Source organism: Drosophila yakuba, chromosome 3L (assembly GCF_016746365.2).
Source record: "Drosophila yakuba strain Tai18E2 chromosome 3L, Prin_Dyak_Tai18E2_2.1, whole genome shotgun sequence".
NCBI classification, from domain to species: domain Eukaryota; kingdom Metazoa; phylum Arthropoda; class Insecta; order Diptera; family Drosophilidae; genus Drosophila; species Drosophila yakuba.
The window spans coordinates 24,504,609-24,576,697 of NC_052529.2; the positions used below are offsets into that span (position 1 = coordinate 24,504,609).

General features: G+C 47.6%; 1 protein-coding gene and 1 long non-coding RNA gene across 7 annotated transcripts; both read right to left on the reverse strand.

The window, feature by feature from the left end:
- Positions 1 to 35,239: 35,239 nt before the first annotated feature.
- Positions 35,240 to 42,941, reverse strand: LOC120321436. 6 transcript variants are annotated; one of them, XR_006245179.1, is made up of 2 exons: positions 37,011 to 42,941; positions 35,240 to 36,929 (listed from the first exon to the last, which is right to left on the reverse strand). XR_006245179.1 is itself a non-coding variant. In XM_043207021.1 (2 exons), exons 1-2 carry the CDS (start codon positions 37,462 to 37,464, stop codon positions 36,487 to 36,489), a joined length of 897 nt encoding a protein of 298 aa, XP_043062956.1. In that variant the 3' UTR covers positions 35,240 to 36,486. The 6 variants fall into 6 exon arrangements, 3 of the variants coding, with proteins under 3 accessions (XP_043062956.1, XP_043062957.1, XP_043062955.1); XR_006245180.1 differs by having other exon boundaries at positions 35,240 to 36,940; XR_006245178.1 differs by having other exon boundaries at positions 35,240 to 36,418; positions 36,685 to 42,941.
- A 17,909-nt stretch (positions 42,942 to 60,850) lies between these two features.
- Positions 60,851 to 62,170, reverse strand: LOC26534474. The gene is made up of 4 exons (XR_005561033.1): positions 61,306 to 62,170; positions 61,208 to 61,245; positions 61,041 to 61,123; positions 60,851 to 60,972 (listed from the first exon to the last, which is right to left on the reverse strand). It is a non-coding gene; the product is annotated as an uncharacterized LOC26534474 (long non-coding RNA).
- Between the last annotated feature and the right edge of the window lie 9,919 nt (positions 62,171 to 72,089).

The following is a 72,089-nucleotide window of genomic DNA, read 5'->3' on the forward strand; positions in this document are numbered from 1 at the left end:
CTATGAACTCGGCCCAAGTCCCCCAGTGCTTGTTGTTGTCTATTTAACATTTCAGAGCCTTTCCCTGCATTAATTCTGCTACAGGAGTTCGATTCCTGGTCTGTCTGGATATGCCGCCTCCAATTCTGTCCAGACTGCTGTGAGCTGTGGGTCGTTTTCCGTCTCTGCGTAGTACTCCGCTAGGGCCTTTCGCATGTCCTTTGTCTTTCCTGGCAGCGCTATGCGCAACCTCTGTGCGACATATTCGAAGTCTTCCTTTTTAAGACGGTAGATCCAACTTCTACCCATACTGCTTAATTTGTGTCTACTGCCGGAATAATCACGTTATTTGGGCGCCAGATGTAACGAACCGATTTTGTTTGTCCGCTCGCTACGGCATACGTGCGGCTAGCTCAGTAGAGTTTGTGCGTTCGTCCCACCAAATTTATAGAATAACGTGATCACCCGGTTACCAGTAATAACACTCGCAGTTTCGTTCTGGGATCTTTATTTGTGCTTGGACTTACAAAGGAATCTGGTTCGGACTGGTGGCGCCGGTATCACGCCTGCTTGGATCGCACGGACACAGCTAGGCGATCGCCTGATTCAAGTTCGCGGTCTCCTACAGAGTTCTCCGGGTCTACACCACAATCCTTGCCGCTTATCCTGTACCCTCCCTGGTTTGACTTCGCCTGTTGGGCGCTTCTGGGCCACTCGTGCTTCGTCGTACTGGACCTCAGCTACCTGCGTCTCAATTCGGAGACCTCCTCGTTCCGAACATCTTGACGGTGCGATCTTACTCCTTGTTGACTACCACGGCTGTAGCTCCTCTGCTTACTTCGTTCTAACTCGTACACTTGTTCTCCTCGACTGTCTGTCCCGCTTCCAGCGTTCGGCCTGTCTATATAGGCCTCCTCTAACGGTTCATCCCTTTGGTCTCCAGTCTCCGGATACAAAGTCCAAGATTTTACCGTTGGCCCGGTCCAAAGTTCGATGTGTCCCGTTATTTGCCTTTGCTGACTCTCCAACTCTCTTTTCAGTAAGTCCGGAGTTCCACCCTCTCTCTCTCCACTTCCCGAGTCACCAAACTCTCTTTCTCTATAGTCTCCAAACTCTCTTCCTCCAGCCCAGAGTCTCCAAACTCTCTTTCTCCGGGCTTCGCACTGCCGTTACTACACTTTGCCTTGTTGCGTAACTGGCAACGGCAGGCCCTACTCATGCGATCACAATCCGCATTTGTGCGGAGTTCAACTCCTCACAGTGTGTCTTCAAGGTAAGAAAACGCTATATCCATATAAAGGGTGTTTGTTCAGGAGGTTTATGTGTATACCCGTTTTTCGTAGAGTAAAAAGGTATACTTGATTCGTTAAAAAGTATATACAAGTATAACTGTAAAGAATATATATTTTTGATCAGGATCAATAGCCGAGCCGATCTGGCCATGTCCATCTGTCCGTATGAACATCGAGATCTCAGGATTTATAAAAAGAATGTCACGCCCATTTAACGGCCAAAGCTGACACTTTTGAAAATTTTTAAATTATTACATTTTTTTAGTGTTGAAATTTTTCCTTCGCAGTTCCACGAGCTGATTATCGAGAATCAGATAGTCGGGAAACTCGACAATAGCGTTCTCTGTTGTCTTAAATGAATGCACTGGTTGCGGTAAAGAGCACATTGGGTGGCATGTCGATGGGAACAGGTGTAACTTCAGCGCACGGTGACAAATCGATGGGTTCTGTTTTTCTGTTACACCGGCCTCAACGGATGCAATATTTTCTTCAGTGCGCACTCTGCGAAGTTTAATCGGTGGCCGGAGGTCTAAATGAGTGAATTAGGTGCGACACTTCTCAATAGTATTGCGCACTGTCGGAATTGATTATAAGCACCATAAAACGGGCAAAGCAAACGGTGCACTTTCACAAACGACCTCTGATTTTCAAAATAAAATTCAAGGATTTGGTATCGCTGCTCAGCTGTTAACCTAATCATCATGAATTGTCAAACCAAACTGAACATAAAGCACTCAACAGATCTCATCCGTCGTCAAAGATGACCGAATTAAACGCTATGGAAAAAAAACCGGCTAAAAACACCGGATATTTCCCCAAAAGGGGGAATTGTAAATCGAACTCTTGAGCAAAGCCTGCCAGACTAACAGACGGAAAGCTATTGAAGGTCGACCAGAGGAATGCCCAATATTCCAGTGTGCGACAACGGAGACAACACCGGAGACTGTACAGCCTTAGAAAATTACCAAAGGCTAGTGAAGGCCTTAAAAGGTGTACCAGAAATAAGCAGAAGTAAATAATCTAACAAAAAAATTATTATCATCTGTAAAGACTCAGACTAGACCACTTTTCGGTATACTGGGGTTAATTGAAAACTCGTTACAACTCGGTGAGACAGAAGCTATAAGTCCCAGTTGTCCCTTTCGCACATTAGTCTTCGCCTTTGCAAAGAGTAAAGCAAACACGTGATCATTCTGATTTTTCTACTCTGAGACGAAAGACGCTCCGAAAAGAACAGACCACTGAAGGGAAGTAAAAACACGTGCGGTCTTTAAAAACAATAATGAGTTTAAGAAAGTGTATTAAACCAAACGGAAAGACATATTTTGAGTGCGGAAGTGCGTAAAGAGCACGGAAATCGCCGCTTTTGGATTCCTGAAATTTTAAAAAAGTGAATTTTGTATTTGCAAAGCCAGGTAAATAAGAACACTGAACAGCGTTATTTTGTATTTACGTTAGAGACTTGATTTTCTGTTGGCCGGCACTTTGTGCTGCCAAGGCACGCGGTGTACAAGTTAACACGAGCCAACGAGCTAGACCAGTTGGCTCAGTGCCCGAAACATAATATCATAACGTTAAAGTGCTGACCCAGCATCGGGCCGGAAACCCATGCGCAGCCGGCAAACACAGCATATTTGCGTGGCCGCTGCGAGTCTTTTGTTAGCTGTAAGATTCAGTTTTAAGTTCAGTTTATATTTGACATTAATAAAGAGCGGCTGCTCGTCAATCTTATTTCTCCGACTGAACGTCGTAAAATATATTTGTATTAATTACTCTGCCAGACCACAAGGCTGGCAGTTAAAAGAGGAAAGTTCCTCTCAACATAAAATCTGTGACTGCAGCGAGGGTTCCCCCCTGCCACCCCCAACTTTAATTACTGGCGCCCAACCAGTGGTAAAAACCACCACCCACCACCACCATCACCAACACCGCCCACACAGCTACTAAATTTGCGGCAAAGCAAAAGATAGCGGCGCGGGAAAAGTGAAGGGAATTAGTGACAAAATAACACACACACCAAAAACAAAAAATTATGTGAGTGGAAACCGATGCTAAACGCATTTTAAGTCTGTGAATTTAAAAAAAAAAATATATAATAATAAAGGAATTATTAATCCGGCAGATACGCTAAAACATGGTCTCGCATCAATGTAAATGAAAACAGAAATCATATAATTGTTTTTTATAACAGCGCATACGTTCGCTTTTCATTTATTGTTGTTGTTTTGTGTTTCCATTCGATTCAAGTGCGACATTCGACGCTGCAGCCTTTGTCTTTAGTTGTTGTTTGTTTGGCTTCGGTCAACTGCTGCCCACACGGACAGCTTTTTCATACCTAAGCGAATTGGAACGCTCATGCAGCCCGGTTTCTCACAGTATAGGAATAGTACACCGTACTCCACGGACTCAGAGTCCGATTGTGAAAATCAACCTTCCCCTCTAAGACGTACAACCGCGAATTCCCCTGCAATGGCGATAGACCCAGAACAACTCAGAGCTGTAATACAGGCAGTGGTGGCCAATACTTTGGCGGACGAGGCTGCCAAAAACGAACTCGCACAATTCAATACTCTGAATTTGGAAAAGTAGGGTTTAGTCCTAAAATCTATAATTTCTCCCAAAATCGGTAAAAGTGGTTTTTTAAACTACAATAATCTGAACAAGAATAAAATAAGCTACAATATGAGGTATATTTCATTGATGCAATCTGCTGCAATCACTTTAAATCTCTATTCAAAGTTAGGCATTATAGAAAAAAATACTTTTGTAAAGCAACTAATATTTTTACTAAATTACTGGGACAACACTATTTTTTTTTTATTGAATGTTGCAAACGCCTAATAGAAGACCCACTGATTAAAATACTTTTTACAGAATGGAAATTAACGCTTTGGTTCCAAAGATATTAGAACTTTTGTAACGACAGAAAAACTTAACTTAGCAGATTGTTGTTTTGTGTACGCGCAACAGCTGTTTTTAACAGCTGATTTCATCTATTAAAATTTCTGGTATGCAGCACTAAAGATTGGTCAATTATGAATGCGTACACTAAATATTATTTTAATATTCCGACTTTCAGAAAATGGGTTTTGGCCAGAAAAAGGGGTCAAATTTCCCATAGTGCACTTCACCAATCCTCGGCTTCCACTGCCTTCTCCGCAGGTTGTAATGCCTTGCTTGGTCTTGGAACACCCTCTCTAGGTTCCTCCGTACAATCTCGAAGACCTCTCTCATCTTTTTTAGCGTTTCCTTCTGGTGACTCTGGTTGCCTTCCTGTACCTAGCGTTTCTCTGTCATAGAGTGCGTTCGATAGCCTCGGCTCGCGGCCTTATGTCAGAAATGCCGGTGAGTAGCCTGTGGAATCTGAAATACTGGAATTCACCGCCAGCTTGATCTCGGGCCATCTTTCTTCCCAATTCCTCTGGTTCTGTCCGGCAAACTGCGCTATCATTGTCTCCGTCGGATTCTCCTGTGGGGTATACGGTGCCGTAAATTGCTGCTAAAGCAGTCGTTGAGGAACTTCTTAAAAGCCCGGCTCGTGAACTGCACGCCGTTATCCGTGATCACCACCTTTGGTACTCCAAATCGTGAGACTATGCGTTCCCTGAACGCTTTCTGCAACGTTTCCGCCGTTGCTGGCCTTGTACGTGTCCCCACCGAACGTTACCGCTGCGGACAACTGCTGCTCCTCCTCGATTAATTTTCCAGTTAGTTTGGAGAGGCGGCACCCTGCGACCCCTGCTCGCCTCTCTGCGGCTGAGATCGCTGACCATTTCCCGCTCTCTGGCAGCATTCCGTACTTCGAACTCCTATTTTTCCGCACATCCAGCATAACTGCAGCCTCTGTTGTCTGTATCCTCTTGCCCAATGGGCGTGTCCACCGCACCTGCGACAAGCTTCTTGTGGATTGGCCACATGGGTTGGGTGTTGACCCGAGTTGCCCGCAAGAGTCGTCCCAGTGTGTCTCTGGGTGGTGACTGGCGGCCTCCATAAGGTTGTGTTGTGCCGCCCAGACTGACCCGGGGTATATCGTGCCCACTGCTCCTGGGACTGCGTGCCTCGCTCTCCTGAGTCCTCACACATTTTACACGAGACTTGTGTCGCGGCAGTGGCTTTGTTGCGGCTGTACTTGTGCTCTTCCGCAAAGGCTTCCCGTTCCCTGTTCAGTTCCTCGTACTCATCTGCATGGATCATGAGGGCCTCTAGGTCGTCCACGTGGTAGGATATCAACGCTATTCGGAGGTATGGCGTGCAGTTCTCCTTGATGAGCTCCAGCGTTTCCTTCTTCCCATACCCAAGGGGTCTTATCAGGGTCTGCATCTCGACCATGTAGTCCTTGAATGCCTCCCTAAAGCATTGCTTCCTTTGCCTCACCTTGTCCGCGAGCTTCGTGAAGTATCCCCTGGGCAGGAAGTACGTCAGGAAACTGTCTATGAACTCGGCCCAAGTCCCCCAGTGCTTGTTGTTGTCTATTTAACATTTCAGAGCCTTTCCCTGCATTAATTCTGCTACAGGAGTTCGATTCCTGGTCTGTCTGGATATGCCGCCTCCAATTCTGTCCAGACTGCTGTGAGCTGTGGGTCGTTTTCCGTCTCTGCGTAGTACTCCGCTAGGGCCTTTCGAATGTCCTTTGTCTTTCCTGGCAGCGCTATGCGCAACCTCTGTGCGACATATTCGAAGTCTTCCTTTTTAAGACGGTAGATCCAACTTCTACCCATACTGCTTAATTTGTGTCTACTGCCGGAATAATCACGTTATTTGGGCGCCAGATGTAACGAACCGATTTTGTTTGTCCGCTCGCTACGGCATACGTGCGGCTAGCTCAGTAGAGTTTGTGCGTTCGTCCCACCAAATTTATAGAATAACGTGATCACCCGGTTACCAGTAATAACACTCGCAGTTTCGTTCTGGGATCTTTATTTGTGCTTGGACTTACAAAGGAATCTGGTTCGGACTGGTGGCGCCGGTATCACGCCTGCTTGGATCGCACGGACACAGCTAGGCGATCGCCTGATTCAAGTTCGCGGTCTCCTACAGAGTTCTCCGGGTCTACACCACAATCCTTGCCGCTTATCCTGTACCCTCCCTGGTTTGACTTCGCCTGTTGGGCGCTTCTGGGCCACTCGTGCTTCGTCGTACTGGACCTCAGCTACCTGCGTCTCAATTCGGAGACCTTCTCGTTCCGAACATCTTGACGGTGCGATCTTACTCCTTGTTGACTACCACGGCTGTAGCTCCTCTGCTTACTTCGTTCTAACTCGTACACTTGTTCTCCTCGACTGTCTGTCCCGCTTCCAGCGTTCGGCCTGTCTATATAGGCCTCCTCTAACGGTTCATCCCTTTGGTCTCCAGTCTCCGGATACAAAGTCCAAGATTTTACCGTTGGCCCGGTCCAAAGTTCGATGTGTCCCGTTATTTGCCTTTGCTGACTCTCCAACTCTCTTTTCAGTAAGTCCGGAGTTCCACCCTCTCTCTCTCCACTTCCCGAGTCACCAAACTCTCTTTCTCTATAGTCTCCAAACTCTCTTCCTCCAGCCCAGAGTCTCCAAACTCTCTTTCTCCGGGCTTCGCACTGCCGTTACTACACTTTGCCTTGTTGCGTAACTGGCAACGGCAGGCCCTACTCATGCGATCACAATCCGCATTTGTGCGGAGTTCAACTCCTCACAGTGTGTCTTCAAGGTAAGAAAACGCTATATCCATATAAAGGGTGTTTGTTCAGGAGGTTTATGTGTATACCCGTTTTTCGTAGAGTAAAAAGGTATACTTGATTCGTTAAAAAGTATATACAAGTATAACTGTAAAGAATATATATTTTTGATCAGGATCAATAGCCGAGCCGATCTGGCCATGTCCATCTGTCCGTATGAACATCGAGATCTCAGGATTTATAAAAAGAATGTCACGCCCATTTAACGGCCAAAGCTGACACTTTTGAAAATTTTTAAATTATTACATTTTTTTAGTGTTGAAATTTTTCCTTCGCAGTTCCACGAGCTGATTATCGAGAATCAGATAGTCGGGAAACTCGACAATAGCGTTCTCTGTTGTCTTAAATGAATGCACTGGTTGCGGTAAAGAGCACATTGGGTGGCATGTCGATGGGAACAGGTGTAACTTCAGCGCACGGTGACAAATCGATGGGTTCTGTTTTTCTGTTACACCGGCCTCAACGGATGCAATATTTTCTTCAGTGCGCACTCTGCGAAGTTTAATCGGTGGCCGGAGGTCTAAATGAGTGAATTAGGTGCGACACTTCTCAATAGTATTGCGCACTGTCGGAATTGATTATAAGCACCATAAAACGGGCAAAGCAAACGGTGCACTTTCACAAACGACCTCTGATTTTCAAAATAAAATTCAAGGATTTGGTATCGCTGCTCAGCTGTTAACCTAATCATCATGAATTGTCAAACCAAACTGAACATAAAGCACTCAACAGATCTCATCCGTCGTCAAAGATGACCGAATTAAACGCTATGGAAAAAAAACCGGCTAAAAACACCGGATATTTCCCCAAAAGGGGGAATTGTAAATCGAACTCTTGAGCAAAGCCTGCCAGACTAACAGACGGAAAGCTATTGAAGGTCGACCAGAGGAATGCCCAATATTCCAGTGTGCGACAACGGAGACAACACCGGAGACTGTACAGCCTTAGAAAATTACCAAAGGCTAGTGAAGGCCTTAAAAGGTGTACCAGAAATAAGCAGAAGTAAATAATCTAACAAAAAAATTATTATCATCTGTAAAGACTCAGACTAGACCACTTTTCGGTATACTGGGGTTAATTGAAAACTCGTTACAACTCGGTGAGACAGAAGCGATAAGTCCCAGTTGTCCCTTTCGCACATTAGTCTTCGCCTTTGCAAAGAGTAAAGCAAACACGTGATCATTCTGATTTTTCTACTCTGAGACGAAAGACGCTCCGAAAAGAACAGACCACTGAAGGGAAGTAAAAACACGTGCGGTCTTTAAAAACAATAATGAGTTTAAGAAAGTGTATTAAACCAAACGGAAAGACATATTTTGAGTGCGGAAGTGCGTAAAGAGCACGGAAATCGCCGCTTTTGGATTCCTGAAATTTTAAAAAAGTGAATTTTGTATTTGCAAAGGCAGGTAAATAAGAACACTGAACAGCGTTATTTTGTATTTACGTTAGAGACTTGATTTTCTGTTGGCCGGCACTTTGTGCTGCCAAGGCACGCGGTGTACAAGTTAGCACGAGCCAACGAGCTAGACCAGTTGGCTCAGTGCACGAAACATAATATCATAACGTTAAAGTGCTGACCCAGCATCGGGCCGGAAACCCATGCGCAGCCGGCAAACACAGCATATTTGCGTGGCCGCTGCGAGTCTTTTGTTAGCTGTAAGATTCAGTTTTAAGTTCAGTTTATATTTGACATTAATAAAGAGCGGCTGCTCGTCAATCTTATTTCTCCGACTGAACGTCGTAAAATATATTTGTATTAATTACTCTGCCAGACCACAAGGCTGGCAGTTAAAAGAGGAAAGTTCCTCTCAACATAAAATCTGTGACTGCAGCGAGGGTTCCCCCCTGCCACCCCCAACTTTAATTACTGGCGCCCAACCAGTGGTAAAAACCACCACCCACCACCACCATCACCAACACCGCCCACACAGCTACTAAATTTGCGGCAAAGCAAAAGACAGCGGCGCGGGAAAAGTGAAGGGAATTAGTGACAAAATAACACACACACCAAAAACAAAAAATTATGTGAGTGGAAACCGATGCTAAACGCATTTTAAGTCTGTGAATTTAAAAAAAAAAAAATATATAATAATAAAGGAATTATTAATCCGGCAGATACGCTAAAACATGGTCTCGCATCAATGTAAATGAAAACAGAAATCATATAATTGTTTTTTATAACAGCGCATACGTTCGCTTTTCATTTATTGTTGTTGTTTTGTGTTTCCATTCGATTCAAGTGCGACATTCGACGCTGCAGCCTTTGTCTTTAGTTGTTGTTTGTTTGGCTTCGGTCAACTGCTGCCCACACGGACAGCTTTTTCATACCTAAGCGAATTGGAACGCTCATGCAGCCCAGTTTCTCACAGTATAGGAATAGTACACCGTACTCCACGGACTCAGAGTCCGATTGTGAAAATCAACCTTCCCCTCTAAGACGTACAACCGCGAATTCCCCTGCAATGGCGATAGACCCAGAACAACTCAGAGCTGTAATACAGGCAGTGGTGGCCAATACTTTGGCGGACGAGGCTGCCAAAAACGAACTCGCACAAAATGAAATGCGTCAGAAAATTCAGGAGCTGGCCAGCCAGTTGGCAGCAACACAGGTCGCGCCCACCTCAGCAGTGGCCCCCGCAATTAGGGCTTACGAACCCATAGACATAACTAGTGGTGTACCATGTAACATGACTTTAGACGCCGTTAAATATTTGCCTGAATTCTCGAGGTCACAGGAATCATATGTTTCGTGGCGACAAGCGGCGGTTGCTGCGTATCGCATATTTAAAGATTACAACGGCACCTCTCGCCATTACGAGGGGGTTACAATTATTAGGAACAAAATTAGGGGCGCGGCCAATAACGTCTTATCCTCGTTTGGCACTGTACTGATTTTCGATGCCATTATAAATCGGCTCTATTTCACTTACAGCGACAAACGCCCAATGCATGTCATTGAGCAGGACATAAGCACTTTAAGACAGGAAAGCAACATGACCCTGTTGGAGTATTATGATGAGATCGAGAAAAACTCACCTTACTCACAAATAAAGCCCATATGTCTCACGAGCCATCGGCGGCAAATATATTGTGCGAAAAATTCCGAGAGGACGCCTTGCGTATTTTCATCTCGGGACTTAAACGCAACCTCACTGACGTGCTTTTCGCGGCGAAGCCGAAAGACATGCCGTCAGCCTTGGCCTTAGCGCAAGAAGTGGAATCTAACCACGAGAGGTACGTTTTTGCAGCTAGTTTTGCAAGAAGTCAAGAAGACAAAGATCGCAAACCTACTGCAAAAGCGCAGGGTCGTCAACTTGACATCAGGTACGACCGCCATGACCCACAGCCTAGTAATACCAAAAACCCGTACTTTAATAGGCAGCATAAGGCACAGGCTCACGCCGACCCGCAAGGTACCAAAAATTACAAAGACGACGGCCCACCAGAGCCTATGGAGGTCGATCCCTCAGTTTCTAAATTGATGCAGCCGACCCAGGCAAATGCCTACCGGAACAGAAGACCAGCCACCTCCGAGCGCACAGGCGCCGTGAGGAAACAACAAAAAGTTAACTTCATTACGCAGAATGCGGAAGAAAAGTCAGGAGCGTATGCCGCCGCCGCTTTCAAAGCGGAATCGAAAATAGACGACGAATCCATTACCGGGTATGATTCTGACTACCTAAATTTTTTAGGGGAAAATCCCTGTTACCCGTCATCAGACGGAGAGTAGCAGGGGTACCAATGAAATTCCTTTTAGACACCGGCGCGTCAAAAAATTTCATCCGGCCTCGCAAAGAGCTAAAGGGTGTCCGACCGGTGGACTCTCCTTTCGAAATTCATTCAATTCACGGCACCACCATCGTTACAAAAAAATGCTTCGTCTCGATTTTTAATTTGAAAGCGACTTTTTTCATTCTACCAGATTTTACAATATTCGACGGTATAATCGGGGCCGATCTGTTAACACAGGCCGGGGCATCACTTTGCCTCGCTTCCGCCCAACTCAAATGGAGTCATCCCATTCCATAAATGCACTGACGTCAACTTCACTAACGTGGAGTGCGCAGATGCACCACCTTTGGTGAAGAAAGCATTTCTAGGGATGATAAGGAGCCGAAAAAACGCCTTCGCAGGTCCCAACAAGGCCCTGCCATATAACACATCGGTAGTGGCCGCGATTAGGACTACTAGCGAAGAGCCCATTTACGCTAAATTATATCCATACCCCATGGGGGCAGCAGATTTCGTCAACAACGAAATCCAAGACCTGCTTAAAAATGGTATAATTCAAAAGTCGGTGTCACCTTATAACAACCCAATATGGGTGGTTGATAAAAAAGGAACCGACGATGCCGGCAATCAAAATAGACGATTAGTCATAGACTTTCGTAGGCTAAACGAAAGAACTATCCCAGACAAATACCCTATGCCAGATATCTCCATGATACTGGGAAACTTGGGCAAGGCCAAATTCTTCACGACACTGGACCTCAAGTCCGGGTATCACCAGATCATCTTAGCGGAAAATGACCGCGAAAAAACTTCCTTCTCCGTAAGCGGAGGGAAGTACGAATTCAAGAGGCTTCCCTTTGGCTTGAGAAATGCTGCCAGCATCTTCCAGAGAGCCATTGATGACATTCTCAGAGAGCAAATCGGCAAGACTTGCTATGTCTACGTCGACGATGTAATAATCTTCTCAGAAAACGAGAATGCTCATGTCAAGCACGTGGATTGGGTTTAAAAAACCATAAGCAATGCAAATATCAGAGTCTCAGTGAAAAAGTCAAGTTTTTTTAAAAAAAGCGTAAACTTTCTTGGCTTTATAGTCACCAGTGATGGCACTACCACCGACCCAGAAAAAGTCAGGGCCATAAAGGAGTTCCCTGAAACAAAAACAGTATTTGAGGTTAGATCATTTCTAGGTCTCGCGAGCTATTACAGATGCTTCATTAAGGACTTTGCAGCCATAGCAAGGCCTATTTCGGACATCTTAAAGGGCGAAAACGGAAGTGTAAGCAGACACAGATCGAGACACATCCAAGTACAATTCAATGAAGCGCAAAAAAATTCTTTCGAAAAACTGCGCAACATTTTAGCATCCGAAGATGTTATGCTCCGATACCCGGATTACAAGAAGCCATTCCATCTAACGACGGATGCTTCAGCCTACGGTATTGGAGCAGTGCTTTCACAGGAGAACCGTCCTATTACAATGATCTCGAGGACATTAAAGGACAGGGAAATGAACTACGCCACAAATGAAAGGGAATTATTAGCCATCGTTTGGGCTTTGGCCAAACTGAGACACTATTTATATGCGGTGAAAGATATAACTATAACTATAATTCGCCGTCGTACAGCATGTACCGTCAAGAACAATTGAGGACTTGAAACCGGCCTTGTTACAGGTCATGAATTTCTTTCCAAAGGCCAAAGTGATTTACTGCGATAACGAGCCATCGTTAAAATCGCACACGATCACGGCCATGCTAGACAACCATTTTGTCGTCAGCATCACGAATGCGCCGCCCCTTCACAGTGTCTCAAACGGGCAAGTGGAACGTTTTCACAGCACCCTACTAGAGCTCGCCAGGTGCCTAAAAATTGACAAGGGCATGAGCGATACCGTGGAGATAATCTTGTTAGCCACGACCAAATATAACAAAACAATCCATTCGGTCATCGATAAGAGGCCAGTCAACGCAATACAATAATGCATGGACGACACACAAAAACGGATTGCTGACAAAATTAAGAGTGCCCAAGACGCACTAAGGTCTAGAGAGAATGCTTCTCGGCTAAATAGAGTCTTCGAAGTGGGCGAAAAAGTTTTGGTCAAAACTAATAGAAGACTTGGCAATAAACTCACTCCCTTGTGTGAGGAAAAAGCCATACAAGCAGACCTGGGGACCACGGTCCTCATTGAAGGGAGGGTGGTCCACAAAGACAATTTAAAATGACTCTCTCCCTTAATTTTTAATTTTTTATTATCACTACCTATTATCAGCCGTTTGGCGAACTTCCATTTAATAGACATTAAGTATGCTGCCAAAGGCGCGATGTTTTAGTTTTAATTGGTATTAATATAGTATTAATTGGTGATGGGATAAACTTTAGCGAACAAGAAAAAGCGACTAAAAAATACATTTCCACAGGTGCAGAATTTTCATCCTCCTCTCACTGGCATTAGTGTCAGCGCACGTCACTAACTATTCGCAAACAAAGTATACCCCCATCATAGATGGAGAGATCCTGGAATGGGAAGAGCTCGCATATGTGACCCACTCGGCAAATCTCTCGGAATACATGCGCGTAATAGAAGAAACAAGCAGCATAAACGAGATGTTTCCGCAGTCTCATATGAGGAAATTGCTAGAAGTGGATACTTTGTACCTTCGAGACACGCTGGATTCGTTAAAAGTCCACCACAGAATAGCAAGGAGTTTAGATTTTCTAGGCTCAATGCTAAAGGTAGTAGCGGGGACGCCGGATGCCGGCGATCTAGAAAGAATTAGGTTCACAGAGTGGCAGTTGACACAATCAAACAATAGGCAAATCAAAAGTAATAATAGGATACAGAGTCGAATCAACCAATTAACAACAACAGTAAATCAAGTCCTGCAAACACATAAAAATACCCAAATTGACACCGGCCATTTATACGAGACACTGCTGGCTAGGAATAGAATACTAATGATGGAGTTACAGAATTTAATGTTGGCTGTAACGCTGGCAAAAAACAATATTATCAGTCCAAATATCCTAGATCATGCAGACTTAAAATCAGTTTGGCTGAAAGAACCCACCGATACCCCCATAGGGGATCTTATGTCCGCATCGTCTGTAAAAATACTGCAATTCTCTAACATGATGCACTTCATTATCAAATTTCCCAAAATAAAATTATCTTGTAAGAAGGTCACTATTTTCCCAGTCGCTTGCAAAGGAGTTATGCTGCGGATAACCGAACACATGGTAGCAAAGTGTGGTGAAGTAGTCCACACAATTAAAAATTGCATCCCAACACCGGGGGCTACCTTTTGCCAACTATCAACGGAAAGCTCATGCGCCAGGGAACTAAACGCAGGCGTCCTAGCGCATTGCGAGTCGCAACCAAGCGACCTACACCCGCGTGGATGAGGGTATCATCATCATCAATGACCGGCCAGCCAGGGTCACGGTAGACAACGAAACAGAAGTCTACCTACGCGGCACACATCTCATCACCTTCAACGATCGCGTCGTGATAAATGACACCACCTTTGTAAATCATGATAAGGCCCAAACAAGAGCTCCAGGGGTAGCGAATTCCTCATCATTGAATATCACCGCCAACAGAGATATTCTGAGCCTCCCCTACCTTCACCAGCTAAGTGAACGTAACTTGGAGTTCATCAAAGAGTTCGGGAGAGAAATTGATACTAATCATTCTCATCGCATAATATTTGTCGCAGCAGCGATTTGTTGTGCATTGGTTTGTATCGGCATCGCCTGTCTACGGTACATCGGAGCGCGGAGATCTGCAATCCAGTTAAACGGGATGATCGCCGAATTAGGACCAACCGAGGACGGCCGTAATCTTGAAGGGGGAGTAGTTAACACGAGCCAACGAGCTAGACCAGTTGGCTCAGTGCACGAAACATAATATCATAACGTTAAAGTGCTGACCCAGCATCGGGCCGGAAACCCATGCGCAGCCGGCAAACACAGCATATTTGCGTGGCCGCTGCGAGTCTTTTGTTAGCTGTAAGATTCAGTTTTAAGTTCAGTTTATATTTGACATTAATAAAGAGCGGCTGCTCGTCAATCTTATTTCTCCGACTGAACGTCGTAAAATATATTTGTATTAATTACTCTGCCAGACTACAAGGCTGGCAGTTAAAAGAGGAAAGTTCCTCTCAACATAAAATCTGTGACTGCAGCGAGGGATCCCCCCTGCCACCCCCAACTTTAATTACTTACATACATATTTTCGCGGAGTGTTGGTATAAGAGAATTCGCTACTCACATATGCATAGACATATTTATGCATGGTAGAGAGTTTTGCACTTGCTAAAATCGTGTTTTGGACATGTTACGGTGCGCCGAAAAATTCTTTATCAGGAAGTCGGCTTGGCGAGTCTGGCGGAATAACTGCCCAAAGCCACACGGTGCTCATTTGCTTTATTTCGGCGCGATTAAAAGTATAAAAAAACGAGCGCGACTTGTAAATTGGCTTATTTTTATGATTTTGGAGCTGAGAACAACAGCTGACAGCGCTGCCAACTTACGTCGCAAGTGTCGGAGCTTAGTGGCGTTGCCAGACCATCGGCTCTGCCAGGGCTGCTCGAACAGTTGAATAGTGTACCTGTACCTATATAGTAATATTCAAACAATAAATTGAATTTTTTGAAGTGGACAATTGCTAAAAATTGCGAAAAACCAACAAAATATATATTTATACCCGTTACTCGTAGAGTAAAAGGGTATACTAGATTCGTTGAAAAGTATGTAACAGGCAGAAGGAAGGGTTTCCGACCATATATATTTCTTGATCAGGACCAATAGCCGAGTCGATATGACCATGTCCGTCTGTCCGTCTGCCCGGCTGTCTGTCCGTCCGTATGAACGCTGTGATCTCAGGAACTACAAAAGCTAGAAAGTTGAGATTAAGCATACAGACTCCAGAGACATAGACGCAGCGCAAGTTTGTCGATTCATGTTGCCACGCCCACTCTAACGCCCACAAACCGCCCACACTTCTGAAAAATGTTTTGAAATTTTTTCATTTTTTTATTAGTCTTGTAAAATTCTATCGATTTGCCAAAATACTTTCTGCCACGCCCAATACAACGCCTACAAACCGCCAAAAACTGTGTTTAAGACTCTCCTTCTCCCTTCCACTAGCTGAGTAACGGGTATCAGATAGTCGGGGAACTCGACTATAGCGTTTTCTCTTGTTATATATAAATTTGCGTGGAGTTGACCAATATTTAGCAAGGGAATCGGCATAAAAGTCGCGGACAGACCAATCATCAACCTCTCACCATCTCGGTGCCCAAGTAGAGGCTCTGGTGTCCGAGAAGAGGCGGAATAACCTCCATCAGCCAACGCCTAGGAGAAATCCGTGGCCTCTACGTTCGCATAGGGTAAACTAGGGTTGACACTTGTCAATTAATAGACGGTCCAGCGGAGGGAACTGCCCCCGACGACGTGGTGGACCCATTCAAACGAAGCACCAGAATGTCCAGGAGATCACGGAGATAACGGAGCGAGCTGAAATGCCAGCGGCTGTGAGCGTAGCGCAAGCCGTCCCCCAGACGCTTACACCCAGCATCGGAAGCGCAAACCAAACCAGCAAGCACCACAGCAGCCAGCAAAATAAGCGCCCCAGCAAAGCCTCCCCAGAATAAGCTTCTGGTTAGCAAGGACGTGCTTTAGCAGACGCATAAGGGGAACGAGCCTGTTCCGCCCAGCTTTGCGTCCGTTGCCTAAGTGGGTAACAAAAATTCGGAGTGGAATAAGGGGCATCTAAGCGACCACGAAAAAAACCGAAGGCCATCATAATTAAGAAGACTGGAGAAGCCTCGTACACGGACATGCTCCGTAAACTCAAAGCAGACCCGAGCCTGTCAGAACTGGGCAGCCACGTCAAAAAAATCAGGAGGACCCAACAAGGAGAGTTGTTGCTCGAAGTGGAGGGGAAAGCTGGTGCAAGTATGCCCGAATACAGAGGAGCTATCGAAGAATCCCTTTTGGGAAAAGGCTGCGGTCCGCACGGTCGCGTGGAGAATGGCACTAACCTGCAGCGACATGGATTAGGCGTCGACTGCAGCGGAGCTTTATAGCTTTATGGCCTCTCAATTCGAAGGGATCCAGCTGAAACTAGAAGATATGCGTGGGCTGCGCAAAATGAGAGATGGGACCCAAGTGGCGACGGCTACGCTCAGCGTTAACGACGCTGGTGTCCTGAATAAGGGGTCAGTAAATGTTGGCTGGCCCGCTGTCGCATTCTCCAGGACACTCAACTGCAAGGAGCCTGATCGCTCGGACTGCTGTCTCCGGTGCGGCAAACGAGGTTACAAAGCGAAGAGCTGTGTCAACCCGCCGAATTGCCTGATCTGCAACAGCGACGTAGACAGGAATCACCCGACAGGTAGCTTTACATGCCCAACAAAAGGAGTCTTAAGCCGATGCATCCATGATTAACATACTGCAGCTTAATGTTAATCACTGCGCAGCTGCACAGAGCCTTCTGTCCCAAACAGCAGGAGTTCTTTTCGACTCTACTCGAAAGGCGGCATATGCTGCAGAAACCTCTACATAGAGGACCAGGAAAGTGTGCCAATGGGCGGCATTGAGTACGCTAAAGTGAAGGGTGTCCACCTATATAGCTGCCCCGCCTAGTGATAGTCCGGACCTTTTCGATGACTTTTTAGACAACCTAATACACCACGCAAGAGGGCGCAAGCCGGTAGTCATTGCAGGTGAATTCAACGCCTGGGCAATAGAATGGGGAAGCCGGACATCTAACCTCCGAGGAAGGGCCGTTATCGATGCCATGCACCAGCTGGATCTGGTGCTGCTGAACGATGGTGGGAAGCCGACGTTTTACAACGACAGAGGTACATCATTAATCGACGTCACCTTTGTTAACCGAAGTTTAGCCTCCACTGCTAATTGGATGGTTCAGGAGGACGTATCTCTGAGCAACCATGCCTTATCACATTCAGCGACCAGCGTGCATCACACAACGACAGGCAAGGAGTACCCTTGGGCAAGCATGGGACATCAGAAAGCTGGACAAGGACATGCTGGCCTTTAGCATCGAGCAAATGGAGCCAACAAATGGGCAGGCGGAACCCATGGTGGCGGCGCTCATGAAGATGCTGGAAGCTGCATGCGATGCAGCGATGCCGCGAAAGAGGAAAAATGGCAAACGCAAACGTCCGGCCTACTGGTGGAACGGCTCCCTCAACCAGCTACGCTCGGAATGCTTCAGGGCAGGGAGACAGGCGCAACGAGCCAGAGGACTTCCTCAGCACGCGGAACTTCACGAGGCTTATAGATCGAAAGGTGCAGACTTTAGAAACGGCATAGCTGTTGCGAAAGCAAATGCTTTTAAAGAGTTGCTGGCAAGAGTCGACGAAGACCCCTGGGGTATCGCTTACAAAATGGTTAGCAACAAACTGAAAGCCGCTGAAGGTGGTACTCCACAGGACCCAGTCCTATAACGGGATATTGTCCATTAGCAAGCCCACCGGAGTTGAGCTACTCTGCTTTGCAGACGACGTGGCAGAAGCAGCGGTTGCCAAAACAATACCGGAGTTACAGGACAGGAGCAATGCAGCGATCAGCACAACTATTAACTGGCTATAAAAGGCCGGTCTAAGCACCGCTGCGCACATGTCCGAAATGGTGTTGTTGAGCAGCAGAAAGGCCGTCGAGAGTATATGGGTCTCGGTCAAAGACACCCAAATAGAGTCAGCTGGATTCCTTAAGTACCTGGGAGTTCTTATAGACCACAGACTGTCATTCAAGGAGCTAGATACGCCAGCAGGAAGGCAGAGATGACAGCAGCAGCATTGGCAAGACTCATGCCAAATATAGGGGGACCCAGGATGCCGGCCAGAAGGCTGCTCGTGGCGGTCGCGAAATCTTCGCTTCTATACGCTGCCCCCATCTGGAGGAGTGTCACGAATAAAGTGACACTTGGACAACGCGCGTGCAGTATCACGGACCCTGGCCCTAAGACTGATCAGAGGATTCAGAACAATTTCGGAAGATGTGGCCCATGTTCTTGTGGGCATCCCCCGATCGACCTAGAGATAGAAGCCCAATACCTAAAGCGAGAAGGTATTTCCGGGGAAGAGATCACTGACTGGCTTCATGGACTAGGTGGCATTATCATCGGCATGACGAAACGTGTTCGCATTGATGAGACGGCCTACAGACCCGTTGGATAAAAAGCAACCCCGTGTGGTGGCGGGGCAAGAATACCACCTCAGCGGGCTCGGCTTGTCGTAAAAGGCGACTAATGAGTTAGCGAAGGAGCGTTTCGCAGCAACGCAACAAGAGAGGGGTTGCGATCTGGTACTATCCTGCTCACCGAAGTAATACCTTGACAGAAAGTCCCGGTGAGCGAAGCAAGGACTGGAGAGCGTTCGGAGGTTTTTATTTAGTATGTAGGCGTAACTCTACTTGGAGAGTTATGAATCGTGCATGGATGGTGGATCCATGCGGTGGATGGTGGATGGTATCGTTTGAAGATTTTATTTTCCTGCCGTATTTGTAATAAAAAAAATAAAATTATATTTATGCATAGGCGCTGTCTACAGTAACCGCAAGCTGCCAAGATTTCTTTTCTATGTGATCGAAGCTGGCGCAAGGGCCAGATCTGGGAATTAGAGACGAAAGAGACAAGGAAAAGGGATCCAGAACACGTGGAGTAAGCAGATAATGAAGACAGAGATGTAGAGAAAAATCGCCGTGAGTACGAATATGTCGCTGATATAGGGTGCCTCATGCACTCTGACCAAGGAACCAAGAGAAAGAGAGAGAAAATATTAAAACGAAACAAACCAGTGATTTTGCTGCTGCCTACGGCCGAAGCCGTAAAAGAAAATAATAAACTTTAAAGCAGTATATTTTTTGCAAAATATTTGCTTTAACTTAATTCTAGACATGCCTTGAAAGTGTAAAAGAAAATATATATACATATTAAAATTAGTTTAAGCGGAATAGAATATTTACGAATTACAAAGAAAAAGAAATTAAAGCAAAAGAATGGATGACTGAAATTGAAAGAACTAATTGAAAATGGAGATTGTAAGTAATTGAAGAAGAATAATTGAACAAGATTTGCAGAAAAATAATTGAACAAGATTATTAGAAGAATAGTTGAACAATAAAGGAAGAGAAATATTGAATCTAAAGATTAGCTTATAAATTATGATTGATTACTATTAAATATATAAATATTATTTTAACTCTACTCTAGCAAATACTACTTAGCTAATAGCTAATATCTTATAATTTTCTACTTACTTACACCTAGACACATACCCATACGCTCATATCCATTGTTCACACTATAAACTAATGCGTACACTTAATGAGTTCAATTCGGGTGTTTGAATCTAACTGACTCGCTACTGCGAGGGCATCGCCTTTTATTCATTCTTACATAGGTTCTTATCATCTAATTAACTATAATTACTACTAGTCTGCGTTTGTCAATGTAGCTGAGATTTATTTATTATTAAATCTATGTTTGAGACCTATGATCGCGCTAGTCACCTCCACTGCAATCGTACTTACCTGTAGTTGCCACTTATGCTGTCCCGTGACATGTTTATTGCAGCCCATAAATAGAACATATTTATAGTTTGTCTACTTATCATGTCTAACTACATGTTTAGACACTCTCCGGGGGGAAAATGTACGGCCAGTACTCGTCTCTCATTTATGCATTGACTCCGTTATGGATGGCGTTGCAGCTCCAGCTGGATTTGCTTCGCTAACAGCAAGTTGACAGATCTTGTTTAGCGATCTTTTTACTTTTCTATCGTTTGTTTTAACCGTGACTACCCGGACTTTATCATCTTGTCCTTTATTCGTACTAATGATTCTTCCCATTGGCCATCTTGCTCGGTGAGTGTTCTAATGTTTTATAACAACCAGCTGTCCCTCCTTCAGATTTGGCTTTACTTGGCGCCATTTGGTTCGCAGTTGCAATGACACCAGATACTCCTCTTTCCATTTCTTCCAAAAATCACTTCTGATGCGTTGAAAAAGCTTCCATCTATCCAAAGAGCTGATTGTCGTACTTTCGTCAAAATGTTCAGAAGCTCCAATTAGAGGTCTTCCCACCAGAAAATGACCCGGCGTTAATATTTCCTCACCATCGTTTTCGCTCCTTACAGTGACTAATGGGCGCGAGTTTAGCACTGCTTCGATTTGACATAGCAGCGATGCAAATTCTTCATATGTAAAGCTGTTTTCACCAATAACTCGTTTAAGGTGATGCTTCACTGATTTTACACCGGCTTCCCATAAACCTCCAAATCTGGTTTTTTGTCCCAATCAGGGGAAAAAGATCAATTCTGCTTGGCTCGTTGAATCGTTGATCTGCTAGCCTGCCCTTCCACTCTTTGTTGATATCAATATCAAACTTTTTGTTGGTAAAACCAATGCTTCCGTTGATGTTTTGAAGCTGCTTGGAATTTTTGGTTTGATCGTCAGGTGGACACTATTTTTTGATAATTGAGTAGTCTGGGAGATACCTTCGACCTCTATAGTACTCCTTACTATGGGAATTCTTAATGTTTGTTCTGCTTCCTCTGAAATCAGCGTCTTCTGGGATCCACCGTCCATAACCGCCCTCAACTCGTTGTAACCTCCAGCTTTGTATTACACTAAAATAACAGCTGTAGCCAATAGTGTGTCTTGGCCTTGCTTAAGGCTATGGCTGTTGATACTGCGTTTTGTTTCTTCATGGCTGTTGTGTCCTTTGGAGCATCGATTGCATGTAATTTCCTTTCTGCAGTCGATAGCATTATACTTTCCTAAGCATCAAAAGCACATGATATTCTTTTGAACGAATTCTTTTCTTTTTTCGATTGATTGTGCTCTGAATTTGAGACACTTTATCATATCGTGGCCATCCTTAGAACAAAAAGCACACGAACTAACTTGCACTTTTCTTGTAGCAAGCTGAGCGGTATTTTTGGTAATGGCATTTACTGAGTTGAATTGTTGCTCAATTAACTATACTACATCTTGTAAGGACAGATGCAAGGCTTCTGGCGAAAATTTCCGCAGCAGAATTTCTGCAAAAATTACGTCAGAAGAGCTTCCTATTATTTCTTTTTGCTTAGCATATTCATCATGCTCTCGGTCGCAGTATCCAAAAACTTCCCTAAATTTTTCTCATCATGGGGCAGCAAGCACTCCAGTTCCATTAATCTGTTGAAGTGTTGGGAGAATATTTTTCTGCTATTCTAATAGTTTGCAGATAAGCTCCCACGCTGCTGCATAGCTAGCCGCTGATCCCGTTATCAAATGGCTAAACACCATTTGAATTTCTCCTTTTAAGCAGGCTCTTAAATATCCCAGCTTCCTTGTGTTGCTGAGATCCTTCCTGCTGTCTATTAGCTCAGAGAACAGCTCGTAAAATGTCGGCCATTCCTTCGCATTTCCATTGAACGTTGGAAGGTCCACTTTTGGGAGTTCTGGTACGTCGTATTACCATCTCTGGTGCGGCAACTTCAGATTGCAGAATGTCTGCCTCATCTTGATCAAAGGCAGTTCTGTCGTACTTGTTTTCAAGCACTTTCAGTGGGTCCGTCACGTTGGACCAATGACTTTTTATCATTGCCAGCTGCTGGACTAGTTCAATCTCACTTGAACTATCTAGGGTTTCGTAGATTAGGCTCATCTGTTGCCTCACCCTGTCCGCTCTTCTGTTCACCAGTTGAACCAGATTATCAACTGGACTGGAGCTCTGAGTTAATGCGGTATCAGATAATATTGATCCACTTGGTATATTTATCTCTTCAAGTGTTTCTACCTTTGATTGCGACTCCTTGTAGGCCTTGACAGCATTCATAGTTTTAATAAATATTTTATCATTAAAATATTGATGATCGCCAACTCCCAATTTTATCAGCGCATTGTTGTTAGTAGTAAATCGGACTACCAATGCTTATATTGCTGGTATAGATGCCTTGTCCTTGATGGCTTGCAGTATTTTGTTCTGCAGCTCTCCTTGGTCTTGAATCAATTTCACAGATCTTCCCGAAAACATCTTGGGAAAACAATCACTGTGACTTTTTTGTGCTTTCTGCTTATATTCTTTGGCGTGATCCGTTGGAGGATTTTTTGATTGGTCGCCCACTTCGGCAATAGACCACTGCAATCGTACTTATCTGTAGTTGCCACTTATGCTGTCCCGTGACATGTTTATTGCAGCCCATAAATAGAATATATTTATAGTTTGTCTACTTATCATGTCTAAACACATGTTTAGACATCCATACTTAATTAACCCGAGCTCCTCGGCAACCAGCTAGAATATAATTTAAGCTAGAATATAAATAGTATGCTAAAAGGTAAAATTCCTAAAGTTAAAGTTGGAATTTCTTAAGAAGAATAATATGATCGAAATTTAATATCTTTCTTTTTGAACGAAATACACTTACACTAACTACTAACACAAACCAACCATGTAAATACTGAGACAAAGACAATTAACAGTCTAAATATTATACCTAGGGAACGAAATAAGATAATTATGAATATTGCTGGTTTGTGTGAGCTATATTCAAATAACAATCTGTCCTATTACATAATGCCAATGAAATATCAAGATTAATGCGATGAAATGATTTAATTTAGGGGAAATGGTTCCACACATTTCCAAAGGGCGGGAGGGTATAAAAGAACGATTGATCACTACCATGTCGATTACTTCCCAACACAACGCGTTCCCCTAATTCTCTGTTATTGTTTACACCGTTTTGGGGAATTCGCTAAATTCATATATTTTTGAGTTTTTGAGTAGAGGCTGTAACCAAAAACAAGCAACAAGCTACCTAACCCTACTACTATATACAATATACGGAAACGTTCAATTCATTATAATAATGGCGGCCACCGAGGGGCCACCGATGTTATAAAGGACGTGCGATTCGCCGTCAAGAACTTGATGTATCTAACTTTTGGCCTATATCCAGTTTTGATGATCCTGATATCATACAGCTTAAAGTCAATCAAAGATCCACGTATTATCTCCGAATAAGCCGAAATGTAATCCTTCGGAAAACCGGTCGAAGGATGTGTCGACCAGTCCACAGTAGGCACAGCCGAACACTTTTAGAAAGAAACTTTAAACGAATCAATAAACGTAAACACCTTGTTTTAACCTTTTCATGAAAGATTGTCTAATTACATGAATATTCGAAATAAGATATTTGGAAATTTAAGCACCATAATTAGGACAGTTAAACCTAGAAGATCCACTCTTCGTCTACGAATCTTCTGGAAGAAGCTTTTGATTTCTTTATTACATAGAAAGGGAGATAATCGCCTCTACACTACCTTTGACATCAACGACAAGGAGTACAACGCCTTGTTAAACTCGGGAGCCACCGCTAGTTGCGTAGGTCATGATGCAGCTCGATCGCTTTAAAGCCATCCACAGGTTTGTAAGTCTTCCGGAAAAGTTAAGACAACTAGTGGCCACCATTGTCCTGTAAAAGGCATCTTTACATGTACCTCGTCATATCGGAATATTACCGAAAACATAGACTTTTTCATTATACCCGACTTAAGTCAAGAAGTTTATCTAGGAATAGACTTCTTTAGAAAATGTAAGCTTGCGAATATATGCAGATGAAGATATGAAATTACCAAGGTTACACAACCTTTCCATTACTGAACAACGTAAGCTAATAGCCGTGATTGACATTTTTCCCTCTTATGAAAAGAAGACTTGGGGCGAACAAACCTGATTTCTCACTCGATTGACGTCGGCGAGGCTAAGGCTGTTAAGCAAAGGCACTGAACACTCACCTGCACGGGCGAAAGTTATGTTCGTCGAGATAGACAATATGTTAGCTCTTGATATAATCGAACCTTTTAGCAATCCTTGTAGCAGCAATTGCGTGATTGTGCAAAAGGCAAGCCAGGTTCGGTTATGTTTGGACTCCCGCAAAGTCAATAAACATACCAGGAAGGACGCGTACCCATTACCTTAAATTTATGGGATCCTAAGTCGCTTACCTCCTGGACTTTTTATAACCGGTCTCGACATGAAATATGCTTCTTGGCAAATAACGTTAGAAGAGAAGTCGGGCAGTATACAGCATTTACTGTTCCAAACCGCCCTCTTTACCAATACAAAGTCATGCCATTTGGTCACGCACCTCAGACATTATGCCGTCTGATGGATCATGTCATACCAGACAATCTTCGTAACCGAGTTTTTGTATATCTTGATGACTTAGACCATTCCGATGATTTTGATTCGCACTTCGTTCTTTTGCAAGAAATAGCACTCTATTTACGGAAGGACCATATAACCATTAATGTAGTGAAATCTAAGTTCTGCATGAGAAAAATAAAATATCTTTGATTTTTAATTTCTGACGGCCAGATCAAGACCGATCCATCAAAAATTCAGGCTATCAATGAGTTTCCACTCCCGACAGTAAAACAATGCGTCGGTTCTTAGGCCTATCTGGATGGTATCGTAGATTTGTAGATAGCTATGGCAGCATAAGTTATCCGCTGACAGAGATGGTGTACATACATATTAGCGCGGGGGTGCTGGTATAAGAGTATTCGCTACACACATATGCATACACATATTTGGCTCTGACGACAGAAACCGCAATCTGACAAGATTTCTTTTCTGTATGATTGTAACTGGCGCGAAGGCCTGATCTGGGAATTAGAGACGAAAGAGACAAGGAAAAGGAAGCGATAACACGTGGAGTAAGCAGATAAAGAAGACAGAGAAGTAGAGAAAAATCGCCGTGAGTACGAATATGTCGCTGATATAGGGTGCCTCATGCACTCCGACCAAGGAACCAAGAGAAAGAGAGAGAAAATATTAAAACGAAACAAACCAGTGATGTTGCTGCTGCCTACGGCCGGAGCCGTATAAGAAAATTATATACTTAAAACCAGTATATTTTTTGCAAAATATTAGCTTTAATTAATTCTATACATGCCTTGGAAATGTAAAAGAAAATATATATACTTATTAAAATTAGTTTAAGCGAAAAAGAATATTCGGAGTACGAATTGAAAAGAAACAGCAATTGAAGCAAAAGAATGGATGACGGAAATTAAAAGAACAATTTGATAATGAAGATTGAAAGTAATTGAAGAAGAATAATTTAACAAGACTTGAAGAAGAATAATTGTACATGATTTGAAGAAGAATAGTTAAACAATAATGGAAGAGAAAGATTAAAATTGAAGATTAGCTTATAAATTATGAATGATTAACATTAATATAGAAATATTATTCTAACTCCCTTTATTAATACTACTTAAATAATATCTTATAATTTTCCAAATACATACACCTAGACCCATACGCACGTATCCATACTTTATTAACCCTTGATATACAGCTATGTAGGAGTTCATTGGGCCCAACGAGCTTCTCGCGACAACAAAATATGCCAAATATGTAAAGGGCAACCTTCGGGCAAGGACAGCAAGGAGTTTAACCATATTTCTCCAACTGTGCATAAAAGTATTGAATCGGCTTTCTGTGCCTACAAGGAGAACATCGGAGTCCAAGTTGCGTCGATACAGGCGGAGGTCATCTACTCTTCCGCATTACGCATGTGTGTAGGTGAAAGGCAAGAAGCTGGACGAAGGATCATCCGTACCCACGATAGATAAGGAGCCTAGATCTGAGAGGCGAGAATCGGAAGCTGTATATGATAAGCGTACAGATCAGTGGGATCAGTGGACTACGGAACGTGAATATCATCTCGAATCCTAATCTACCGATGCAGAATCTGATGAAAAAGGGTGTACAGTAACATAACCCCGAGAATTTGGATTGGTTTCGATTGCATTGCACCAGCAGCACCATTTACTGGGTCAGAAAACTCTTTTTCTAGCAAAACAACATTGTCTTCTGGATAAGATGTTTAGCGGCTACTTTAAAATAGAAAACTTCGGAGCGAAACCGGTCGCACCTGGTGGTGATGCACGTGCCTTGGAAATTCTAAACGAGATGACTATGAAACTGTTCTGCTTTGGAAGAATGACGAGGTGAGAATGCCGGATAGCTATAACATGGCGCTCATGAGGCTCGTCAGCATTTAAGGGAAAATGAGTCGTGACGTGAGATTCGCGACGGATTACAAAGCAATTAAATATGACTAGGTCAAGAAAGAATACGAACGACGACTAGAGCAAGAAGTCACTCCAGCCAGTGACAGAGTCTGGTACCTGCCGCAGTAAAATTCTCTGCAAGCCGTGCTCATCCATTTCGGGAAAGGAGCGGTCGGTGTCTTTGCAGATATTCAAACGTGTGGTCCAGGAGGAACACTGGCCTAAGTCTTCCTCAGGTGATGACAGCATGAACGTACAATGGAGGACAAAGAGATGCCCTGCGAGCTTGCATTTGTTACAGCAACCAGTTTTATATGTCTGGAAAGCATTTTAAGCTACAAGCGTGTGGTCAGGACTGCATGGGTTCTCAGGCTTTTCCGACGGAGCCGTAGACGAATTGACGATCTGGAGAAGTCTGGTCTTTTTGGTGCTGAGTGCGCCTAAGCAGAGCGCTTATTGAAGCGGTAGGCCCAATCTGAAGCATTTGCGTAAAAGCATGCAGAGGATCATTTGCCATGTATGTAAACTCCGCGAGTTTACAGCGCGACTGACTCCACCACTAATAGGCCTCCAGAGGACCGAATTGAGGCCAACGGATGGTTATTTAAGTATACCTGCATGGACCACCTTGGACCATTGCAACTGACGATTGGACGTCGAGTGAAAGAAAGGTGGGTGTCTCGGGGACAACCGACATACACCTGAGAGGTGCGCCACGAAAAAGCAGTGGCGAATCGCACAGATATTGGGGGACCGATTTTGGAAACGGTGGGCAGTTGAATATCTACCCACGCTACTCCGCAGGGAGAAGTTATACGAGCATGTCGCGCCTATACCTCGCGGAAATCAAGTCTATATCTGTGATCCGGGCATTCCTCGTAGAGAATGGAGGAAAGGCGTCATCCAGCCGAGAGCTTCGTGGCAAGAATAGCGACCGACAAAACGAAAAAAAGAATGCGTGGGCGCAAAGTCATGCCTCTATTCCGAACCATTTACGCGTGTTCTCGGTTGCAGAAGTTGGGGACTTTAAGTTAGACTAAATGGTATGTCATCGTTTTTGACCTACTCCACTTCTCGCGTCCACTTACTCATTTTGTTGTAGTTACTATAATAGCATAATTTTATTGAGTAATAGATCGTTGGCTAGTGCCATGTAATACAAAAAAGAATTAAAAAGCTAGCATAGGGCTCTTGTTTTTACATAACAAAAACAAGGCCGCTGAAAAGTAATTTTTATTTAAGACAATATCGAACACAAAATTTTTAATTTATATTAATGAAATACCTTGCCTGGATGAGGCTGACAATAAAATATTCTTTTCTTTAAACTTGACACCCTTTGGTTACCATTGTTACAAAAATTTACTTATATTTACTAATGGGGTAAAAATAAAATGTGCACGCGAATATATGTATATATTATATATGAATATAGAGAAAACTCGGGAACAGAGTTCCGTCAAACTTACCCCACTTTAATCCGGAGCGATGAGATCTCGATGCGTTGGATCCTGGGTGTTGCTATATATATATAGTGATGGAGTTATACATACATATACCTTCGTGCATCAATTAATTGTAACCGAAAAAATACACTATGTGGAGTATGCATATATATAAATGTATGAATGAGTTGGTTTTCTTTTTTTTTGTTGCACGCTTTGGCTGCTATTCGGATCTCAGATTACTTGTAGTGAGCACTTGTTAGAAAAGTCTACGCTGTTGCTGGCTTTCGCTGATGTTCACACTAACGGCAATGCACCGGTACACTTGTTCTTTTATTTAATTGTTTTGCCGTTCGTATTTTCAATTAGGCACTTTGTGGGAAACCGGATGCAATCCTGTCCAGGGTATGGTGTTGGTCCCTCCTCCGCTGTACGGATCGCTTGTTAGCAGCTATGAATTCCAGGGTATGTTGCACTCCTTCAATTTCCTGCTTGTGGTCGACAACCCCCACGGTGTTGATCACATTTGCTGTGTTGTCGGAGGCTTTAGACTCCTTGCCGCCCATCCTAAGAGTTTTGTGGAACAATGGCCATCCTTCAAAGTGTGTTTCATGTTAGTCCTGTCATTCTAAGGTTTGATCCTGCTCCTTGACATTTTTTTCCTCGACTGGAGTTATCCTTGAGTCTTCCCGGCTATATACTGACGGAAAATTGCCCGATTTGACGTACGGATGATTATCCGGGTATTGACTACGGGTGTATTCCCGGGTACTTACTGACTTTCTCATCTGCGGGCCATGGTCTTTTTATACCGGCATAGAGCTTTCTCTGATATATTGGTCTTCTTTGCCAAGTGTTCCCACCTAGGAATCGTATTTCTCACTTTCCCCTATTTTGGGAGTCAATAGCCCTTCGGTGAAGTGTGCCCGGAACTGGTGTTGATTTCCTTTTCTTTCTGCAATCTTATTGCGGCCGCTGACCGGGTCATCGGAGACTCGTTTATTGTCGACTTTCATTTTCTTTGTCGCAATCCAACTGAGTCAACGCGGTGATAGTACCCCTTCCCCTGCTTTTAGATTCTGATTTTAAATCTTCAAAGTCTTACGATCTCACGAAAAGGGTGTACGCAACATAACTTATGAATTATGTAAGCGACAATGTAGTAAGAAAAATTTTTACTGTTTATGACCACTTACTAAGCGTTCAATTTTAACAAATACTCAATGTTAAGCGCCGCAGGTAGAAGCATATAAGAGAATTTGATTTAAGCCAGACGTTAAATGTGACTTAAAACTCGACATAATAAAGTCCATTCCCGAGTTTGAGGGGGACCAGGACGATTATGTGGCGTGGCGGCAATCAGCTGTGGCCGCCAATGAAATTTTCAGGTCATGCGATGAGAGCGAGACACTCTACCAGGCTGTCACAATCATAAGAAACAAAATCAGGGGGGTAGCGAGAGCGCTACTGGTGTCCCATAACACGGTACTACATTTTGATGCCATTATTGCTCGACTGGACTGCACATACGCTGACTGCGTGTCCTTAGGCAGGGTCTTGAAACGGTTAGGCAAGGTGTGCTTATTTTGATGCAATATTACGACGAGGTAGAAAAGCGACTAACACTGGTGATGAACAAAGTCGTTATGACACACGAACCGGATAGCGCCGCATTGGTCAATAATGAGGTTAGAAATGATGCCCTCCACGCGTTCGTTTCGGGGCTAAGGAAACCCTTGAGGGCCATAGTGCTGCCAGCTCAGCCCAAAGATTTACCCTCAGCCTTGGCTTTGGCTAGGGAATCCGAAGCAAGCATGAAGCGCACAGCCTTGGCGGCCACGAATGCAAGGGCTGTGGAAGAAAAGACATACACTTATGGGCAGCGAAAAAACCAAAACCGTTCGCACGAAGGTCAGGGAAAAAATAGTAGGACAGAGGACGGGCAAGGAACAAACCCCCATTATTATAAAAAGCAAAGTCAGTTCCCACAAAATAATGCGGCCCATAACAATAACGATGGCCCTAACCAGTCACCAGAACCCATGGAGTTAGGCTCCACTATGACACAACGCAGGGAAGCCGCCGCCTTCGGAAGCGGTCAGTCTAAGGGAGATAATATTCGTGGCCAAAAAAGACATGGATCTGCACGAGTGACGGATCAAAGACGTTAAAGAGTGCAAAATACCATGCATCACGTCGACGACGAAAGTGGCAGTGAATATGATGGAGCGGCAGCAGAGGCTGTCGCCGAAGTAGATGACGAATCCGACTGTTGTGACCAAGTAAATTTTTTAGGGAACCCTCCCCGACTATCTGATACCCGTTAATTAGCTAGTGGAAGGGAAAAGGAGAGTCTTAAACACAGTTTTTGGCGGTTTGTAGGCGTTATAGTGGGCGTGGCAGAACGTTTCTTGGCAAAGCGATAGAAATTCACAAGACCAATATAAAAATGAAAAAATATCAAAACATTTTTCAAAAGTGTAGGCGTATCAGCTTTGGGCGGTTTGAGAGCGTTAGAGTGGGCGTCGCAAAAAGTTTTTTGGTAAATCGATAGAAAATTACAAGACTAATACAACAATGAAAAAACTTCAAAACATTTTTCAAAAGTGTGGGCGTGGCAGTTTTGGGCGGTTTGTGGGCGTTAGAGTGGGCGTGGCAACATGAATCGATAAACTTGCGCTGCTTCTATGTCCCTGGAGCTTGTATGCTTAATCTCAACTTTCTAGCTTTAGTAGTTCCTGAGATCTCGACGTTCATACGGACGGACAGACGGACGGACAGACGGACGGATAGACGGACGGACAGACGGACATGGCCAGATCGACTCGGCTATTGATCCTGATCAAGAATAGATATACTTTATATGGTCGGAAACGCTTCCTTCTGCCTGCTACATACTTTTCAACGAATCTAGTATACCCTTTTACTCTACGAGTAACGGGTATAAATATTGTAATAGATGTTACCAATCGAAATGAGCAGTTGGAAATTGTCACGACAGAACACAATCGTGCACACAGGGTAGCTCAGGAGAATTCCAAGCAAATCCTCCGCGATTACTATTTCCCCAAAATGAGCAGCCTAGCAAAGGAAGTGGTTGCGAATTGCAAAATATGCACCAAAGCGAAATATGACAGGCACCCTAAGAAACAGGAGCTCGGGGAAACACCCATACCTAGCTATACCGGCGAAATATTGCACATTGATATCTTCTCAACCGATAAGAAGCAATTCTTAACGTGCGTTGACAAGTTCTCAAAGCTTGCAATAGTGCAACCAGTGCTGTCCAGAACAATAGTGGACGTCACAGGGCCCCTACTTCAACTCGTAAATTTGTTCCCCAAAATCAAGACAATATATTGCGACAACGAGGCCGCCTTCAATTCGGAAACTATTACATCGTTACTTAAGAACAGCTACCACATTGACATAGTCAACGCGGCCCCGCTGCATAGCTTGACAAACGGTCAGGTGTAACGATTCCACAGCACCTTTTCAGAAATCGCCAGGTGTCTTAAACTAGACAAGAAAATCAGCGATACGACAGAATTAATTTTGAGGGCAACGATAGAATACAATAAGACCCTACACTCGGACACTCAGGAGAAACCGGTTGATATTCTCCACTCGGGTTCCGATGATCGCTGCCTAGGCATTAAAGACAAGCTGATAAAGGCCCGGAAAAACAACATCGAAAGATGCAACCCAGCTAGGCAAAACCGTGTTTTTGAGGTAGGAGATGAGGTTTTTGTCAAAAACAATAAAAGGCTACGAAACAAGCTTACCCCGCTGTGCACAGAACAAACAGTGCAGGCAGACCTCATTAAGGGGAGGGTGGTCCATAAGGGCAACCTCAAATAAATATTCCCACTTTTATTTGCTTATATCATATTTCTAGATAGTATTCTAGATTTAAGAAAATACGCCGTGGTCTCATTCTACGTTTGGATTGCAGGTTCGCCTTCATAACGCTCATCACCCTGGCAGTGACAAATGCACGGATTACCGACTTCTCTCACGCCAAATACATTCCCGTCATAGATGGTGATGTATTGGTGTTTGAACAACGTGACTGCTTGAGGCACTCGAGCAACATATCCGAGTTTATTAGCATGGTAGATGAGACAGAGAAATTGTCCGAGTCCTTTCCACAGTCGCATATGCGCAAATTGTTAGATGTTGATATAGATCATCTCAGAAACTTGTTGTCCGTTCTAAAAATACACCACCGAATTGCGAGAAGTTTAGACTTTTTGGGTACAGCTCTAACGGTAGTCGCAGGAACCCCGGACGCCTCAGATTTCCTAAAAATCAGAATGACAGAAGCCCAGCTAGTGGACTCAAACTCCAGGCAGATTAACATAAACTCCGAAACTCAGAAGCAGATAAACAGATTGACTGACACTATTAACAAAATTATTAAAGCCCGAAATAACGATTTGGTTGGACCCGTACGAGGCACTACTAGCGAGAAATAGAATGCTGACAACAGAGATACAAAATTTAATTCTCACTGTAACATTGGCAAAGGCTAACATAACTTCATATAACCGAGGATGGTCATGATTTGAGGGGGGGAGTAGTTAACAACTGATAGAGCTACCAAATATTTATGTCAGCAGCTATATAGTTAACATTTATAAATACCCTAGCAACTAAGTAGCTTCAGATAAAAAATGCTGATGCGCCCAACTGAGTTCAGCGCTCCGCGCTAAGAACGGTCAGCAGCGGCAATCGAACACCCAGTATCCGGGGTACCGAACTGTGCGGCATAAATGCTGAGTCGGCTTGCCGACCATAAGTATATGGCGTGATGCATTGGAGCTAGGGTAAATTCATATTTTCCATTTTCTTTGTATTTAGTTCTAAGCGAGCACATTAGAAATAAAGACACAGCTACTCCGGCGACTTGCCGTAAAATACATTTTGTTTGATATAATTTATCCACGCTGAGCCCGAAGGCCAGTGTCCAGCAAAGGGGGCAAAGTCACGCCCTCCACTATAATCTACTGTGAGGAGTTAAAACTCCGCACAAATGCGAATAGTGATCGCATAAGGAGGGCCTGCCGTTGCCAGTTACGCAACAAGGCAAAGCGTAGTAACGGCAGTGCGAAGCCCGGAGAAAGAAAGTTTGGAGACTCTAGAGGAAGAGAGTTTCGAGACTCGGGAAGTGGAGAGAGAGAGGATGGAGACTCCGGACTTGCTGAAAAGAGAGTTTGGAGAGTCAGCAGGCTCAAAGGGAAATAACGGGACAAATCGGACAAATCATGGACTTTGGATCCGGAGACTGGAGTCCAAAGGGATAAACCGTTAGAAGAGGCCTATATAAACAGGTCGAGCGCTGGAAGGACGACCGACAGTCAAGGAAAGCAAGTGTACGAGTCAACAACGTTAGAACGAAATCAGCAGAGGAGCTACGACCGTGATGGTCACCAAGGAGCAAGATCGCTACGTCAAGACGTTTGGGACGAGAAGGTCTCCGAACTAAGACGCAGGTAGCTGAGGTCCAAACGACGAAGCACGAGTAGCCAGGAGGCAAACAACAGGAGAGGCCAAACCTAAGCGGGTACCCGAGAAAGCGGCAGGGATTGTGGTGTAGACCCGGTGGACTGTGTAGGAGATCGCGTGCTTGAACCAGGCGATAGCCTGGTGTGTCCGTGCAATCCAAGCAGGCGAGGTACCGGCGCCACCAGTCCGAACCAGACGTGGGGTTGACGCGTTGCCGCGCCACCCAGGACGACGAAAGCGGTAAGACAGTGGAACCAGGCCGCCGAGCAGGACATCCAGGTCCGACCGCACCGGCAGAAGAAAAAAGGTAGGGTGGAACGTTCGTCTTTCACTGGGCGTCTTGCTACACGGACTGCGGCGTATCCAAAGCAAGTAAGAGAGTGGTCTTTTCGCTTCGACGGAGAAGAAAAACCACTCGAATTCCTGGAGCAGGTGGAATGGTCAGCAAACACATACGGTTTGGACCTGAACATGATTCCCCGAGCCATGCCGGAATTAATTCGGGGAAAGGCTCTGAAGTGGTACATAGCCAACAACAAGCACTGGAGGACTTGGGCCGAGTTCATAGACAGTCACGTGCAGAAGGTGTGAGGACTCAGGAGATCCAGGTACGCATACCCGGGAACAGTGGGCGCAATATCCGGTCCAGGCCAGGCGACAAAACACGACTATGGAGGCCGCCAGTCATCACACAGAGACACACTGGAACAACGTCAGGGGGCAACCCGGGGCAGAACCCAACCCATATTGCCAATCCACAGGAAGCGTGTCGCAGGTGCGGCGGACACGACCACTGGGCAAGAGGCTGCCGAAAACAGAGGCTGCAGTTCTGCTAGATGTGCGGGAAAATAGGAGTCCGAAGCACAGAATGCTGCCAGAGGGCCGGAAATGGCCAGCGATCCCAGACGCAGAGAGACGAGCCGGGGTCGCAAGATGCCGCCTCTCCAAACTAACCGGAAAACTAATCGAGGAGGAGCAGCAGTTGTCCGCAGCGGTAACGATCGGTGGGGACACGTACAAGGCCACGATCGACACCGGGGCAACATCAAGCTTCATAAGTGAAGAGCTGGCGGACACCGGCGGGACAGCTGGTGCGAAGCAATGCACGCGAGAAGCTGTCAGTGGCAGTAGTGGAAAGGACGACCGACTTTGCGGAGGAAGATATAGACGGCTTCCTGAAGGCAGAGCTAGCAGATTTGGGAAGAGTCCAAGGGACGTCAACGGTGGCGGTGCACAGAATCACGATGAAAGACGATCAACCGGTCAAACAGCGCTACTACCCGAAGAACCCGAAGATGCAGGTGGAGATCAACGCCAAGGTCGACGAGTTGCTACAAAAGGGGTGAATCGAGCCGTCTAGGAGCCCGTACAGCTCTCCCATAGTGTAGAAATGGCTCTGCTGGGGGTTGCGGCGGTTGAGAAACCGGATCGTTTTGATTCCAATTGAAACGCAGAGGCGAGGATTTCTGGTTCTCCAAAGGGTAGTCTTTATTCACTTTGATGTATATATGTACAAATATAAAACAGGTTGCTCCAAATTTTGTGTCTTCGTGACTTGTAGAAATGAAAGTAAGTAAGTGAGTAAGCAAAAAAAGAAAGAATGTGGCCAGCGGTCCCTAATGGAAGAATACTCCCTTTTTCAAAAGAGAGTGGGTGGATTCCCTTCTCCATTTAGGGACGCGTGGAACTGGCACACGGGAGCTGGAGTAAACATCCCGCCCGCCTTGCAATGCCACAGATTGCAAAAGAATCTGTGATGCGTCAGTGGCCGTATGTTCCGGAGAGCATCCATCCTAAAACAGTGCTCTGTGCTACGATGTGCCCGTTCTGGCTGTGCATGACACCCGGTTGGATAATCGTGGGAAACACATCCGCACCTAGCACGACGGAGGTACCAGCCGGCCTGTGGAAACTGGGGTCCGACAGGATGAGGTTGGTGAACACTGTTTTGGCAGCGTCAGGCAGCTCTCGGGCAGGAGTCCGCATTCGCAGCTGCTCCTCGACGTGGAACACCACCTCAATCCGTGGCGTCTCTGTATGCATCGGTATGAGAGTGGCTCTGCACACCCTCTCATCACCGACTCCCAGGATAGGGAGGGCCATGGCCTCGGCTAGTGATCCGTCAATGCGGCTCAAAGTAGAGCACGCATCTACCATAGCCCGCACATCGAAGCGTTTGTCCCCGATGTCGAACCGCAGATTGACGGTGGGCAGGATAGCCGTTGTAGTGTGGGAGAGCACTGCCGAGAGGCGGGGTTGCTCGATGCTGGCCTTCGGCTCTGGCGTCTCGATGGGCCTGTCCGCGCTGGCAGACCGCTCTCGCTTTTCCCGCCGATGGAGATGCAGCAGGGTGTGATGAGCGTCCCCACATACTCGGCAGCGACACTCACTTCGGCACGAGTCTCCGGAATGCTGGTGCGCCAAGCAATTCGGGCAATATTTGTTGATGAGAACCGCACGGAGCCGCCGCTCGGCATCTAGCCGGAGAAACCGCGAACACGTCCGAAGCGGATGAATCCCCTGACAGACTCGGCATCGGAACGATCGAGTTCCTCGAGAACATCTGTCGATGAGCTGGCGACGTTGGTTGCGATGGGACGGCATGGCTGGCGCAAAGAGATGAGAGAGAGAGAGAAGAACGACTGGAGGATAGAACGGAAAGAAAAAAAAAAAAAAAATAATGATTAGTGGATACGCTTTACTCTCACAGTTATGGACATCGAACGCAGAGACATTGGACATGTTTGTCTACGGGAAGGAAAACTAATTTGGAAATTGGCCGTTTGAGGATACCACGGGCCGTGCGGACATCTACGACGCGAACTTTGTCATCAGAGCCAGGATAAACCCTTTGAACACGCCCTAAACGCCACCCATACGATGGAACGTGGTCTTCCTTGATAATTACCATGTCGCCTTCGGACATATTCCTGGTTGGAATTTGCCACTTGGTCCTCTTATGGAACTCTTTCAGGTATTCAGCCTTCCATCTCGATGCGAAAAGCTGGCCAAGGGCTTTGAGTCGCTGCCATCGGTTCAGGATAGAACTGGCTTCGCCGGCGGTGGGAGGTTCGGCGGGGACAAGTAGCGGTCCGCCTATCAGAAAATGTCCCGGAGTGAGAGCGAGGATATCCGACGGATCTTCTGACATCGCTGAAATTGGTCTGGAGTTGAGGCATGCCTCGATCCGACACAGTAGAGTGGATAACTCTTCAAGGGTATACTTAAAATTACCTGTCGTCTTGTAGAAGTGAGTCTTGAAGCTCTTGACTCCTGCTTCCCACAGGCCTCCCATATGGGGGGCGCCTGGAGGGTTGAAATGCCAGGATAGGCTCTGGTGACTAAATGACGAGGTAACCTTTTCCTTAACCGCAGCGATGAAATCTTCTGTGAGGGCCTTCTCCGCGCCCACAAAAGTCTTTCCGTTGTCCGAGTAAAGATGGAGAGGGCACCCTCTTCTGGCCGCGAACCTTGAGAAGGCTCCGAGGAATTTCTCCGTGGTCAAGTCCGAAGTGGCTTCCAAATGGATGGCCTTCGTACTGAAGCACACGAAGACGCAGACATAGCCCTTCGTGATTCGACAGGCCCGACCTGAATAGCTCTTGACATCAAACGGTCCCGCGAAGTCGAGTCCTGTGTGTGTAAAAGGTCGCGAATAGGTCGCTCTGGACTGAGGTAGTTTACCCATTAGCTGGGACTGCACCTTCTTCCGGTGAATAACACACCTTGCAGGTCGTGGTCACACGTTTGATCAGGTTCCGCAGCTTCGGAATCCAGTATCTCGTCCGGATGAGACGAACCATAAGCTGGTTTCCCCCGTGTATGGAGATACGGTGAGTAAATGTGACCAGAAGCTCTGCTAGTTTGGAATGGTACGCCAAAAGGATAGGATGACGTTCGTCGTAGGATAACGAGTCAGATGCAGTCAAACGACCGCATGACCTCATGATGCCGTCAGCATCCAGGAACGGATTAAGGTTGAGGATACAACTGGACGAGGGAAGCTGTCCTTTGGATTGCAGGATGTTGTATTCCTCTGGATAGTCGGCCCGTTGAGTCTGCCTAATAAGCATGAGTTGTATATGGGCGAGTTCTTTACTGCTTAAGTCTGTAGAAGAAGGCGTAGGAATGCATCTGCAGCGGTTGATGAACCGCTGCACAAAAGCCATGACTCGCAGCATGCGATTGAAGTTTGAAAAACGCTCTAGGAGATCCCATGCTGGACACGCTAAATGGCACCGGACGGATCGTCTTTCGAGTTCAGGGTCCGATACCTCTTCGTGCGACGTGGGCCAGGCGACTTGCGGCTGACTCAGCCACGACGGGCCATGCCACCAGAGGTCACTACTTGCCAGCTCTTCAGCCGTGACACCACGACTGGCTAGATCTGCTGGATTGTGCTCGGAACGCACATGTGACCATTGACTGGCATCTGTATTTAGAGCAATCTTAGTCACTCGATTCGCTACGAAGGTGGTCCATTGACATGGTGGCTTGTTCAACCATGCCAACACAATGGTGGAATCAGTCCAGAAAAACGTCTCTATTCGACCAAACGGGATGTGAGGAAGAACTGCCGCCCACAGGTCAGCAAGAAGAACTGCACCACACAATTCTAAGCGCGGGAGTGAAACGGTTTTGACAGGGGCGACTTTAGTCTTTGACGTGAGCAGACTTGATGAAATGCCTCCGTCGTATTGGATGCGAACATAAATCGCTGCCCCATAGGCCTTCTGAGATGCATCACAGAAGCCGTGGATCTGAACTTGTGCTCCCGGTCGGAATTGTACCCAACGCGGGACGCGAACCTTGTGGAGGGAACTATGGCTGCGAAGGAAATCATGCCAGCGTTGCCGTAGCTCTGCAGGGAGAAACTCGTCCCATCCAATGCCGGCTAACCATATATCCTGCATTAGGATCTTGGCCTGGACTACAAATGGGGACAACCATCCAGCGGGATCGAACAGTTTTGCGATTTGCGATAGGACGTTGCGCTTGGAATAATTCGCATTGACAACAAGCTCAGTCGGGACAAAATAGAACTCATCCGCCTTGGCGTTCCACCGTATTCCCAACGTTTTCGTGGTGCTCACCTCTTAGATGTCGAGGAAGTCACCTGAGAGCAGGTGGTCTGAAGGAAGTGCCTTTAGGAGAGTTCGCTCATTTGCTGTCCACTTGCGGAGAGGAAATCCTGCGGAGCTCAGAGCTGTCCTCAACTCTTGAATGGCTAAAGTAGCCTCGACCTTCGTGTGGGCTCCTGCAAGCACATTGTCCACATACATATAATCTGAAATTATTCGAGACGCCCGTGGATATATGGCGTGGACATCCTCGGACAGCTGCCGCAACGTTCGTAAAGCTAGAAACGGGGCACAATTAACTTCAAACGTGACAGTCTGAAGCTCATAGTCCCTGATGTCCCCACGATCATCTCGAAAGAGAATTCTCTGAAAAGCGGTGTGTGCAGGGTTTAGGGGAATCTGCCTATACATCTTGGTGATATCGGCATTAAAGACAAATTGGAATGTTCGCCACTTTAGGATCTGGAGGGTGAGATCGGACTGAAGTACTGGCCCTGGATGCAGGATGTCATTCAGGCTGTTCCCATTTGACGAGGGACTGGATGCGTTGAATACCACACGGACCTTTGTGGTAGTACTTTCGGGCTTGAAAACCGCGTGGTGGGGAAGATAAAAATTCACCGTGTCCGTATTCGGAGGCACAGGCTTCATGTGGCCAAGATCTATGTACTCTTTGATCACTGAGTCATAGGTATCTTTGAGAATAGGATCCCTTTTCAGGCGAGTCTCATTCCTTAGGAATTGTGCGAGAGCGAATGATCTGGAATGCCCCAAGTTGATGTGCTCAGCATCCTTGAAGGGTAGGGATACTACATATTTCCCGTCCCGAGACCTGATAGTCGTTCGAGCGAAGTTTTCTTCGCACAAGTTGTCCGACTCCTTTACTACTTTACATGGAAGATCCTCCACCTCCCAAAATTTTGTGAGAAGTGTCTCCATGGTAGGTTCCGATTCTATGGATATCTTTGTTGTGAAGGACGAAACCCTACTAGTGGCTGTAGAAACTGGCCCGGTTAAAATCCACCCAAAAATGGTCTCTTGCCCTAGCAGTGACCCACATTAGTTTGGCTTCAAGCCTAAGAGGAGGACAGACGGAAGAATATCCGCCCCTATTAGAAGGTCGATCTGGGAGGGCTGGAAAAAGAGTGGATCAGCCAACGGAATATTGGGAAGTCTTCCGAGAATGCTGCGATCGATCGAACTCGTCGGCAGATTCCCGGCCAGATTGGGCAACACCAACGCAGTCGTGTCTATCTTGAGCATCGGCTTCGCCGCCGTGCCCATCTGGAAGTGACACATCCTTTGTGAGACACCTGTGCTGGTTTGGTTCAGCCCCGTGATTCTAGTTCTCACGGTCTGACTAGGAAGCTTGATTCTGGTCGCAAGCTTCTCGGAGATGAAGGTGCCCTCTGAGCCTGAGTCTATCAAAGCCCGTGCGGGAAAGTTTTCACCCTGGTGACAGACTTGGACAATGGCCGTTCCTAAAAGGATGCCCTGCCGATTGGAGGCGAAATGAACAGAAGTGTTCGCAGTGGGCTGATCTGGATTATGAGCCTGCGCTGCGCTGGTGGAAGTAGCAGGACTTTCCTTATGAAGCAGCGTGTTGTGGCGGCCCTTGCACGTAAAACAATTGTGTCTACTTGTGCACTCTCGAAGATTGTGTCCTTGGGCGAAGCAATTAAGGCATAATCGCTTCTGCTTGATGTATGATACTCTTTGTGGTTGAGTCATCTGGAGGAAACGAGGACACTGCCGAACTGGATGTGACTCTCTGGAGCAGAGATCACAGGAGCGTACACGTGGGCCGACTTGCGTTTCAAAGGAGTTTACCCTTCTCGGCTGTGGGTTCCTGGGCTCCCTAGTATGTTGTGAGTTGGAAGTATGAAGTCGAACCTCTTCAATCGCTTCTAGCGTGCGATATCTATCTTCGAGAAACGAATTCATCTCGTCCCAGGTAGGAATTTCGGACTTGTTGTTCAACGACTGTTCCCATAATGAGAGAGTGACTGTTGGCAACTTGGAAGAGCAGAAGAAAATCAGAATGCAATCCCAATTTTCTGTGGAGACATTGGAGTGTTCCATGGCAATCAAACACCCTTGAATCGTGCTCTGAAGATCCTTCAAGGCCGTTCCTGATTCGGTGCTTATCTTCGGGAGATTGAACAGAACCTTCAACTGGCTATTTACTAAGAGTCGCTTGTTTTCAAAACGCTCTTGAAGTGCAGACCATGCGGATTGGAACCCAGAATTTGTAAGGGGGGACTTGCTAACAATAGCGTGAGCTTCGCCGCTGGTCTTGGCGTTTAAGTGGAATAATTTTTCCACTGGAGTCAGCCTGGAATTATCGATGTAGATCGCTGTGAATAGGTCCCGGAAGGTGGGCCACCGCAGATAATCTCCAGTGAAGATTTCCGTGTCACATGGCGGAAGCCTGCAACCCTTCGAGAACGTCTCAACGGACGGATTTGAACTCCCCTGAGAACTGGGGGCGGACAGACGGGCAATATGTTCGTTTAATTGGGAAGCACACCTCTCATAAACCAAGTAGCAATTCTCATATTTGCTCTGAAGCTGCCGAACGCTTTCGCCACCTCCTTCGTGAAGGGCTAGACGGGAGACTGCTTCGTATTCCCGCTCAACCTTGTCCCAGAGGGACTGGATTTGGTCTAGGCGGATCTTTAGTGTAAAAGAATTAGGCTCGGCAGAGGACGAGGATGCCGCACAAATCCGGCTTTCAAATTTGCTAAGTCGGTCGCTGGTGGCTATAAAATCAAGCACCGCAGCGTCTAAGGAGGTTCTAGTTTTTGATCTCAAATTCCCAGCGGGTCCAGCCGCCGCGTCCCTTGGGCTAGGATCCCGCTTCTGGCCTGCTTCAGACATCATTATAGTGGTTTGAGAATAAGCGCAAAATTATTACCAGAAAAAGGAAGCTGAAGCAAGTTTGGATATGAAAACCAAATAAATCCCAAAATTGAATTGAGAAAAAAAAAATCCAGAATGTAGAAGTACCGTCCACCAGAAACGTGGAATGTCGGAAATACGGGATGGTACTGATGTGCACTGACGGAAAACCGAAACAATACGGTGATTTGAGTACCGTCCGAAAAAATTTAGAATGTAGCAGTAAAATAATATTTGTTTATGCAGAAAAAAAAAACGATCAGTTGAACAAAATAAATTAAGTACCGTCCACCAGAAATGTAGAAGTGTAACGCAGTGTGAAGACACTGTTACTGTGGCCGAAGTAAATGTAGGAATATGTAAATGTGTATGTGTTGTATGTTATGTATGTTTATGTTTATTAATGTTTATTAATTGCACAAATTAATATTTGTTTATGCAAAAACGATCAGTTGAACAAAATAAATTAAGTACCGTCCACCAGAAATGCGAATTGTAGAAATGTAACGCAGTGTGAAGACACTGTTACTGTGGCCGAAGTAAATGTAGGAATATGTAAATGTGTATGTGTTGTATGTTATGTATGTTTATGTTTATTAATGTTTATTAATTGCACAAATTAATATTTGTTTATGCAAAAACGATCACTTGCCAAGAATAAAAGAATGTAGGAAATTGATGAAACTTGGAGTTTTGGAACCAAATGTAGAAATAGAACTATCACACATATGTACATACATGCAGGGAGCGATGTAAAAACTTCTGCCGGCCAAAGGGAAAATTGACAAAGCGATATGGCGGTCGGCAAAAGGCTTACAATTGGACAAAATGGCATGCAGTACTTAGCTGTGGACTATCCCTCGAAGAATCCGGCTCGAAGGACCAAAAAATGTAGAAATGGCTCTGCTGGGGGTTGCGGCGGTTGAGAAACCGGATCGTTTTGATTCCAATTGAAACGCAGAGGCGAGGATTTCTGGTTCTCCAAAGGGTAGTCTTTATTCACTTTGATGTATATATGTACAAATATAAAACAGGTTGCTCCAAATTTTGTGTCTTCGTGACTTGTAGAAATGAAAGTAAGTAAGTGAGTAAGCAAAAAAAGAAAGAATGTGGCCAGCGGTCCCTAATGGAAGAATACTCCCTTTTTCAAAAGAGAGTGGGTGGATTCCCTTCTTCATTTAGGGACGCGTGGAACTGGCACACGGGAGCTGGAGTAAACACATAGTGATGGTGAAAAAGAAGACGGGTCAGTGGAGCTTGTGTGTGGATTTCCGCCAAATAAACGCAAAGTCCGTGAAGGATGCGTACCCGATGCCAATGATCAACTACATTCTGGATCAACTAAGGGAGGCGAAATACATAAGCAGTCTGGATTTGAAGGACGGGTACTGGCAGATTCCGTTGGCAGCAGCAAGTCGGCAATATACGGCATTTACGGTGCCGGGAAAGGGCCTGTTCCAATGGAAAGTAAATCCGTTCGGACTGCACTCCGCATCGGCAACGTTCCAGCGGGCGTTGGACCAGGTGATAGGACCAGAGATGATGCCACACGCATTTGCGTACCAGGACGACATAATTGTGATCGGACGGACACTACAAGAGCACAAGCGTAACCTGAAGGAGGTGTTCCGGAGGCTGAGGGCGGCAAACCTGAAAGTTAACGCAGATAAGTGCAAGTTCTTTCGAAAGGAGCTACAATACCTGGGCCACCGGGTGACGGATCAGGGCATCGGAACGGATCCGGAGAAGGTAGCGGCAATAGCTCAGCTAAAGCCCCCGGGAAACGTTAAGGAACTGCGACAGTATCTAGGAGTGGCGTCGTGGTACAGACGTTTTGTACCGGATTTTGCAACGTTGGTACAACCACTGAACGCACTCCTAAAGAAACAAGCAAAATAGGAATGGACTGACGCCCACCAAGAAGCATTCGAGGCCGTCAAAACTAGGTTGGTCGCCGACCCGATCCTGGCATGCCCCGACTTCACACGGACGTTCGTGCTACAGACGGACGCCAGCGACTACGGGCTGGGCGCTATCCTCACACAGCACTCCGAGCAAGGCGAGCGGGTGATATCCTACTCCAGCAGATCGCTGAACGGAGCGGAGAAAAATTATTCTGCAACAGAGAAGGAATGTTTAGCAATAGTGTGGGCTGTCAGGAAATTAAGACCATACCTGGAGGGCTACCATTTCAAAGTGATAACGGATCACATGACCCTGAAGTGGCTGAACAGCATCGAGAGTCCGTCCGGAAGGATCGCGAGATGGGCATTGGAGCTCCAACAATACGACTTCGAGATTTCGTACAGAAAGGGCCAGCTGAACATCGTCGCGGACGCCCTATCGAGGCAGCCGCTGCAGGAAACGAGCCGCAGGATAACGGAGGAAGGGCAACCGGACGAACAGCAGGAGTGCAAGTGGATAGATGGGATGCGGAGGAAAATGAAGCAGGAGCCCCAAAAGTACCCGGACTACCTGGAAGAGGCCGGCCAATTCCGCACCGGGCAGGACACGAGGATGTGGTGTCATGGAAGCTGTGTGTACCAACCAGGGAGAGACAGCGCGTCATGGCTGAGAACCACGACATGCCGACGGCGGGACACCTGGGAAGTCGGAAGACTATGGCGAGGGTGGCAGCCAGGTACCACTGGCCAGGAATGCACCGAGACGTCAGGAAATACGTAAGGAACTGCGGGAGCTGCATGAAATACAAGCCTAACCAACTGCAAGCAGCCGGGAAAATGCTGACACAGGTGCCGGAAGAACCGTGGGCCACCGTATGTGCGGACTTTGTGGGCCCATTGCCGAGGTCAAAGCACGGCAATTCGATGCTGCTGGTCCTGGTGGACAGGTTCTCCAAGTGGACCGAGATCGTTCCGATGCGTAGGGCGACCACCGAGACGCTGCGAAAGGCCGTGCGAGAGCGGATAGTGGCCAGGTACGGAGTGCCAAAGGTCATGATCACGGACAACGGAGTCCAGTTCACGAGCAGGGCATTCAAGAGGTTTTTGGAGGAGCTGGGTGTAAAACATCAGCTCACGGCTCCATACACTCCACAAGAAAACCCGACCGAAAGGGCCAACAGGACCGTGAAGACGATGATCGCGCAGCTCACGGGGGCCGATCAGAGGACATGGGACGAGAACTGGCCAGAGCTGCAGTTGGCGGTGAACACGAGCGTGGCAGAAACCACTGGATACTCGCCGGCATTTATAACGCAGGGAAGAGAACCGAGGCTGCCGAATGCGTTGTTCGACGAACAGACGGCCGGAACGGGCAGATGTCCACAGACGCCGGCGGAAAACGCGGGAAAACTGAAGGAGATCTTCGAACTGGTGCGGAGGAACATGGAAAAGGCAGCGCAGGATCAGGCGCGCCACTATAATCTCCGGAGGAGGCCGTGGAAACCCAAGGTGGGCGAAACTGTGTGGGCCAAGGAGCACCACCTATCAAAAGCAGCTGAGGGCTTCGCGGCAAAACTGGCACCGAAGTTCGACGGGCCGTTCAAAATAAAGAAATTCACGTCGCCGGTGATTTGTATTTTGGAACACGCCACAACGAAGAAGACAAAAACGGCTCATATTAGCGATTTGAAGCCGGGAAGCGCGGGCGCCGGCGGGCCAGAGGACAACGAGAGCGACACACCACAATAAAACCCTTTCGCGAAGAAGGGGGGAAGACGATACAGGGTATCGAGAAGTCGGAAGTCGCAGTTAATCACTCACACACACGCACACACAAAAGGCCCGTTGGAGCGCGAGAGCGGGACAGGGAGGGTACACAGCCGGAAAACCGTTAACGGCTAACGCACACGATTGCGAATTCCGTAGGAGGCAGGTGCACGGAGGAGAATCCCGTTACCGGTACAGGCCCCGCGGAATAACGGCGGAAAGGAATAAATCGAAAACCGAGGTTTTGTCGCGGCGGAAAAAGCGAGAGGCTTTCTTTTGAAATCAAGTCGGCACGAGATGAGCAGCTACGTAGAGAACAACCGGGAGGTGAGGGTGACCGGCACCGGGGAACAGCCCGGAGCGATATGGAGGGCGGACTCCGAGTCCTACCTCCAGCTTCTGGCGTCACCCTTGGTGTCGCGATCCCCATCCCCGGTCCAGGAGGACACGGAGGATGTGCCCGACACGGAGCTGTCGGAGGACGAGGCGATGGAGGCGATCCACGAAAAACCCGTGGATTACGTGTCCCTCTCCTCAGAGAGCGAGGAGGACGACGGGGGTGAGACCGTCACCCCGGTGGTATCCTCGGAGGAGGCCGGAGAGCGAAGGCGAGGATGGCCTACCGCAGCGTGCGGCGGGCGACACAGGGCCACGGTCGGATTCGGCTGGGAGAGGCGATGCCGTCGAAGGACCCGCGGGAGGTGCGCGAGTTCGCGGAGGCACGGATCGCCACGCTGCGGCGGTTCGAGCGGATGGTGGTGGAGCGGAAGGCAGCCGCCGCCAAGGCCGCGTGGGAAAAACGCCTGTCGGAGTGGCAAGAGGAGGAGGAGGCACTGTGGGTGCCCCACGCACCGTCGTTGCCACCACGGCAGCCGCCGTTGCCACCGACACCACCGCCGCCGTCACAGCCGCCACCGCCGCCACCGGCGCAGTCACAGCCAACGCAGCAGCAGCAGGAGCAGCCGCAGCCGCCGACACCGGAGCCGCAGCACCCGGAGATGCCGCAGCCACCGACGCCGCAGCCACAGCCGCAGCTGCCGCCACCGGCGCAGTCACAGCCGCCGACGCAGCAGCAGCCGCAGCCGCCGACACCGGAGCCGCAGCACCCGGGGATGCCGCAGCCACCGACGCCGCAACCGCAGCCGCCGTTGCCGCCGACGCCGCCACCGGCGCAGCCGCAGCCACCACCGCCACCACGCACGCCAACACCGCCGCCAGCACCACCGACGCCGCCGCCGCCGCGCACGCCGACGCCGCCAACCCAGGATGAGGAGGAGCCCCGGTGCGAGCGGCAGCAGTCCTGGGAAGTGGACCAGGCGCACGTCGCGCAAACGCTGCGCACGATCGGCCTGGGCGGCCGCCGGTGGCACCAGCAAACGGTGACCTGGACGTGGCCCGCACCGCCGGAGGACACGCCGGAGGCCCGCGTGTGGGAGGAGGTGGGCGCGGTCGGACGGAGGCCGGTGGAAAAGCGAGCGCGCGACCCGCAAGTTCGCGCACGGGTAGAGGTCGAAGACGCGGGAGAGAACCCGGAGAAGGGTCCGTGGGTGTGGCCCATACCACCACCACCGAAGCTCGCGCGGCAGGAGTCGTGCCCCGAGGCAAGACCGCCACCGCAGCGACCATGCCTCCGCAGGCAGCAGTCGCTGGGCGGGAAGCCATGGAAGGAGCTCGAGCGCGCGGAGTGGCCACCCAGAGGGGTCGAGGAGGCCGAGGCCCAGGCGAGAAGAAGCCACAAGGACCGCTGGGCCAAGCTGTTCGCGCTGGACGGCCAGCGGTTCCGGCTGAAGGTGCGTCGCGGCGGGGCCATTCAGGTGTACGTACCCCAATAAATGAAGCGAAAACGACATAGTGAGAGTTGTGGGTCAGGGGAGGGTAAGGGCACATGTTGCTCACAGTAAAAAATAGGTGCGAGTCATCTGCAGCAGCCAACAGGCACGCGGGCCAGCGAGCGGACGCGGGGCCAGGCACGCGGGCCAGCAATCGGACGCGGGGACAGGCACGCGGGCCGGCAAATCGACGCGAGGCTGCCGCAGGCGCGGAGACGGAAGAGGAGGCCTCCAGGGCGCTTGAGGACCAGGGGCAGCCGCCCGGAGCATGTGGGGGCATTCATCCGAGATCCCTGAAGAAGGGCCTCCAGGGTGCCCGTGTCCAGGGCCGGCAACCCTGGAGCATCAAGGGGCTTCATGGCATGTCCGAGGAGCTGGAAAAAGAGAGGATGAGTAAATATGGCGGTTTTTACACTAAATTCCGTAACTTACCTCCATTGAGCTGCAACTCCGAAATCCACGTGTCTGGAGAAAATCGGGATGGGGGCGCTACGATAATAGCGGTCGATCGATAGTGAGATCGATAGGGAACAAAAATACTGGATATTAAATTGATTTTCAACACGCTGCCACACTATTGGCAGCAATCGGCACGACATCGGAACATCGGAACAGGAAGTGGCAACGCCGGTCGCCAATATCGATAACTCGATCGCGCAATTAGCGATGGGACAATATCGGTAGGAATCGGAGGTGGCAACGCCGGTCGCCAACATCGATAAGTCGATCATGGTGAGTATCGGTGGAGTTGCCAGAGATACGAAGCGAGGAAGGGGCGGCAAGTTTAAATGCGGAGCTGGTGACGAGAAGCGGATGGCAACAGATACAGGAGTCTGGAGAAGGGCGCAAAGATCAAGATGCCGAGTCGAGACGTCGAACGACAGGGTCTACTAGGCTGAGGCTGCCGGGCTGAGATCAAGGAGGCGCAGGTCGACGTGAGGAGAATGGAACGGTGAGGATCAAGATGCCACGTCGAGATGCTCGAATACGCTGAGACGTAAGGCTGCGATCAGGAAGGCGCAAGGAGGTTCAAGATGCCAAGTCAAGACGCTGAACGACGGGGTCTAATAAGCTGCGACTGCCAGGCTGAGAACAAAGGGCGCAGGGTCGACGAGAGGTGATTGAGGAATTTGCCCATGCAAGGAGACACCGAAGCAGAGGACCGCCGGAAGCAGCATTCTTTTGAAATCTTCCGAAGAAAGGGGGAGATGTGAGGAGTCTTAAAACTCCCCACAAATCCGGGTGTAGGAGATCGGCATAGCAACAGCGAAGACGGCTGGAATGCGAGAGGAGCTAAGGGCGGTCAGGTCGAACGGTAAATAATGGACCTTGGACCCCGGCAAAGCGGAGAGACCGTGAATTAACGGTACCGCGCTGGACCTTGGACTCGAACCCGCCAAGGGCGTAGAGGTCATACGGTAACGGTGCGGACTTTGGACAGGCACAAAGAGGACGCACCGTGAACTAACGGGACATGTTTGGACCTTGTACCCGAGCGAGCCGTATGCAAAACGGGAAATAACGGGATTCCCGCAGCCGATATAAGGGACGGCGCCGGCGCAGCTCGGGACAGTCAAGAAGAAGTACGCAAGGGCCTTACAGCCGGACAGTCAAGAAGAAGTACGCGAGGGCCTTACAGCCAGACAGTCAAGAAGAAGTACGCGAGGGCCTTACAGCCGGACAGTCAAGAAGAAGTACGCGAGGGCCTTACAGCCAGACAGTCAAGAAGAAGTACGCGAGGGCCTTACAGCCGGACAGTCAAGAAGAAGTACGCGAGGGCCTTACAGCCGGACAGTCAAGAAGAAGTACGCGAGGGCCTTACAGCCAGACAGTCAAGAAGAAGTACGCGAGGGCCTTACAGCCATACGGAAAGCGAAGAAGTACGCGAAGAGTCGATACCGAGTGACAGTGAAACGACGGGAACACAAGTGCGTCAAGCGGGCATCCAGAGTGGATCGCCGCACGTGAAGATCAGCGAAGGACGAGCGAACACAAGGACCTAGCGTGGTCAGAAAGGGACAGTGGAGTCAGTGGTCGCAACGGTGGTTCGGAGGGAAGCGCTAGCTTAACTCGTGGACGATACACCCTGCCCCATAACATCCTAAGCCCCGGTCGAGCCCGCAGGCTACCCTTCGGCGAGGACCTACCGTAGTCAGAAAGGGACAGTGGAGTCAGTGGTCGCAACGGTGGTTCGGAGGGGAGCGCTAGCTTAACTCGTGGACGATACACCCTGCCCCATAACATCCTAAGCCCCAGGCGAGCCGGTACGGATCCCCGTCGGCAGCGACGCAGGCGTACGACGGAAGGAGGACGAGGGAGCAACGACGTGCATCCAGCGGCGAGGATCACCGAATCCTGGTCAACAAGTGACGATAAATAAAAGTGGTTAAATCTGAGAATCTGTATTCTTCTTGGTCGGGCAATCACACAAATCATAAATTTGGTGGGACGAACAAACAAAATCTCTGAGCTAGCCGTTGCATTTCGTAGCGAGCCGAAATAAGAAAAACAGTTCGTTACAGCGGTGGCAACAGCGGCTGCCGCGGTGGCAACGACGGTGCGTGGGGCACCCACAGTGCCTCCTCCTCCTCTTGCCACTCCGACAGGCGTTTTTCCCACGCGGCCTTGGCGGCGGCTGCCTTCCGCTCCACCACCATCCGCTCGAACCGCCGCAGCGTGGCGATCCGTGCCTCCGCGAACTCGCGCACCTCCCGCGGGTCCTTCGACGGCATCGCCTCTCCCAGCCGAATCCGACCGTGGCCCTGTGTCGCCCGCCGCACGCTGCGGTAGGCCATCCTCGCCTTCGCTCTCCGGCCTCCTCCGAGGATACCACCGGGGTGACGGTCTCACCCCCGTCGTCCTCCTCGCTCTCTGAGGAGAGGGACACGTAATCCACGGGTTTTTCGTGGATCGCCTCCATCGCCTCGTCCTCCGACAGCTCCGTGTCGGGCACCTCCTCCGTGTCCTCCTGGACCGGGGATGGGGATCGCGACACCAAGGGTGACGCCAGAAGCTGGAGGTAGGACTCGGAGTCCGCCCTCCATATCGCTCCGGGCTGTTCCCCGGTGCCGGTCACCCTCACCTCCCGGTTGTTCTCTACGTAGCTGCTCATCTCGTGCCGACTTGATTTCAAAAGAAAGCCTCTCGCTTTTTCCGCCGCGACGAAACCTCGGTTTTCGATTTATTCCTTTCCGCCGTTATTCCGCGGGGCCTGTACCGGTAACGGGATTCTCCTCCGTGCACCTGCCTCCTACGGAATTCGCAATCGTGTGCGTTAGCCGTTAACGGTTTTCCGGCTGTGTACCCTCCCTGTCCCGCTCTCGCGCTCCAACGGGCCTTTTGTGTGTGCGTGTGTGTGAGTGATTAACTGCGACTTCCGACTTCTCGATACCCTGTATCGTCTTCCCCCCTTCTTCGCGAAAGGGTTTTATTGTGGTGTGTCGCTCTCGTTGTCCTCTGGCCCGCCGGCGCCCGCGCTTCCCGGCTTCAAATCGCTAATATGAGCCGTTTTTGTCTTCTTCGTTGTGGCGTGTTCCAAAATACAAATCACCGGCGACGTGAATTTCTTTATTTTGAACGGCCCGTCGAACTTCGGTGCCAGTTTTGCCGCGAAGCCCTCAGCTGCTTTTGATAGGTGGTGCTCCTTGGCCCACACAGTTTCGCCCACCTTGGGTTTCCACGGCCTCCTCCGGAGATTATAGTGGCGCGCCTGATCCTGCGCTGCCTTTTCCATGTTCCTCCGCACCAGTTCGAAGATCTCCTTCAGTTTTCCCGCGTTTTCCGCCGGCGTCTGTGGACATCTGCCCGTTCCGGCCGTCTGTTCGTCGAACAACGCATTCGGCAGCCTCGGTTCTCTTCCCTGCGTTATAAATGCCGGCGAGTATCCAGTGGTTTCTGCCACGCTCGTGTTCACCGCCAACTGCAGCTCTGGCCAGTTCTCGTCCCATGTCCTCTGATCGGCCCCCGTGAACTGCGCGATCATCGTCTTCACGGTCCTGTTGGCCCTTTCGGTCGGGTTTTCTTGTGGAGTGTATGGAGCCGTGAGCTGGTGTTTTACACCCAGCTTCTCCAAAAACCTCTTGAATGCCCTGCTCGTGAACTGGACTCCGTTGTCCGTGATCATGACCTTTGGCACTCCGTACCTGGCCACTATCCGCTCTCGCACGGCCTTTCGCAGCGTCTCGGTGGTCGCCCTACGCATCGGAACGATCTCGGTCCACTTGGAGAACCTGTCCACCAGGACCACCAGCATCGAATTGCCGTGCTTTGACCTCGGCAATGGGCCCACAAAGTCCGCACATACGGTGGCCCACGGTTCTTCCGGCACCTGTGTCAGCATTTTCCCGGCTGCTTGCAGTTGGTTGGGCTTGTATTTCATGCAGCTCCCGCAGTTCCTTACGTATTTCCTGACGTCTCGGTGCATTCCTGGCCAGTGGTACCTGGCTGCCACCCTCGCCATAGTCTTCCGACTTCCCAGGTGTCCCGCCGTCGGCATGTCGTGGTTCTCGGCCATGACGCGCTGTCTCTCCCTGGTTGGTACACACAGCTTCCATGACACCACATCCTCGTGTCCTGCCCGGTGCGGAATGTGCCTATACAATTGGCCGGCCTCTTCCAGGTAGTCCGGGTACTTTTGGGGCTCCTGCTTCATTTTCCTCCGCATCCCATCTATCCACTTGCACTCCTGCTGTTCGTCCGGTTGCCCTTCTTCCGTTATCCTGCGGCTCGTTTCCTGCAGCGGCTGCCTCGATAGGGCGTCCGCGACGATGTTCAGCTGGCCCTTTCTGTACGAAATCTCGAAGTCGTATTGTTGGAGCTCCAATGCCCATCTCGCGATCCTTCCGGACGGACTCTCGATGCTGTTCAGCCACTTCAGGGCCATGTGATCCGTTATCACTTTGAAATGGTAGCCCTCCAGGTATGGTCTTAATTTCCTGACAGCCCACACTATTGCTAAACATTCCTTCTCTGTTGCAGAATAATTTTTCTCCGCTCCGTTCAGCGATCTGCTGGAGTAGGATATCACCCGCTCGCCTTGCTCGGAGTGCTGTGTGAGGATAGCGCCCAGCCCGTAGTCGCTGGCGTCCGTCTGTAGCACGAACGTCCGTGTGAAGTCGGGGCATGCCAGGATCGGGTCGGCGACCAACCTAGTTTTGACGGCCTCGAATGCTTCTTGGTGGGCGTCAGTCCATTCCCATTTTGCTTGTTTCTTTAGGAGTGCGTTTAGTGGTTGTTCCAACGTTGCAAAATCCGGTACAAAACGTCTGTACCACGACGCCACTCCTAGATACTGTCGCAGTTCCTTAACGTTTCCCGGGGGCTTTAGCTGAGCTATTGCCGCTACCTTCTCCGGATCCGTTCCGATGCCCTGATCCGTCACCCGGTGGCCCAGGTATTGTAGCTCCTTTCGAAAGAACTTGCACTTATCTGCGTTAACTTTCAGGTTTGCCGCCCTCAGCCTCCGGAACACCTCCTTCAGGTTACGCTTGTGCTCTTGTAGTGTCCGTCCGATCACAATTATGTCGTCCTGGTACGCAAATGCGTGTGGCATCATCTCTGGTCCTATCACCTGGTCCAACGCCCGCTGGAACGTTGCCGATGCGGAGTGCAGTCCGAACGGCATTACTTTCCATTGGAACAGGCCCTTTCCCGGCACCGTAAATGCCGTATATTGCCGACTTGCTGCTGCCAACGGAATCTGCCAGTACCCGTCCTTCAAATCCAGACTGCTTATGTATTTCGCCTCCCTTAGTTGATCCACAATGTAGTTGATCATTGGCATCGGGTACGCATCCTTCACGGACTTTGCGTTTATTTGGCGGAAATCCACACACAAGCGCCACTGACCCGTCTTCTTTTTCACCATCACTATGGGAGAGCTGTACGGGCTCCTAGACGGCTCGATGCACCCCTTTTGTAGCAACTCGTCGACCTTGGCGTTGATCTCCACCTGCATCTTCGGGTTCTTCGGGTAGTAGCGCTGTTTGACCGGTTGATCGTCTTTCATCGTGATTCTGTGCACCGCCACCGTTGACGTCCCTTGGACTCTTCCCAAATCTGCTAGCTCTGCCTTCAGGAAGCCGTCTATATCTTCCTCCGCAAAGTCGGTCGTCCTTTCCACTACTGCCACTGACAGCTTCTCGCGTGCATTGCTTCGCACCAGCTGTCCCGCCGGTATCGTTGCGCTCAGACCCGCGCATGCTATCCTGGCTCCAACTTTCGTTAGGAAATCCCATCCCAGTACTAGCGCGTCGATGATGTTGTGGAGGATTAGCAGTTGCATTCTTACGGTCCTCTCTCCCAGTCCTACGTCTACTTCGAGCAGCGATGTGACCTCCTCGAACCGTCCATCAGCCATCCGCACCTCTCTTCTCGTGGCTACGACCTCTCCCACTGCCCGCAACCTGTCCGCCAACTCTTCGCTAATAAAGCTTGCTGTGGCTCCGGTGTCCATCGTGGCCTTAACTTCCATTCCGTTTATGAGCACTGTGGCGGACAGTTGTCTTTCTTCCGCCTTCAGCTTGCCCATTAATTTTGAGGGGCAGCACCTTGCGAACCCTGGTTGCCCCTCTGAGGCTGGGGTCGCGTGGCGTTTCCCGATCTTGGGCAGCATTCTGCGGTCTTCCGGCCGATTCGCCCGCACGACCAGCAAAATGTGATCGGTCGGTTCCGACACTCCCGCATCCAGTGCTCCTGGCTTCCGCACCTATGGCAGGCTTGCGCTGGGTTTAGCACAAACCCCCGCTGCGCCGGGTCTGGTCCTCGCCCGTTCGTCTCGTGCCTCGACGGTCCTGTGGGCTCCTCTTGGCACCTTCTGCACACCGTGTGCTGTTCCCCTCTTTGGAAATCCCGTCGGCCAGGACCATCAGAGCATCCAGGTTTCGGCACTCGTATGGGCGGACAAACATCCGTAGAGCCGGAGTGCTGTTCTCCCTTATCCTCTCCAGGATCTCTTTGTGGGACATCCCCAAGGGCCGCATTAGGGTCTGCATGTCCACCATGTAATCTTTGAAGCATTCGCCATGCCGCTGCTTCCTCTGCCTGACCTGGTCTGCCAACTTCGTCATGAAGCCTCTGGGCAGGAAGAATTCCTGGAAGCTATGGATGAACTCTGCCCATGTCTCCCAGAACCTGTTGTTGGCGATGAACCACTTTAGGGCCCTGCCCTTCAGCAGTTCCGGCATCGCTCGTGGGATCTGGTTGATATCCAGGCCGTACGTCATTGCTGACCACTCCACCTGTTCCAGGAACTCCAATGGCTTGTCGTGGCCGTCGTACCGGAAGCTCCACTCCCGCACCTGTTTCGCCACCTTTGCGTAATCCGGAGGGGCTACCCTTGCGATGTCTCGCCGATCGCGGCTGGGCTCCCGCCTCTCCCTTCTCTCGCGGCTGCTTTTCCGCCGTTCACTCCCGGTTTCCTGCCTTTCGGGTCTGCTCCCGCTGGCCTCCATCATGCTGTGGACATCGAGGCTCCCCACCAGGCCTTCCACACCGATGACTTTGATCTCCGGGGCCGGTCTTCTTGCGTACTCCCTCTCCAACGCCTCGAGTATGGCGACTGTTTCGGGCTCGTCTGTGGTCTGCTGGATAAATTCGGACAGCGTCCTCCGCATATCCTCGACCAACCCTTCGAGCTTAATGCCTAGGGCGCTTGCTATTGCGGGAAAGTCATCCCTCTTCAGGCTGTATAGCCACGATTTCCCCATCTTCTCCTCTGTTCTTTTTGATCAGGACAATCACGGTTGGGCGCCAGATGTAACGAACTGTTTTTCTTATTTCGGCTCGCTACGAAATGCAACGGCTAGCTCAGAGATTTTGTTTGTTCGTCCCACCAAATTTATGATTTGTGTGATTGCCCGACCAAGAAGAAGACAGATTCTCAGATTTAACCACTTTTATTTATCGTCACTTGTTGACAAGGATTCGGTGATCCTCGCCGCTGGATGCACGTCGTTGCTCCCTCGTCGTCCTTCCGTCGTACGCCTGCGTCGCTGCCGACGGGGATCCGTACCGGCTCGCCTGGGGCTTAGGATGTTATGGGGCAGGGTGTATCGTCCACGAGTTAAGCTAGCGCTCCCCTCCGAACCACCGTTGCGACCACTGACTCCACTGTCCCTTTCTGACTACGCTAGGTCCTCGCCGAAGGGTAGCCTGCGGGCTCGACCGGGGCTTAGGATGTTATGGGGCAGGGTGTATCGTCCACGAGTTAAGCTAGCGCTTCCCTCCGAACCACCGTTGCGACCACTGACTCCACTGTCCCTTTCTGACCACGCTAGGTCCTTGTGTTCGCTCGTCCTTCGCTGATCTTCACGTGCGGCGATCCACTCTGGATGCCCGCTTGACGCACTTGTGTTCCCGTCGTTTTACTGTCACTCGGTATCGACTCTTCGCGTACTTCTTCGCTTTCCGTATGGCTGTAAGGCCCTCGCGTACTTCTTCTTGACTGTCTGGCTGTAAGGCCCTCGCGTACTTCTTCTTGACTGTCCGGCTGTAAGGCCCTCGCGTACTTCTTCTTGACTGTCCGGCTGTAAGGCCCTCGCGTACTTCTTCTTGACTGTCTGGCTGTAAGGCCCTCGCGTACTTCTTGGAGTGGAGTTCGGCAACAGGCGACTCGTCATGAGTTTGCTAACAATACCAGGGATAGTGGATGCGTTGGTGCTGGGGTGGAATTTCCTCACGCAAGTCAGGGCCGAGATCAAGTGCGCCGGTCATGAAATCCGAATACCGGCCAGAGGTAGACACAACGGGTGGCTCGAGGAGAAGTTGTCGGTCGCATTAGTCCAAAAGGACGGCGAAGAGGACGACGTGAACAAATTCCTGGAAACAGAGCCCGCGAAGTTTCAAGCCATGACCGGAACATCGAGTATAGCCGAGCACACGATAACCATGAAGGACGATAAACCAATTAAGCAGGGATACTACCCCAAGAATCCAAAGATTTAAGGGGAGATCAACGCGAAGGTGGACGAACTTCTGGAGATGGGGATGATTCAAGGAGCCCGTACAGCTCACCATAGTCATGGTGAAGAAGAAAACGGGAAAATGGAGACTATGCGTGGACTTCAGGCAGATAAACGCGAAATCCATAAAGGATGCCTACCCGATGCCACGGATAAACTACATCCTCGATCAACTAAGGGAGGCGCGATTTATAAGCAGCCTGGACCTAAAGGATGGGTTTTGGCAAATACCACTGGAAGAATCAAGCCGGGGCTTCACGGTCCCAGGGAAAGGGCTGTTCCAATGGAAGGTGATGCCATTTGGGTTACACTCCGCGTCGGCCACATTTCAACGGGCCCTGGATCAGGTGATTGGACCGGACGTATCAAGACGACATCATCGTGATTGGCCGCACCCTAGAGGAACACAAGAGAAACCTCAGGGAGGTATTCAGTCGCTTGAAGAAAGCGAACCTGAAAATAAACCTGGAAAAATGCCAGTTCTTCAAACAAGAACTTCTGTACCTAGGGCACCGCGTCACAAGCCAAGGGATAGGCACGGACCCAGAGAAGGTAGCAGCGATAGCCCAGCTAGAACCACCGTCATCGGTCCGAGAACTGAGGCAATACCTTGGAGTCGCATCGTGGTACCGACGTTTCGTGCCTGACTTCGCGCGCAAGGGTACCAAGTGGACATGGTCACAGGACCACCAGCAAGCCTTCGAGGAGGTAAAAGCCAGATTGGTTACCGACCCAGTCTTGGCGTGCCCCGACTTCGGGAGAACGTTCATCCTGCAAACGGACGCCAGTGACTACGGGATTGGGGCAATCCTCACGCAGGACACAGAAGATGGCGAAAGGGTCATTTCATACTCCGCCGGACCCTAAACGGAGCCGAGAATAACTACTCGACAACGGAGAAGAAGTGCTTGGCAATTGTGTGGGCTATTCGGAAGCTAAGGCCGTACCTTGAGGGATACCACTTTAAGGTGGTGACGGATCATATGGCGCTGAAGTGGCTGAACAGCATAGAAAGCCCTTCGGGAAGAATTGCCAGATGGGCGTTGGAGCTGCAGCAGTATGACTTCGAGGTAGCATACAGGAAAGGCCGGTTGAACGTGGTAGCAGACGCATTGTCGAGGCAGCCACTGCCAGAGTCGGTCTCAGCAGAACCCGATATGCTGAGAAGAACGCAGGACAAGGGGGCCGAATCAGAGTGCAGCTGAATCAAGGAAATGCGAGAAAAACTAAAAGCACAGCCTCAAAAGTTCCCAGACTACGTGTGGGAGGGTAGCACCCTTTACAGGCAGATTCCGCATAGAGCAGGGAACAAAGATGTAGTGACCTGGAAGCTATGTGTTCCGCGGCAGCTGGGAGAAACGGTCTTGGGTGAAAACCACGACTCCCCAGCAGCCGGTCATGTAGGCAGTCGGAAGACGATTGCACGGCTTGCATCCCGGTACTACTGGCCAGGAATGCAGAGAGACGCAAGGGCCTACGTTTGGAAGTGCGAGGACTGCGCAAGCGAATCAGCGGCAGGCGGCGGGAAAGATGTTGACACAGATCCCGGAGGAACCCTGGGCGACAGTGTGCGCCGATTTCGTCGGACCACTACCGAGGTCGAAACACGGAAACAGTATGTTGTTGGTACTGATCGACAGGTTTTCGAAGTGGACGGAGTTGGTGCCTTTGCGAACAGCCACGGCGGAAACGTTGCAGAAAGCGTTCAGGGAACGCATAGTCTCACGATTTGGAGTACCGAAGGTGGTGATGCAGGCGTGCAGTTCACGAGCCGGGCTTTTAAGAAGTTCCTCAACGACATGGGGATAAAGCAGCAGTTAACGGCACCGTATACCCCACAGGAGAATCCGACAGAGAGAGCAAACAGTGGAGACAATGATAGCGCAGTTTGCCGGACAGAACCAGAGGAATTGGGATGAAAGGTGGCCCGAAATCATGCTGGCGGTGAATTCCAGTGTTTCAGATTTCACAGGTTACTCACCGGCATTTTTGACACAGGGCCGCGAGCCAAGACTACCGAACACACTCTATGACAGAGAAACGCTAGGTACGGGAAGGCAACCAGAGTCACCGGAAGGAAACGCTGAGAAGATGAGAGAGGTCTTCGAGATTGTGCGCAGGCTGAAGGGTTTGCGGCCAAACTAGCTCCGAGGTTCGATGGACCGTATCAAATTGTCGATTTCATATCGCCAGTGATAGTAAGATTCGCCACCGGACGAACAAAAAGGAACGCACGGTACATGTCAGCGACCTAAAACAGCAGGATCAGGAGGAGAATGGGGACAAGAACGTGGAGTCGGATCCGTCAGAAGGAAGCAGGGAAGGCATGCAAGAGAAGATGACAACACCTGAGAACGGACTGGGCTCGGCAGCCGTTCTAGCGTCAGGCCGAGGCGAGAGTCAACGGATGCGGACCGCGAGCAGACCAGGGTATTGCCCACACAACCATCACCAGGGAAGAGTAGGGTCAGGAAAAAAAAGAAAAGAGGAGCGGCAGCCTAAAGATGACAGTACCTGAGAGCGGACGAGGCTCGAAAAGACGAGAGTCAACGGGACAGACAGCGAGTCCGACAACCGTTTTAGCGTCAGGCCAAGGCGAGAGTCAACGGATGCAGACCACGAGCGGACCAGAATATTGCCTCAACAACCAAACCAGGGGATAATAAGTCAACTAACGGCGGGAAGCGGAAGAACAACGGAACCTGAGAACAGACGAGGGTCGCCAACCGTTCTAGCGTCAGGCCAGGGCGAGAGTCAACGGGTGAAGACTGCGAGGCCAACAACCGTTCTAGCGTCAGGCCAAGGCGAGAGTCAACGAAGGCAGGCCACGAGCGAACCAGAGCAACAATGAACATTCCCGACGGAAGCGGGACAGAGGGGAAGAATGGAATAGAAGGATGGGCCCAGCTGGGTCAACAGCCCACCACCGGAAAGGGGGACCCGATCCGACTCTGAAGGAAAAAACCCACGAAGGAAGAAACAGACTACGGGTCCAGGACTGAAAGACAAAGAGGCTATGCAACCGGGCAATAAGCTCGTTGAATGTCCAGAAGAAAGAGGAGAGACGGTACGAGAGTCAAGGAAACAGTACCGTAAGAACGAGCGTCTGGAGTCGGAGACCGACAAAGTCAGACTAAAGGCCGGGCCCGAAGCACCAATACCAGAGAGCAGATAGAAGGTGGGAAGAGATCGACGCCGACGTAGGCCGCCGTGGGACATAACGGTAAAGGTCTAAAAGGGAGCGGCGAAACCGAGGTGTAATGGAGAGCCGAGCGAAGGGCTTAAGTCACAAGAAGTTCGACAATTAAAAGATGAGCGCAACTGCCGAAATGCACCACACAAGGGTCAGAGGGTCGAAGGACCCGTCGAGGGGCAAGGACGGTCGGGGGGTAGGCGTATGCCTAACCCTCGGTCACCCAAGCTCCGAGGCGTGGTGCCGAGGACGATCGGGGAGAGGACCACGGGGAGAGTAGTCACGTCGGACGAAAGCGAGCTGGAGTGGGAGGAGGACCCGAAGAAAGAGATGAGGACCTAGCGGATGAAGAGGGCCAGGAGCGGAGCCAAAAACCGGATCCTTCCGGGGACCGCGCCTGTGTTCGAGGAGGCGAGGCAGAACCCTAGAGGAAGCGGGGGGACGTCAGCAGCTATGGCAAACGCCCTCGTGAAGATGCGGAGACTGGAGGCCGACCGAGTGGTGGCCATGGGAGCCCCGCATCCGGAACGGATGGCAGCGAGGGAGGAGTGCGAGGCCGCCAAGGCAACGCGCGTCCGCATGCAGCAGCGGGCAGCCATGGCGGCCATGCACGAAGTCCTGCAGAGGTCGAGGACCAAGGAGGAGGAGGAGAGAAGGTGGCTCCAGGAGTTCGAAAGGGCAGAGGAGGAGGAGTGCGCGGCATAGGAGCTGGTCGCCTGGCACGAGGAGGGAGAAGCCGGTTGCAAAGGGAGAGAGGTACCCGCCACTCCGCGGTACATACACTCGGAGGAAGTGATGAAGGAAGAGACCCCGGAGCCGTCCCCACCCCCGTCACCCATAGCGTCGGCGAGGATCCCACCTACGCCCCGGCCACGGCACTGGCCACCCAGCCCCCCACCCAACCCGGTGCCGACCGCCCGTCCACCCACGGCTCCACCAACCCACCCGGAACCCCAGGACCCCGTGGAAAACAAGGACCCCCCTGGCCGGTTGGCCCCGAAGTGCCCAAAAAAGAAGAGGCGCCGGTACATGGCGGTTGGGCTCCGCCAACTCCGGATACTGCGGCCGAGCTGGAGAAGGGGCCATGGGTGTGACCATCACCCAAGGACTGGACTCCAGCGTCAGTCATCCGCTCCAGCGGTGGGTGTCCTCGCATCCCGGCCGTCCTGGGTGCGGACGGCGTCTACATCAGAGGTCCAGCGATGGGCTCCGATTCCGGAGGCGGAATGGCCCGCGGGAATCGTGAATGAGCCGGTGATCCGGGACGCCAAGCGCCGAGGTAGCCGCCGGTGCGTGGTCCTGCACCGCGGAAACGAAAGGTTCCGAGTAAGGGTAGCGGCGACTGGGATCCGATTGTTTGGGTTGGTAAACGATGTCCAGGTAGCTGATCCCGCCCGGAGTTAAAAATAATAAACAAAATAATAAGAAACGCAAACACAAAAACACGTAGCACATTATTTAAAAGGACGGATCACACGAACGCGCACAAAACATAGGATATATTCAGGTATATGCAGATTCAGATTCACATTATATCAAAAGAATTTCATGTGGGCGAAATCTGGAAGAGAAGAGGAGTAAATGTTAGTGGGCACGTGAAAGAAACGAAAAGCACAGGCAGGAACTCACGTGTGGGTCGAAGGGCGGCCGGAAAGAGAGTCCTTCCGCAAGTGCTGGTCCGCCTCCAGAAAAGGGGTCCATGTCGATGCCATCTAAAGCAAGGAAAAGCAAAAGGTCAGCATGCGCAAACACAAGAGAAGAAAAATATATATATAAAACCAAAATAGGGCACTCACGTGTATGCCGAAGGTGAAATCCCGAAGAGAGTCCTAAGCTGCCAAGAGAAAGTGGAATAAAGGCAGGGAAAAGGGAAATTTCAAAGAGGATAACTTACCTAAAATTCCTTCTGTTGTCAGCATTTGCGGAGTCACCATGTTCTTAGGGAAGGGGGCACCTCGATCACAAGGCGGTCGATCGGCACTCGATAGTGTCAATCGATGGGCAAAAACATCGGAAAAAGCAGCACATGACGGGTCACACTACGGAAATACCAGGGTCACCAAGTGGCAATGCCGCCCCAACGGGAGTTATCGGGATCTATCGGTAACAATCGATCAACGGCGAATGGTGTGATCAGATGACGAGAAGACGAAAATGTGGAAGGCGGGAAGAAGAGCGTAGAACGAAGAAGCATCACGGAAGTACGAATGAGCGGCAAAGTTTGAAATTAAGAACGAGGAATATACTCAAAAGAGATCGGCGCTGTGGAACTCGAGACGGAGCTGTGAGCGTTGACGGAATCCCAAGAGTATTCCGCGGTTACCGCAGGGCCGGATTTTAAACTTTGGACCGGGCCAACGGTAAAATCATGGACTTTGGATCCGGAGACTGGAGACCAAAGGGATAAGCCGTTAGAGGAGGCCTATATAAACAGGTCGAGCGCTGGAAGCAGGACCGACAGTCAAGGAAAGCAAGTGTACAAATCAACAACGTTAGAACGAAATCAGCAGAGGAGCTACGACCGTGATAGTAACCAACGAGCAAGATCGCTACGTCAAGACGTTCGGGACGAGAAGGTCTCCGAACTAAAACGCAGGTAGCTGAGGTCCAAACGACGAAGCACGAGTAGCCAGGAGGCAAACAACAGGAGAGGCCACCCCTAAGCGGGCACCCGAGGAAGCGGCAGGGATTGTGGTGTAGACCCGGTGGACTGTGTAGGAGATCGCGTGCTTGAACCAGGCGATAGCCTGGTGTGTCCGTGCAATCCAAGCAGGCGAGGTACCGGCGCCACCAGTCCGAACCAAACGTGGGGTTGACGCGTTGCTGTTCCACAGGCGTTTGCCTTGGGGATCACAGCCGTGAGCTTCCGTGAGTCAGCGCCCAACAACGAAGGTCCGCGCCACCCAGGACGACGAAAGCGGTAAGACAGTGGAACCAGGACGCCGAGCAGGACATCCAGGTCCGACCGCACCGGCAGAAGAGAAAAGGTAGGGTGGAACGTTCGTCTTTCACTGGGCGTCTTGCTACAGGGACTGTGGCGTATCCGGGCGATAGCGCGGTGCGTCGGAAGGAACTGAACAAGCGTCTGGCGGGACCGGCCGGGACAGAGCAAGGGATAAGAGGTTGTGGCTAGCGAGGTGTATGCCTTTGAGAGCCCACCAATTGATTACCCTAGTCTGGGAACGGTGACGCTTCCCTAAGCCCTCGACCTTCCTTCTCGCGCGTCAGCGGCAATACCAGGCAAAGGTCCGACGCTACGACGAGAGAGCAGAGGCGTCCGGACAATTGAAGTACATTATAAACTGAGCTCAAATAAAGACCCGAGAACGAAACTGCGAGTGTTATTACTGGTAACCAGGGGCTCACGTTATTCTATAAATTTGGTGGGACGAACGCACAAACTCTACTGAGCTAGCCGCACGTATTCCGTAGCGAGCAGACAAACAAAATCAGTTCGTTACACTACGTAAGAAGTCATTCCGCCTGGGTAAGACCAGGACCAGGGGATCAACCATCTTCGTGAAGCCTATCTACCGGGACCATCCGTAAAGGAAGAATACTGGAGCTTAGGATTAACATAATTTGTACACCATCTCTGTCATGGTTATATTGGCCTTCCGTAAATAGAGTGCTTATTCTTGCAAAAGATCGAAGTACGAAGTAAAATCTTCGGAATGGACTAATCATCAAGATATACAAAATCTCGGTTGTGAAGATTGTCTGGTATGACATGATCCATTAGACGGCATAATGTCTGAGGTGCGTGACCAAATGGCATGACTTTGTATTGGTAAAGAGGGCGGTTAGGAACAGTAAATGCTGTATACTGACGCGACTTCTCTTCTAACGTTATTTGCCAAAACGCATGTTTCATGTCGAGACCGGTTATAACAAGTCCAGGAGGTAAGCGACTTAGGATCCCATAAATTTAAGGTAATGGGTACGCGTCCTTCCTGGTATGTTTATTGACTTTGCGGGAGTCCAAACATAACCGAACCTGGCTTGCCTTTTGCACAATCACACAATTGCTGCTACAAGGATTGCTAAAAGGTTCGATTATATCAAGAGCTAACATATTGTCTATCTCGACGAACATAACTTTCTCCCGTGCAGGTGAGTGTTCAGTGCCTTTGCTTAACAGCCTTAGCCTCGCCGACGTCAATCGAGTGAGAAATGAGGTTTGTACGCCCCAAGTCTTCTTTTCATAAGAGGGAAAAATGTCAATCACGGCTATTAGCTTACGTTGTTCAGTAATGGAAAGGTTGAGTAACCTTGGTAATTCCATATCTTCATCTGCAGGACTACAATCTAGCTCACTGATGCTTTCCTCAAGCTTATTCGCAAGTTTACATTTTCTAAAGAAGTCTATTCCCAGATAAACTTTTTGGTAATATTCCGATATGTCGAGGTACATGTAAAGATGCCTTTTACATGACAAAGGTGGCCACTGTTGTCTTAACTTTTTCGGAAGACTTACAAACCTGTGGATGGCTCAAAAGCGATCGAGCTGCATCATGACCTACGCAACTAACGGTGGGTCCCGAGTTTAACAAGGCGTTGTACTCCTTGTCGTTGATGACAACGTTAGTGTAGTGGCGATTATCTCCTTTCCTATGTAATAAAGAAATCAAAAGCTTCTTCCAGAAGTTTCGTAGACAAAGAGTGGATCTTCTAGGTTAAACTGTCCTAATTATGGTGCCTGTATTTCCAAATATCTTTTTTAGAATTTTCATGTAATTAGACAATCTTTCATGAAAAGGTTAAAACGAGGTGTTTACGTTTATTTATTCGTGTCCGACTTCGTTTAAAGTTTCTTCCAAAAGGTGTTCAGATGTGCCTACTGTGGACTGGTCGACACATTATTCGACCGGTTTTCCGAAGGATTACATTTCGGGCAATTCGGCTTATAGATATTCTTTGTTCCACACTAGGGTTCGGCTTATTTTCGATAATTTTTAGAGGTGCCTTTCTTAACCAAAAGTTTGATATAGGCATTTTTTGGTAAAAATGCTGTATTTTTTAAGTTAACATTCTGTGTTTTTGGAAGCATTTACGATTTTAGGTCGCAAACTGCTCTAATCAACTTTATTTTAGTTTTATATGATAAAATCTATATTTAATTAATTTTTAAGCGATTTCATACTGTTAAACGGGTACTTCTTTTAGTTGTTTATTTCTTGATTTAATCTTGCATTAGTTTTACGCCACGCTCTGCAATATCATTAACAACTTTTTTTTTTCGTACAATCTCAACAGCATTTTTAAAGTCTTCGTGATCATGCCACTTCGATGGAAATATGACTAAAAAGATTTCGATACATTCAACCGGTCGAAAAACTTAATACTATTTGATGTAATGAAATCAGATAATTTTTTTGAAACAAAAGTTGACAAATCTCGTACTTTTAAATTAATACGCCTAACGAAATGTTCATCCTTGTTTGTATCATCCGCAAAGGCTAATAAGCGCTGTGCCATTTCTCGTTTTTCAGCGACATTAACTTATCATCGAATAGGGCCAATATGATATTTTCGTCTGGCAGGTACCATAAATGATTACATTTCTTTTAAAGCACAGCCATTGAAACCCTCTCGTCCACTTTTCTGTAGTTGTACATAGCCCGAATAGATTAAAAGTCTCTATAAGAAGCGTCTACGGCCAACGGGGATCCACACCACATCACGCAAATACTTTTCTTCGTTTTAGTTAAACGGAAGATGTATAAATTGCCGTAGACATCCAGCGAGCATGATGCATAGGGCCAGGCGGTCGGAAATTATGCCCTTCCGGAACTATTCCCAAAAAGAGAATTGTTAACTCTAATAGTTCGCGGTAGTCATTACGTGCATGATCTTTTTTCAATTGACATCGACAGAAATCTGATTCTCTTCTTTGTTTATACGTGTGACGACATAATCATTTGGAATACCAAATTTAAAGAGTTTTTGGTCAATTTTAGCCCATGCTATTTGAAATCGTTCATACAGAGGGACACTAACGCTTGAAGATCCAGCCCTTGATTCAAAATCAGCTCGTAAATATAATTTTAATATATATGATGCCTGCATGGAAGATAAAGCAAACTGCGTTCCCATAACTGTTCTAACAAAACTGCGAAACCGTTTTAACTTCCGGAATTGGATGCAGTTGTATCAAAACAGATATTTCGCATGAGATATTTCAACGCTAGTGGATGCAACTACTTTTTGTACTCCATAAAGTTGTTCACCATCAGAATATTATATTATAATTGGTATTCTTTCGACTTTTTCTCATCCAGTCAACTTTGGAAGCATTTTTCCATCCAAATGTACCACTGCAGTCCTCTAAAATTAACACTTAAACTGCCAAAATCAACTTTTTCCAAAATGATGTGAACATTCAAAGAGTTGCAAGGTAATTACCAAGTCTTCACAGTTTTTTGTACTCAGATATTTTGTTCCTATTATCTTCTCGCAGCCGCTGCAAAGTTCTGGTATTGAATGCGTATTCGTCGACATCATGACCCAAAGCTTTAACAACCGCCGAAATCGAATGCATAGCTGCATTATTGGAAATTTTGTCATTTGTCCAACGATGAAAGAACTCGGGATGTTATGCCAGTGATGCATCTAAGCCACCTAAATGACCCTGACGTCCATTCTGTTGTTGCATTTCAAGGAATTTTTTATCCTCTTCAATTGACATTATATCCATTGCATTTGCAATATCAAAATGGTTGTCCAAATTGTCAACGAAAGCCGCTTGTTTGGCTCTTGTTTTAATTTTATTCTTGTTGAGATTTTGCCACTCGTCAAAAAGTTTTTCCAACTTATTAATACAATGGTATTCTTGGCGGATAGGGATTCTGGCTTTTGACCAAAACGTGGCTGCTTCTTTTACGGCGAGTACCGCGCTTTTGCGCACAGTTAACTTCAATTTCTTATGGTTGTAAAAGAAAACACGCATAACTTGCCTTATGCTTGGTAACTGCGCTCCCAAAATATGAGGAGAGTTGTGGCCAAGTAAAAATATTACATCACTTAAACGCGATTTGAACATTTTGATTCGAACACGCTTTACACGTTAAGACCCGGTTTAAATTGTAAAAGAGTTGCATAGATTTTGTGTTCACACAATGATTGGAGTTTTCGATATTCGATACTTAAAAAATACTCAATGAAATGCGGCAAAACCAATTCTTAACCAATTCGAATAGTTGAAAGCATTTTGAAAAAAAAACTAACGGAACTACTTAAAATAAAGTTAATTAGAGCAATTTGCGACCCAAAACCTCAAATGCTCACAAAGAAAACATAATTTTTACCAAAAACAAGAGAGAACGCTATAGTCGAGTTCCTAATCTAATACCCGTTACTCAGCTAGTGGATGTGCGAAAGAGAGTTTTTTAACACTGACAGTTTTTGGCGGTTTGTGGGCTTTGGAGTGGGTATGCTTAATCTCAACTTTCTAGCTAGTAGTTCCTGAGATCTCGACGATCATACGGACGGACAGACGGACATGGCCAGATCGACTCGTCTATTGATCCTGATCAAGAATATATATACTTTATATGGTCGCTTCCTTCTGCCTGTTACATACTTTTCAACGAATCTAGTATACCCTTTAAATCTACGAGTAACGGGTATAAATACAACAATTTAGCCAAAAAATGACTATATCAAACTTTTGGTTGAGAAAGGCACCTCTAAACATTATCCGATTGGGCTAAAACTTGATAATATTAAGTTGTACACCAAAACGAACAATTTGAGACCATAAGACCTTTAATTTTCGAAATTTTTTTTTCCTCCATACAAATAAGCCGAACCCTATGCCGCACCCATAGCAAAATATTTTTGCACAATTCCAACCAGTCATTCTAAAAAGATTGATGGCTGATACTATTAGTTGCGAGTTTCCGACATTATCTGGTTCCTGAATAACTTCAGAAATATAACGTCGATATGCGAATAAGGTTTTAGCACCTTTAGTACATCTTCTATTGACTTTAAGATGTATGATATCGGGATCATCAAAACAGAATATAGGCCAAAAGTTAGATACATCAAGTTCTTGACGGCGAATCGCACGTCCTTTATAACATCGGTGGCCCCTCTTTGGCCGCCATTATTATAATGAATTGAACGTTTCCGTATATTGTATATAGTAGTAGGGCTGTGATTTGTTTTCGGTTACAGCCTCTGCTCGAAAACTCAAAAATATATGAATTCAGCGAATTTCCCCTAAATTAAATCATTTCATCGCATTAATCTTGATATTTCATTGGCATTATGTAATAGGACAGATTGTTATTTATTAACAAAATCATATTATAAGTTTTATTTGAACATAGCTCACACAAACCAACAATATTAATATTGTGGGCCCTCGTGGTGTAGTGGATAGCGCAACTACCTGCTAACCGCGGGGTCGTGGGTTCAAACCCCACCCATGACGAGAGCATGGCCATACAAAGACTTCCTCTCTGAAATGCTTTTCTAACTCTTAGAAAGTATTCTTCAACATAAAAAATGCCTATAACAACAACTTTCGGCAACTTCCACTTGCCCCAACGCCCCACCCCCATCAAAAAAAAAAAAATGAGCGTATGTGTCTAGGTGTAAGTAAGTAGAAAATTATAAGATATTAGTTAAGTAGTATTACTTAAGGGTATTTGTCGCCATTGCTAGAGTAGAGTTAAAATAATATTTATATATGTAATGGTAATCAATCATAATTTATAAGCTAATCTGTAATGTGCACACATATCGAATAAGCACTGTATCAAATCACAACATTGAGAAGAATCACATTGTAGCACTTAAGCAACAATGTTTATGTAAGACTTTTCAGTTCCCGCATATCTTGAGTGCTCAGCAATCTGACCACACAAGAATGCTATTCAGACCAGAAGTGCAGAGTCGGCATAATTAGCATGCGCGACTGCTCGATCTTTATGTCCACATGACTCTCTTAGGCAGCGGCGTTCTAGCTGCCAAAGTTAAGTACATAAGAGCAAAGCAACGTATCTGCCGACGGCCTCTCTGCCGGCGCAGATGGATTGCATTTGGCTAGCTTGGACTCTTCAAGACAAGCAGTCGTCAAAGAGTCTTCAATATGTCTTAATTGAATCTTAAGCAGTCTTAACAGAAGTTACAAATACGCTGGATATCTAATTAAATCTCTCTTTTAATAAAAGTTATATTAAAAACATAAAAATGCATATCTATTATTACATGGCGACCGTGACATGGTCACTTAAAACAACAATTAAAAGAAATATATAAAAGTTAAAATGCGAACAGTAACCATTGAAAAAAAATTGTGACATTAAATGCTATTAAAGTGTTAAATACACGGCAAATATTTTAAATGTTGAAGTGTTTGAAAATAAAAATACAAACACAAACTTGTGCGATGACCATACCAAAAGAAATATAATACCATAATTGATCAAACCCGGACGACAACAGCAGCAGCTGCGAACTGAAGGACTCTGCTTCTATGCAGCAAAGGGACGCACCTACTCTACAAGAGGCACTAGAGGTGTGTCCAAACGATGGACCACGCCCACTCTCAATAGCTGAGTATAGGGCAAGAAGACAGCAAAAAAAAAAAATAAAGAAGAAAAGAAGCAGCAAAAGGATCAAGCTGCTTCAACAAAGAAGGTTAATAAAGGACCTTATAAAGACGGCAACTACAGAGGAAGAAAAAAACGAAACAAAACAAAAATCTGGAAGCGATTGAAGCCAAATTGTGCAGTGGTGCGCAATAACGCAGTTGAGGCTGCAAAAAAAAAAAACAAATAATCGTTCAATTATTTTTTTTTTGAAACAAAAGTTGACAAATCTCGTACTTTTAAATTAATGCGCCTAACGAAATGTTCACACTTGTTTGTATCATCCGCAAAGGCTAATAAGCGCTGTGCCATTTCTCGTTTTTCTGCGACATTAACTTAATGTGATATTTTCGTCTGGCAGGTACCATAAATGATTACATTTCTTTTAGAGCACTGCCATTGAAATCCTCTCGTCCACTAAAAACGGAGGAAAAAGGAAAAATATTACAAGCTTTTAAGAAAGAGCTGGGTAATCGGTTTGAGTTGCAAACAAAAAAAAAGTTAAAGGTTGGGTGGAGCAGTATTCTCTCCACAAGCCAAAAGAATTCATAAAATCTAAAAGGAAAAACGGAAACAACAAAACCCCAAATGTAAATGGGAGGTATTATTGAACTGAGGCTGGGTAATAATTATAAGCTCCTAAGAGAGCCGGGTATTAATTACAAGCCAAGTCGTAAATCTAATATTGTCTTTCGTCGTAAACTCCAATACTAGGTCCGCTTCCCAACAATGAATATGTTCTAGTCTTCATTGACTATTTCTCACGATATATGGAGCATAAGTTTCTTAAAACCATATCTTCAACGACCCTGGTAGAGGCAATGAAAGAGATCTTCTGTAGAGTGGGATATCCTGAGCACCTACGAACGGATAATGGACGCCAATATGTTAGCGAGGAGTTTTCTAACTACTGCAAAGCGTGCGGCATTAAACAAGTTCGAACACCACCGTATTGGCCGCAAGCAAACGGGGAAGTTGAAAACATGAACAGAGCCCTTGTAAAACGCTTAAAAATAGCATACGCAAATCGAAAAAACTACAAAGAGGAAATCCAAAAATTCGTTCTTATGTACAAAGTAACCCCACATGGAACAACAGGGTCTGCGCCCACAAAGCTGATGTTCATTGGGGATATTTGCGAGAATACCTTAGACTCTGGAGAGAGAGATAAAGATATTATTGAAAAAAATAAGGGAAAGCAGGCAGCCGACAAAAGAAGAGGGGCAAAGGAAGTCGATATAGAAGTGGGCGACAAGGTGCTTTTGAAAAACGTAGTGTTCCCAAACAAACTTACATCAAACTTCGACAAGACGGAATTTACGGTTTTAGAACGACACAATAATATTGTGGTGATCGAAAGGGGTGGTAGAAAACTAACAAGAAATGCCTCACATCTTAAGAAAGTTCCAGCTAGCCAAACGTATCCAGCCTCCTGCCCAACGCCGCAACCAGATGACAGCTTACCGGAATCAACACCTACCTCGGAGAACGCAGTACTCCAGCCCACAAAAGGAAGCCTCGGGATCCAGCCACCCCTGCCGCCATTAAAGCTAAAACTTGTTAATAAAGGAGGGATGCGGCGACCGGCGTTGCCAACAACCAAGCATCGGGAGAGCAGCGACGGGAGAGACGCTAGCGATCGCCTAGTGTCTGAGTGAGAGAATCTATTACTCCTGAGCGTACTGCCAAGCAGCGTGGATGTGCGACTACCATAGATCTGAATAAACGAACTGAATATATATAACTATAAATCATAACGCGTGTTACCCTTAGTAAGCGGGTCATTACAGTGCGCAATAACGCAGTTGATGCTGTATTTAATACCAATGCCCCAATCTGCCTTAATATTAAGAATAAATACCTCAAGCCGATGCGTGAAAACGCTGTTTGTAAAATACTAATCTCTGCTAGGCTTTTACTAAAAACATGTGTACGGTATTGAATTATATAGAGCAAAACATTGTAAACCGTACACATGCCCTCTAACTAACTTTTTCTTGGGCAGGCATACGTGTAGGAAGAAATAATAGAAATATAAAATTTTTAATCAAAATTTAATAAAAAAAAATAATCGTTCAATTAACAACTATGGGTTGGTTCGGATCTGACGATAGTCAAACCAAAGACAACACGGCTAATGTCGTGAACAACGTCAAAATAGTAGATCACACAGAAGATATTCAAGCACTGTGGGTTTTGACTGTGGGTTTGACAATTACCAGTGTGGCCCAGTTCCTTCTGACGTTGTTCATAAAACATAACAAAATATTGAAAAGAAGATATATGAGTAGGGCGAACAATCTTGACAGGGATTAGACAAAAAAAAATAAGCTATAAAAAAAATATATATATCAAAAAAACTGAAAAAAAAAATTTAACAAAAATAAATAAAAAAAAAAGAATGAGTATATAAATATATACTAACAAGTATCAATTTTTACAATAGAATGGAATAAGTTATGTAAAAACATAACAAGAATAAGAAACGAATTTGAAAAATCGCATAAATGTTTGTCACAAAATAGACCTATTCTAGGACCGACAATAAAGAAACATGCAAATATTCTGGTAAATTCCTTCAACGAAGCACGAATACTAGTGTATGATAACAAGGAAAGACTAAATCGAGATCATTGGTCTCAGGTATCGAAAGTTCTCATTAAACTTAGAAATTAGGAATTTGACGGTAAAAAGATCAATTTGTGTAGATTTATCACGGCAATCAAGTTGGTTAACCTGACTAAGGGACCACATAAAGCTATTGCCATTGAAGTGATTAAATCGAAAATAATCGGAACAACACTCTATAGAGTACAGAATGAAGTTACAATTGATGCCATTATCAGGAAATTAGAAGAAGTGGTCGTAGGAAAAACAACGGACGTAGTAAGAGCAAAAATGGCAAATGTTTAACAAAAAGGTAAAACAGCCACACAATTTACAAATGAAATTGAAAACCTACAAGTCTCTTGAATCTTTATATATAGATGAAGGATTGCAACCAGAACATGCAATCAAATTTAGCACAAAGGAAGCAATCAATACAATGACAAAGAATTGCGATCACGGAAAACTA

What these genes read in the sequence shown, in the direction of transcription:
- LOC120321436 (XM_043207020.1), bottom strand. Translation starts at nt 37,464, where the DNA reads ATGGGTAAACTACCTCAGTCCAGAGCGACCTATTCGCGACCTTTTACA. An exon ending in ATATGTCCGAAGGCGACATG is followed by an intron (nt 36,419 to 36,684) that starts GTAATTATCAAG and finishes TCTATCCTCCAG; the next exon opens with TCGTTCTTCTCTCTCTCTCT.